The sequence below is a fragment of the Trachypithecus francoisi genome, unplaced genomic scaffold (assembly GCF_009764315.1).
Source record: "Trachypithecus francoisi isolate TF-2019V2 unplaced genomic scaffold, Tfra_2.0 Lachesis_group0, whole genome shotgun sequence".
NCBI lineage: Eukaryota > Metazoa > Chordata > Mammalia > Primates > Cercopithecidae > Trachypithecus > Trachypithecus francoisi.
Genome location: NW_022681453.1, coordinates 19,687,995 through 19,758,929, shown reverse-complemented (window position 1 = coordinate 19,758,929; position 70,935 = coordinate 19,687,995). Strand labels below are relative to the sequence as shown.

General features: G+C 43.0%; 3 protein-coding genes and 1 long non-coding RNA gene across 6 annotated transcripts; 1 reads left to right on the top strand and 3 right to left on the bottom strand.

Annotated features, from left to right (window-relative positions):
- Nucleotides 1–7,436: 7,436 nt before the first annotated feature.
- On the bottom strand, nt 7,437–8,969 carry IQCF2 (IQ motif containing F2). The gene is made up of 3 exons (XM_033209111.1): nt 8,876–8,969; nt 8,611–8,703; nt 7,437–7,871 (listed from the first exon to the last, which is right to left on the bottom strand). The coding sequence occupies exons 1-3, from the start codon at nt 8,891–8,893 to the stop codon at nt 7,491–7,493; spliced, it is 492 nt and encodes a 163-aa protein (XP_033065002.1). The 5' UTR covers nt 8,894–8,969; the 3' UTR covers nt 7,437–7,490.
- Nucleotides 8,970–35,772: 26,803 nt separating this feature from the next.
- IQCF3 (IQ motif containing F3) lies at nt 35,773–39,760 on the bottom strand. Of its 3 annotated transcripts, none has more exons than XM_033209126.1 (7): nt 39,297–39,760; nt 38,429–38,494; nt 37,845–38,006; nt 37,325–37,357; nt 37,138–37,208; nt 36,918–36,965; nt 35,773–36,226 (listed from the first exon to the last, which is right to left on the bottom strand). In XM_033209126.1, exons 5-7 carry the CDS (start codon nt 37,153–37,155, stop codon nt 35,828–35,830), a joined length of 465 nt encoding a protein of 154 aa, XP_033065017.1. In that variant the 5' UTR covers nt 37,156–37,208; nt 37,325–37,357; nt 37,845–38,006; nt 38,429–38,494; nt 39,297–39,760; the 3' UTR covers nt 35,773–35,827. The 3 variants fall into 3 exon arrangements, with proteins under 3 accessions (XP_033065017.1, XP_033065024.1, XP_033065009.1); XM_033209133.1 differs by having other exon boundaries at nt 39,330–39,760; XM_033209118.1 differs by lacking the exons at nt 37,325–37,357; nt 37,845–38,006; nt 38,429–38,494; nt 39,297–39,760 and having other exon boundaries at nt 37,138–37,246.
- LOC117082473 lies at nt 39,319–46,904 on the top strand. The gene is made up of 4 exons (XR_004436626.1): nt 39,319–39,388; nt 43,406–43,570; nt 46,621–46,670; nt 46,824–46,904. It is a non-coding gene; the product is annotated as an uncharacterized LOC117082473 (long non-coding RNA).
- Nucleotides 46,752–66,163, bottom strand: LOC117082409 (IQ domain-containing protein F5-like). The gene is made up of 4 exons (XM_033209093.1): nt 66,022–66,163; nt 65,670–65,771; nt 48,292–48,411; nt 46,752–47,198 (listed from the first exon to the last, which is right to left on the bottom strand). The coding sequence occupies exons 1-4, from the start codon at nt 66,037–66,039 to the stop codon at nt 46,767–46,769; spliced, it is 672 nt and encodes a 223-aa protein (XP_033064984.1). The 5' UTR covers nt 66,040–66,163; the 3' UTR covers nt 46,752–46,766.
- Nucleotides 66,164–70,935: the final 4,772 nt, after the last annotated feature.

Sequence of the window (70,935 nt, the reverse complement as noted above, 5' to 3'; positions counted from 1 at the left end):
TCCATTTTCCCCCTCACTTTCAGGCACCCCAATCAGATGTAGATTTGGTCTTTTTACATAATCCCATACTTCTTGTAGGCTTTGTTCATTTCTTTTTCTTCTTTTTTCTTTAGATTTCTCTTCTCGCTTCATTTCATTCATTTGATCCTCAATCGCTGATACTCTTTCTTCCAGTTGATTGAGTCAGTTACTGAAGCTTGTGCATTTGTCACGTATTTCTCGTGTCATGGTTTTCATTTCTGTCAGTTCGTTTATGGCCTTCTCTGCATTAATTATTCTAGTTATCAATTCTTCCACTCTTTTTTCAAGATTTTTAGTTTCTTTGCGCTGGGTACGTAATTCCTCCTTTAGCTCTGAGAAGTTTGATGGACTGAAGACTTCTTCTCTCATCTCGTCAAAGTCATTCTCTGCCCAGCTTTGATCCGTTGCTGGCGATGAGCTGCATTCCTTTGCAGGGGGAGATATGCTCTTATTTTTTGAATTTCCAACTTTTCTTCCCTGCTTTTTCCCCATCTTTGTGGTTTTATCTGCCTCTGGTCTTTGATGATGGTGACGTACTGATGGGGTTTTGGTGTGGGTGTCCTTCCTGTTTGTTAGTTTTCCTTCTAACAGTGAGGACCCTCAGCTGTAGGTCTGTTGGAGATTGCTTGAGGTCCACTCCAGACCCTGTTTGCCTGGGTATCAGCAGCAGAGGCTGCAAAAGATAGAATATTGCTGGACAGCGAGTGTACCTGTCTGATTCTTGCTTTGGAAGCTTCCTCTCAGGGGTGTACTCCACCGTGTGAGGGGTGGGCTGTCGGTTTGCCCCTAGTGGGGGATGTCTCCCAGTTAGGCTACTCAGGGGTCAGGGACCCACTTGAGTAGGCAGTCTGTCCCTTCTCAGATCTCGACCTCTTTGTTGGGAGATCCACTGCTCTCTTCAAAGCTGTCAGACAGAGTCGTTTGCATCTGCAGAGGTTTCTGCTGCTTTGTTGTTGTTGTTGTTGTTGTTGATTAGCTGTGCCCTGTCCCCAGAGGTGGAGTCTACAGAGACAGGCAGGGCTCCTTGAGCTGCTGTGCGCTCCACCCAGTTCGAGCTTCCCAGTGGCTTTGTTTACCTACTTAAGCCTCAGCAATGGTGGGCACCCCTCCCCCAGCCTCGCTGCTGCCTTGCAGTTAGATCGCAGACTGCTGTGCTAGCAATGAGGGAGGCTCCGTGGGCGGGCGTGGGACCCTCCCGGCCAGGTGTGGGATTAATCTCCTGGTGTGCCCATTTGCTAAAACCCTTGGTACAGCGCAGTATTGGGGTGGGAGTTACCCGATTTTCCAGGTGTTGTGTGTCTCAGTTCCCCTGGCTAGGAAAAGGGATTCCCTTCCTCCTTGCGCTTCCCAGGTGAGGCGATGCCTCGCCCTGCTTCAGCTCTCGCTTGTCGGGCTGCAGCAGCTGACCAGCACCAACTGTCTGGCACTCCCTAGTGAGATGAACCCAGTACCTCAGTTGAAAATGCAGAAATCACTTGTCTTCTGTGTCGATCACACTGGGAGCTGGAGACTGGAGCTGTTCCTATTCGGCCATCTTGCTCCGCCCCCCTTATCATTTCTTTTTTTTTTTTTTTTTTGAGACGGAGTCTCGCTCTGTCGCCCAGGCTGGAGTGCAGTGGCCGGACCTCAGCTCACTGCAAGCTCCGCCTCCTGGGTTTACACCATTCTCCTGCCTCAGCCTCCCGAGTAGCTGGGACTACAGGCGCCCGCCACCTCGCCCGGCTAGTTTTTTGTATTTTTTTTTTTAGTAGAGACGGGGTTTCACCATGTTAGCCAGGATGGTCTCGATCTCCTGACTTCGTGATCCGCCCGTCTCGGCCTCCCAAAGTGCTGGGATTACAGGTTTGAGCCACCGCGCCCGGCCTCTTTTTAACCTTTGTTACCAAAACTACATCTTCATATCTGTAACTTTCTTCACTGCTTCCTTTCTATCTTGTTTCATATTTTCAAATAATCTTTAAATAGCTTCAAAATTAGGTGAATTATTTTAAAATAAAGAATATATTTTAATGTTTTTCTTATATATTTTTCTGATCAAAAACACATCTTACTTTTTTGATACATTTTACATGTCAATTATACATCAATTAGAATTTTTAACTCTTAGTAACCCTAAATTGTAGTGAAAACCTTAGAAACAAGAAATCTCGAATTGTCTGTCACATGTCAGTATTTTATAAATGAAAACCATTTTATAATTTTTAGAAACATGTTTCCCCATAGTTTAAAAATGTATATTAAGAGGCTAAAATATATTTAGGCTTTCTATAAAATTTAAGAAGCCAAAAACAAACTCATATTTGTGTTCAGCAATTTGTTTAGTATTTTCTAGTCTTTTTTTTTTTTTTGAGATGGAGTCTCGCTCTGTTGCCCAGGCTGGAGTGCAGTGGTGCGATTTTGGCTCACTACAAGCTCCGCCTCTTGGGTTCACGCCATTCTCCTGCCTCAGCCTCCTAAGTAGCTGGGACTACAGGCACCCGCCACCGCGCTTGGCTAATTTTTTTGTATTTTTAGTAGAGACGGGGTTTCACCGTGGTCTCGATCTCCTGACCTTGTGATCCGCCCGCCTCGGCCTCCCAAAGTGCTGGGATTACAGGCGTGAGCCACTGCACCTGGCCTTTCTAGTCTTATTTGCAAATAACCCAAATGTTTAGTGGGTATCTATTATTTAACATAACTTTAAGATGTCAAATTACATAAAAAGTTCATTTATATGCATTTATCTAGCTTATATTTGCATTATTTATTTATTTTTAGTGCTTGCCTGTATTACTTACAAGAAATGGAATATTAGACAAACTAGTCATTATCTCAAATTATTTTCTTGTTAACCATTTTTATAGCCTGTGAATATCAAGTATTCACCTAAGTAGGAAACTTAAAGTTAAATATATGGATATTTTTCTGGTAATTCAGAAGATACAGCTATTTTCACTAAGCCAACAATATTAAATTGGCTTTATTGATAAAAAATTACATGAACAAAGATAATTCTGTTTTAGGCTGGGTTTATGGTTCTGTAATTTTTGTGTCAAACTCTGATACCTTAAACATCTTTGAGAGACAAATATAAAACTGACCAGTAAACCCAGGCAAAAATGTATACTGACAATTTTGAACACATTTAAAAATTTTACAAATAATTTTACAATTAGCTTATTTATTAAATATTTACTTAAGTCATGGGAACTAAAAAGCATGTGGGTTAATTCCTATATATTATATACACTCCCATTTGCCTTATTCAATCTAAATAAAACAAATTTAAGGGATTTTTGACTATGTCAGATTTTACCATGTTGACATAAGATACATGTATACTTACATAAACACATTCAAATACACACACACACGCACACACACAGAGAGGAGAGAGAGAGAGAGAAAGAGAGAGAGATCCACATATTTCATTTTAGATTTTTTTTCACAAGACAGTAACGCAAGCTCACTGGTTTATAAAAGACAGTTGGATCTAAATTGCATTTCAGACAAAATAGGAACCTACTCATATGGCTTAACTTTGTTTTCCCTATAGGTATTCTAATGAAGCCAGTGAACTAAAATTTTGGGGAAAGCAGTTTCCATGGCAGATTGATTTTTAAAAGCTTCTTTCACCCCACCTTCTTTTTGTCCTTTTTAAATTTCAAAGTTTAGGGTTAAATTTTCCGTGTTTACATTTTAGCTAAGACTGGCTGAATTGTATAAGGAAAACAAAATCTCCAAGTAGTCTTGAACTAGTAACAAATCTATCTTTTGTTTGCTGGTCTGGTTTCCTGATTAGCATATGCCGGAGGGGAAAGATTTCAGCAATTTTTTTCCAGCTTTTTCTCTTTGGCCTCTCTGTGGCTGAAAAAGTAAAACTTTTATGCTGGACAGAGATGCCTTATAGCATGGCTGTGAACTCAAGATTTTGACCCGTTTAATGTGAGAGCCTAACTTTTATGAATATTTATCTAGTACCTTTTCCTTCAGCTTACTAATTTTTCAATTAAGCATTCCATTGCCATATGCAATTATTAGTCAGGCAAACCTAAATTCACAGTTTTTTTTTTTTTTTTTATGGAGTCTTACTCTGTTGCCCAGGCTGGAGTGCAGTGGTGTGATCTTGGCTCACTGCAACCTCCACCTCCTGGGTTCAAGTGATTCTCCTGTTTCAGCCTCCCAAGTAGCTGGGATTACAGGCGCCTGCTACCACTCCCAGCTAATTTTTGTATTTTTAGTAGAGACGGGGTATTGCCATGTTGGCCCGGCTGGTCTCAAACTCCTGACCTCAGGTGATCTGCCCACCTTGGCCTCTCAAAGTGCTGGGATTACAGGCATGAGCCACCATGCCCGGCTCTAAATTTATAGTTCTAAAAGGGTCTCAGTTTTGGTTACTATAAAGCTGTTATAATTTGTAAAGCCATTAATTTGAAAGTCCTTTAAGGCTTCAAAAAAATCTTGACCAGAATGCCATAAGGAGTAGGTTTTATCGCAACACCAGTAGAAAAGTCAGCAGATTCAAAGTAGGTAGAATAAAACAGACCGAGAACTTAGAAGACTCTACATGTTAACTTTACAATTGCAGGTTTTTAGAATATTGATCATTTCAGTTCTGAATTTTTCCTGATTTAATTTTGCTCATCAGGTGCCAGGTGTGGTGGCTCCTGCCTGTAATTCTAGCACTTTGGGAGGCTAAGGCAAGAGGATCACTTGAGGCCAGGAGTTCGAGAGCAGCCTGGCCAACATGGTGAAACCCCATCTCTACAAAAATACAAAAATTAGCCGAGTGCGGTGGCACTTGCCTGTAGTCCCAGCTACTTGGGAGGTTGAGGGGGGAGGATCACTTGAGCCCAAGAGGCAGAGGTTGCAGTGAGCTGAGATGGTGCCACAGCACTCCAGCCTGGGTAACAGAGCAAAACTGTCTCAAAAATAAAAAGTATAAATAAAAATAAATAATTTTGCTCATCAATTTTTAAATGTTCACAAGAGTGGGCTGTAGTATGCAGCCAGCTGGAGTCCCAGAAAACCTGGTATGCCTTATTGTTTGAGAATTCCACTCTGTTTCTTATTAATCTCTCAAGAACAAAGAAAATTCTATAAATCCTGTTAGGGAACTTCAGGAGTTTAGGCTGGTGCTTTAGATGGTGGTGACTGTCCTAGTGGCTTTTAATTAGCCATCCTGCACCCATCATCCAGAATGTTTGTTTTTGCTTTCAGAAGATTTTCAGAAACAAGAGAAAAGAGTCAAACCAAATCAAAAGAAACCAGTATAAGAGTGTTTGTGGCCGGGCGCGGTGGCTCACGCCTGTAGTCCCAGCACTTTGGGAGGCCGAGGTGGGTGGATCATGAGATCAGGAGATCGAGACCATCCTGGCTAACATGGTGAAACCCCATCTCTACTAAAAATACAAAAAATTTGCCGGGCGTGGTGGTGGGTGCCTATAGTCCCAGCAACTTGGGAGGCTGAGGCAGGAGAATGGCGTGAACCCAGGAGGCAGAGCTTGCAGTGAGCCGAGATCGCGCCACTGCACTCCAGTCTAGGTGACAGAGTGAGACTCTGCCTCAAAAGAAAAAAAGAGTGTTTGCAAAAATTGTAACCTACGCATGTCGATCAAAATATTAAATGAGCTCCACAAACCAGAAAAAACATGCCTCACAGGCTGAATGTAAATTCTGTAGAAACCAAGAGTACTCAATTCAGAAAGACACACAGCTTTATACAAGAAAGAACTTATCAGAAAAGGCAAAAAATCTTTTTATCATCCAAGGAGAGATGTATGGTCCTTTATTAAGGCTGCATGATCCAAACCAGATCCCAAATAATATAAAATAATACTACAAAGAGGGAGGCTCAGCCTGAGAGAAGACTCACCAGGGAAGAAAAGGCAAACCTTGGAAGCAGAGAGCTCAAAGGGCTCAAGTGGGTCCTGCACACCACTTCTAAGAATTGCCAATCCCTTCCAATAGTGTTCTTTTTCAGGTTTCATTTCTGACACCATTTATTCCAACTGAAATAACAAACATTTGTAGAGGAGGTGGTGTAAATTATTCAACTCAGAAAATATAAATGCAAACATACTAGGGAAATGTATTGGGAAATTAGTCCAGTTGAGATATGTGATCATGAACATACATGAAGACCATGCCTCACGGTTGTTGGTTTTGTCCCAGCCATGTTCCCTTATTCTGTAGGCATGGAACAGGGAGACAGTTGGCTTCATCTCATACATGTTTGCAGAATGAGAGTGGGCCAAGGGAGTGAGGTAGTGCAGGGGAGAGATGATAATTAACCATGGAATCTGCACTAGGTAAGGAAACATGCAACAGCATGTCAGGGGTAGTGTCTGTAAAAAAAGCATGGTGTCAATAAACTGGAAGACCTTATCATATCTAAAGAAATATTAGGCTTATTGAAAAGGTGAACTGAAAGAAGAGAATAATCAAAGAATGGAAAATTAGAAAAAGCAATTTAAACAATAGTACAATTATTGGTGATGATGAGGTCTAGAGCATCACTGTCCAATGATTATTTAAATTTAAATTCAATAAAATAAAAAATTCAACTCCTCAGTTGCACTAGGCAGATTTCAGGTGCACCACAACCATATGTGCCTAGTGGCTACTATATTGGCCAGCATAGAGAGAGATTTCCATCATCACATAAGTTCCATAGAATAACACTGTTTTGGTATGACTGTGGGAGTGAGTAGCTGAGAAGAAGAGCAGAAAAGGTTTATTTGAGGGTAGAATGGAAGAGATTGTAGGGTCACATCTTGACCAATGATAAAATCACCAATAATTGAGATAAGAGTAGGGGTAGGGGTAATATCAGAGGAAGCCCTGTTTGTCACATGGCCCTTGGGGAGAGGAGAACTAGTGAGGAAATTATAGAGAAGAGATGAGCTTCTGTAAACTTCTGTTTTCCACTGGTCCTTAGGGTTGCCACCTAATCATTAGCATGCCTAGCCCCAGCCCCACCTACCACTAAGGCCAGCCTCTTATCCTTCACCTGGGGCTGCACTGCATTGCTCCCGGGAGAATCAGCCAAATATTGCTATTCCATCTAGGTGCTTGTCAAAGAGGAAACTGAGGCATCCCAGACCCCAGCCGACCTTGATTCTCGGTTGACATAGCAGAGCCCAGTAGTCCATCCATGTATGCAGAGGTGCCCAGAATCTTCAGGAAGATGGAGCCCAATTGCCTCCCAGATCCCCCGGTGAGAAGAAAATAAGGTTGGGAATGGGAACTGGGACTTCTGGCTCTGTCATATATCAGGGCAGACTGGGGCTTCCTATGGCCATTGTCAGTCCAAAACAGGGTCCATGGACACATGGGGCAAACCTCACTGAAATTCTTTCCCAGGGAGAAGAGGAAGCAGCAAGGTCCAAGTCTCAAGAATCCCATTAGCTGGGGGAGCCCGTGAGACACACCAGACCAGGTTAGACCTTTAATAGGGACAGTAGACACAGTGCCCTTCTTGCCAGCCCTTAGGAGTTGATGATCTCAATGTGGAACTGCAGGTGAGTGGCTGTGACCACACAGTGGCCCCGGAGGAGAGCGCAGGTCTGGCAGTTGTGGCATTGCCAGTGGCCCTGGATGACGTAGATGGCGTTGAGCACCTGGCAGTATCGCCAGTGGACGCGCCACATACGGGCCAAAGACTGGAGCTTGATCACTGCCCTCTCTCTGGTTGCGTAGGCGATCAGAGCTGCCTGCCGTTTCTTCTCCAGCACCCTGGACAGCGTCATCCGCCACCAGGACTGAATTATCCAGGCCCTGAGGGCTGCATGCAGCAGGGTCCTGCGCACCAGGGTGCCCCGCCACCAGGCCTGGATCTTTACAGCTGCTTTTGTTATTCTAAGTTTTGCCTAGGCAGAGACAAGAGAGATCACTCAGAAAACTTCCTGCCACTAACTTCTAGGATCTTCCTGGAAGGAGCCTGGATTTTCTCTCTCAACACACAGCCCTTCCTCAGAGTTCAGGGGAGTTAGCAGGACACTGACTAGGAGCCAGCAGACCTGGTGGTGACCTTCCTCTGCCACTGTGGACACATCATCTCAATCTCAGAGTCACAGAGTCCTTCTCCAGACTATCTCTGCAGTGCATGGATCAAGGGAAAAACCATTAGTAACTAGAAGGGTGCATTAGCGATGTGCAGGACCTTGTTAGCCACACTGGGTTTGGAAAGGCCTCATAACCTTCTGGCTGGTAATTCTCTGCTAATTCCAGCCCCAAACCACCACAGGCTGATTTCTGTCTGCCACGACCATACTTCAATACTGTGGTAGGTTTTCAATACGCTGACCACATGTTCTACTCCAAGTCTTTCCATATTTTGAACAGTCTACTCTCTAATTCCAAGTTCTCACATTCTCACCTCTCAGCCTCATGCATTTCTTGATGGTTTTCATTCTTTCCAATCACTCTCAATGTCTCAGTCAGGCCCAGATCCAGACAGCCCAGGCTGAGAAGGGGATGGAGGAAAAATGAGCCAACATTGAATTGACTCCTAATTAGACTCTGGATCCATAAGAGGCAAAGTCCCACACCTCATGATGTAGATATAAATGTTTTGGATTTCTCTTAATTACATGGAGTTCTTCTCACCTTGGCTTTGTGCTGTTTTTTCTTCTGCACTGTCTTCCATTCAATGCTTTCTTCGACATCCTCAATTATAATTAAAATTAAATTGCCTTTGGTCTGTCATCAGAATTAAATGGGAAATACATAAATGAGTTAAGACTGTTTCTCTCTATGGCTCTATACAAAGACAATTACTATTTTAACATCCTCTCTTTTCTCAAGTCCTGTAAAGCCCAGGGAGATACCCACCCACCCCGGTCCACCTAATAGATCTGGCCATGTCTCTTACACAAAATCGAACCCTCATGGCCTGTCCTTAGATGGTTCATTAGCCCTGATTTCTCTGCTTCCCAAGGTCTGGCATGAGTAACATGAGTGAGGAGAGAGCTCTGAATTGACAATTGCATTGTGACATAGGGATTGGGGCATCTGCCACAGAGATGGGTCTCTGTCAGAAATAAACTCTAGGGGAACTTGTACTGTAGCTGGATGAGCTGCAGACAAAACCCCTCAGACACTGGTTTAAAGAAGGAAGAGGCTTTATTTGGCCGGGATCTTGGCAGACTTGTGTCTCAAGAACTGAGCTCCCTGAAGAAAGAGTTCCTGACCCTTTTAAGGGCTTTCAACTCTAAGGGGTCCATGTGAAAGAGTTTTGATAGATTGAGAGCACACGTGGTTAGAGTAGGGGGTTAATCTTTAAACCTCAGGCCTGGTCAGTGGCACTGGTTGGTTTTGCCACTGACTTCATTCCTGTTGTTCTTCAGCTTTTACTTCCTCCTTCTCTTCAGAGACAGGAGACAGTAAGAGAAATGGTCTCTCTCCTCAGTACCACCTGTCTACTTGCCTACTGTCAGAGATGTGTCAGAGCTGAGGGTGGAAAAATAGAGCACTTGAGTGCCATTCCATAGCAGGGCTCTCCTCATGTGAAGTCCATCCACAGTCCCTTGTCATTATCGTGGCATGGCAAAGCAGGGAGGACCATGATGGTGCATCCCCATATCGCTCTCCAGTGTCTGGTGAGATTTAGCACTTCCTGTCTTCCCTTGACTCAGTGCCTCACAATGCCTTGGGAAACTAGAAAAAGATACACCAGATGAATCCAGAAAGCAGTCAAATAAAGATCAAAACTTAAATTAATGACATAGAAAACAAAGATGGGTAGTGGAAAATAAATTTAAAAGAGTGTTCTGACAAGACTAGTTTTAAAGATACACAGTTCACCAACCTGGGTAATCAAGAAAGAGAACGAAGTGGAATGAAAAAGGTGAAATAGCCACAGGGAAATTTAAATAAATACAAGGAAATATTAATGGTGACAAATTTGAACACTAAGAGAAAATGATTTTCTTTCTTTCTTTTTCTTTTTTTGAGATAGGGTGTCACTCTGTTGTCCAGGCTGGAGTGCAGTGGCACAACTTTGGCTCACTGCAGCCTTGACCTTCCTGGGTTCAGGTGATCCTCCCACCTCAGCCTCCTGAGTAGCTGGGACTACAGGTACATGCCACCATGCCTGGCTATTTATTGTTTTCATTTTTTGTTCTTTTATTTTTTTAAATATATATTTATTTAGATATGGGATCTCACTATGTTGATTGGGCTGGTCTCAAACTCCTGGGCTTGAGTGATTCTCCCATCTCAGCTTCCCAAAGTGCTGGGATTATAGGTGTGAACCACCATACCTGGCCGATTTAAAATTCTAGGAGTTTTATAGCTTTGGCTCTTACATTTAGATCTTTGATCCATTTTAAGTTTTGTGCATGGAGTGAGGGTAGGTTCAAATTCATTCTTTGATTGTGGATGTCCAGTTGTTCTGGCATAATTTGTCAAAAAGACAATTATTTTTCCATTGAATGAGCTTAGCACCCTTGTCCAAATTAAATTGACCATAGATATATGGGTTTCTTTCAGACTCTCAATTCTATTTCACTGACCTATATGTCTGTCTTTGTGCCAGCACCAAACTGGTTTGATTACTGTTGCTTTGTGGTAAGTTTTGAAATCAGGAGGCATGGGTCCTCCCACTTTGTTTATCTTTTTCAAGATTGCTTTGGCTGTTCTGAGTTCCTTGAGTTTCCATATGAATTTTAGAACCAGCGTGTCAATTTCTGCAAAAGAAGTCTGCTGAATTCTGATAGGAATTATGCTGAATCTGTAGATCAATTTGGGGAATATTGTCATTTTAGCAATATCAAGTCTTCTAACCTACAGACACAGATGTCTTAATTTGTTTAGGTCTTCTTACACTTCTTTCAACAACGTTTTGGAGTTTTCAGTGTACAAATCTTGCTCTTTTTGTGTAAAATTTATTCCTAAGTATTGTAGTTTTTTTGATGCTGTTGTAAATGAAATTGTTTTCTTAATTTCTTTTTTTTTTTTTTTTGAGACGGAGTCTTGCTGTGTCACCCGGGCTGGAGTGCAGTGGCGCCATCTCGGCTCACTGCAAGCTCCGCCTCCCGGGTTCACGCCATTCTCCTGCCTCAGCCTCCGAGTAGCTGGGACTACAGGCGCCCGCCACCGCGCCCGGCTAGTTTTTTGTATTTTTAGTAGAGACGGGGTTTCACCGTGTTAGCCAGGAGGGTCTCGATCTCCTGACCTCGTGATCTGCCCGCCTCGGCCTCCCAAAGTGCTGGGATTACAGGCTTGAGCCACCGCGCCCAGCCTCTTAATTTCATTTTTGGCTTTTCCATTGCTGATATAGAAATACAACCATTATTTGTTATTGATTTTATATCCTGCAACCTTGAATCATATAATCTGCAAATAGTGAGTTTTACTTCTTCTCTCCTAATCTGTATGTCTTTATTAATTTTCTTGACTAAGTGCTCTGACTGGAATCTCCAGTACAATGTTGAATACAAGTGGTGAGTGGACATTTGTCTTGCTCCTGATCTTACGGAGGAAGCTTTCAGTACTTCACCAGTAAGTATGATGTTGTGTCTGGAACTGGTTCCTTCTGGTGGGTTCTTGGTCTCACTGACTTCAAGAATGAAGCCGCGGACCCTCGCAGTGAGTGTTATGAAAGAACACATTCCTCCATACATCACAGCCTTGAGCCCGACACATCACATCCCCCCATATGCCTCCACTTCCTGGGCCCGACACAAACACATCACAGCCTTGAGCCCAACACATTACATCCCCCCATATGCCTCCACTTCCTGGGCCCGACACAAACACATTCCTCCATATATCACAACTTTAGAAGAAAAACCACACCTGGAGAAGCTCCGATAAGGTTACAACCGTTTGTAAAAGCGCAGGAACCAATAGGAAGGCTGCTAAAAGCATAACTTAAAATGTAAACCAATTGTAATGTTGTAACCTAGAGAAATGCCTTGTTCCTCTGTAACCTGACAAGTCCTGTTTACCTCAAGCTATAAAAAGCAAGCGCACGCATTGTTCGAGGCCCTCTTGAACGCTGTGGAATGGAGGGACCAAGTTCGAACTTGCAGTAAAGATCCTTGCCGCTTGGCTTTGACTCCGGACTCTGGTGGTCTTCTTTGGGGAATAAACGGTCTGGGCATAACAGTTACAGTTCTTAAAGATGGTATGTCTGGAGTTTGTTCCTTCAGATGTTCAGACGTGTCCAGAGTTTCTTCCTTCCAGTGGGCTTGTGGTCTTGCTTGACTTCAGGAGTGAAGCAGACCTTTGGAGTGAGTGTTACAGCTCTTAAAGGTGATGTGTCCAGAGTTGTTTGTTCCTCCCAGTGGGTTCATGGTCTCGCTGACTTCAGGAGTGAAGCCACAGACCTTCACAGTGAGTGTTACAGCTCATAAAGGTAGCGTGGACCCAAAGAGTGAGCAGCAGCAGGATTTACTGTGAAGAGTGAAAGAACAAAACTTCCACAGCATGGAAGGAGACCCAAGAGGGTTGCTACTGCTGGCTTTGGGTGGCCAGCTTTTATTCCCGTATTTGGCCCTGCCCACGTCCTGCTGATTGATCCATTTTACAGAGTGCTGATTGGTCCATTTTTACAGAGTGCTGATTGGTGCATTTACAAACCTTTAGCTAGACACAGAGCGCTGATTGGTGTGTTTACAATCCTTTAGCTTTTAGAAAAGTTCTCCTAGTCCCCACCTGACCCAGAAGTCCAGCTGGCTTCACCTCTCAATCCCCCCTGTAAACAGGACAACCCAACTGCTGTTGGGAATTGGGTGATGACTGTTCTAGTTACTTTCTGCTGGATAGGGGTGAAAAAGAGGCCCTGCAGTTGTAATGTCCTCCAGAGGGGAACTCTTTAGGCTAGTGAAAGGGCCAGCGGGTTGGTCCAGGGGTCCTTGGTAGAAGTTGTTAGTTGAGCTCATTTGGGGTTCCATTTGTAAGACCATCTGTAGCTTGATGGCCTTGATCCTAGAGGAAACAAATTTGACAAGGAGGTTAAAACTGCAGGGCCTGAAGGTGAGTAATAGCAAGATGGCTGCCATGGGACCTAGAAAGGGTCTGGTATAAGTGTTTGAAAAGTGTTGCCTGATTTCAGAAGCCTTTTCCTGTAAACACTGGGCAGCATCTTGTACTATCCCTGACTGGTTAGTGTAAAAGCAACATTCTTACCCTAAGAAGGTGCAGAGTCCTCCTTTCTCAGCAGTGAGGAGGTCTAGGCATCAGTGGTTTTGGAGAGTCACTGCTGCCAAAGAGTCTATTTGGGATTGTAGAGTAATGATAGATTTCATTATTTTGTTATGCCCAGACCGTTTGTTCCCCGAAAAAGACCACCAGAGTCCAGAGTCAAAGCCAAGCGGCAAGGATCTTTAATGCAAGTTCGAACTTGGTCCCTCCGTTCCACAACATACAGGAGGGCCCTGAACAATGCGTGCGCTTGCCTTTTATAGCCTAATGTAAACAGGACTTGTAAAGTTGCAGAGGAACGAGGGAATTCTCTAGGTTACAGCATTACAATTGGTTAACATTTTAAGTTTATACATTTAGCAGTTTTTTTATTGGTTCCCGCGCTCTCACAAACGGCTGTGTTCTTATCGGGGATTTTCCAGGTGGTGTCCTTCTAAAGTTGAGATATATGGTAGTCTTTGAATTGAAAGATATGGTGGGATGAGCCCAGGAAGTTGAGGGATATATGGAGGGGAGACATATGGTGGGATATGTTTATACTGGGCTCAGGAAGTTGAGAGATATATGGCAAGCACTAGTAATTAGAACAGAAAAAGAACAAGACAGGGACTTTCACATTGCTTGTCTATACAACATCTGAAATCTATAGATAACATTATCGGTTAGGTCCGGCATCAACTTTTAACTAGGCTCAAGGCGCCGCCCGGGCTGTCTGCCTGTAGGGTCAACTTCTAACTAGGCTCAAGGCGCCGCCCGGGCTGCCTGCCTGTAGATGTCATTTGGTCTCTTTTAATTTCTTGCAAACTGTCTAAGAAATACTTTGAGAGTGTGTGGTAGTAAGATAATGAAGTAGATAAACTGGCTATTCTGGTTCCTGTAGCAGTAGCCATTCCTAACCCTATAAGTAGGGGTATTAGTTGTATGACTCTGTGCTGACAGACTTGAGTTTTGAGGAGTAGTAATAGGGTCTGATTTCCACAAGATCAGAAGTTAGGATAATATATGTTTACACTGTTAACTTTTAGCAAACTTTACTTTTGTTGAAAACCTTGTAAGTTTGGGATTTCAATTATTCTTTGTTATTAATAAGGCCTTGTTCAGTCCATATTAACTTAGAATTGGTATAGATGGCTCCTTCCTGATTCTGTAAGTACTTTAAGGTTTGGCTGAGTGCAAACAGCTCTCACATTTTAGCAGACCAATTATTAGACAATTTTCCCAACTCTGCTTCTACAAGAGTTTCCTTATCATTTACTGAATACGCATTGTGTCTTTTTTCCTTAATCGCCTGGGAGGGACCATCTATCTCCTGTCCTGAAGGGAGTTCCTCCTAGATCTGGTCGGACCTTTGTATGGTAATTAATTAAGATTTGGATCCCCTGTTATGAAGTCTGCTGGGTTAAGGATTTTTGATAGGAAGGCTACGGGTTGTCAGTGGCCTCAGTGCTTTTGGGCTACACCTTTGTTTACACTGAAAACAAGGTGGTATTAGAGTGTTATAGGATTACAGAGAAGACCTTCAATTATCAATTACAGGTTTTAAATTTACCCTGGCTTTTAAAGGAATAGGGTACACTGTTTTTTCTTTACTACTTCTAGCTCTCTTTCTCTTTGACTTCTTCTTTGTCTCTCTCTTTCTGACTCCCTCTTTGTCTCTTCCTCTCTCTCTGACTTTCTGTGTCTCTCTTTCTCTCTATCCCTGACTTCCTCTTTGTCTCTTTCTTCCTCTCTCTGTCTCTCTCTCTGACTTTCTGTCTCTTTCTCTCTTTCCTTTCTGCTGGTCTTTCCCTCCCTCTATCAGCTGCTTATGCTGCTGTTCTGTCCTCTCCTTTTGATGGCTTTGGCAGTTTAAGACTGCCACCTCCTTGGGTTTTTGCACTGTGTGCAATAACTCCATGGTTTCTTTGTGGTATTTAACGGGGGCTCCCCCACAGGTTAGGAACTCCCTTTCTTTCCATATTGCAGCACAGGCATGTAGGATTAGATAAGCATACTTGCTATCTGTATATGCATTTATTCTTTTTCCCTTTCCCAGTTCTAAGGCTTGGGTAAGTGCCACTAGTTCTCCTAACTGGGTGCTGGTCCCTGGGGGAAGAGGCTTACTTTCAAGTATGGTTACATCACTAACTATGGCATAACCTGCCCTTTGCACCCCATTCTCCACAAATAAACTTCCATCGATATATAGGTTAAGGTCAGGATTAGCTAAGGGGACTGCTAAGAGATCATCTCAGGTGGCATAAATCTGGACTGTAATTTGTTGGTAGTCATGCTCGATTGGTTCCCCAATCCTCTGGGAAAAAAGTGGCAGGGTTGAGGCCTGCACACATGCATATTTGAAGCATTGGTCCCTCAAGGAGTAGCGCCTGGTGTCAAAGCAGGTGGCTCTCTGATAGCCATAAACTTCCTTTGGCACCTAGTAAGCCATTTACATCGTGAGTAGTCCAGACAGGGACATCCTTTCCTTGTATTATTTTGATAGCCTCTGACACTAAGCCACCACTGCAACTACTCATAAACAGTGAGGCCAGCCTTTTGCTACTACATCAATTTCCTTACTTAGGTATGCCACTGATGTGGGGTTGTCCCACGAGTCTGGGTAAGGACTCCAAGAGCTATTCCTGCTCTCCCTGTGACATATAAAGAGAAGTCACGTCCTGTGGGAAGGCTTAAAGCTGGAGCTTGAGTTCATTCCTTCCAATGCCCAGACTTTAGGGTTGATTCCCTCCTCAGGCAGGGGACAACAAATGGGTAACTTGTTCCCCATATTCATGTAGATAATAGCTTCATGTTTGGCTAATATATCCCTCCCTAATAAGGGTGTGGGACTTTCAGGCATAACAAGAAAGGCATGTGAAAAGAGCAAAGTCTCCCAGTTACAACTGAGAAGGTGGGAGAAATACCTGCTTACAGTCTGTCCCAGGATTCTTTGGATGGTAACGGACCTTGAGGACAGTCGTCTGGGACAGGAGATTAACACTGAGAAGGCTGTGCCAGTGCCCAGGAGGAAGTCAATTTCTTGGCCCTCCATGGTTAAACGTACCTGGGGCTCTGTGAGGGTGATGACATGAGCTGGTGCTTGCCTCAGGCACCCTCAGTCCTGTTGTTGGGTCATATGGTTGGTGGCTTCTGACCCAGAGAACCTTTGTCCTCTGTTGCAGTGCGCCTTCCAGTGATTGCCTTGGCATAGTGGACATGGGCGAGGGGGCAGCTTGTTTCTCATTGGACAATCTTTTTTAAGGTGTCCTTGTAAACCACACTGGTAACAAGCCCTACTGGGTGATTGGCCTGCTCCATTTTCTGTCCTCTCTGAACCACCAAGGTTTGTTTGTCTGAGGGCCGTGACTAAGGCTGCAGCCTTTCTCTGGTCTCACTTTTCCTTTTGGGCCTGTTCTTCTTGGTCCCTATTATGGAACACCGAGGTTGCCAGGTTTAATAATGCCTCCAGATTTTGTTCAGGGCCCAGGGCTCATAGCTGCTCGAGAAAAGCAGAAGGATTTTCTTCCTTTCCCTGAGTTATGGTAGACATCATTGAATAATTCATGGGCTTTTTCCTAATTTTCCTTAGTCCTTCTAGAACACAGGTCACAGATGTTTACAACTCCAGTCCCCATGATCTGAGTTGAGGTCCCAGTGGGGATCCATACTGGGGATGGCTTGCTTACCAGTAGGGAATTTGTCCCTTTCTTCAGATGTCATTCTATCATTTACTTGACTAAGATACCAGGTATCTCCAAACTCTCAGGCTGCAGCTAAAGCCCCATTCTTTTCATTAAAGGTCAGGGTTTGATCTAACAATAGCAAGACATCTCTCCAAGTGAGATCAAACTTTTGCCTTAGACCCTGAAGGACATCTATGTACCTATCAGGATCATCTGAAAACTTCCCCAGGTCTGCCTTGATCTGCTTTCAATCAGAGAGGGAGAAGGGGACATGTGCCCAGGTTGGGACAAATTCCCTTCCCTCTACAGCTTGAAGGTGACATAATCCATAGCCCAGGGCTTTTTGTGGTACTTTGGAGATTTCTTTGCTTGTTTCCTTCTGGGCAAGGGAGATTAGAGGAGGCTTATCATTAATAGGAAGGGGAGCTATAGGGAGGCTAGGATATGGGGGTAAGCCGAGAGGTCCTCCTGTGGGATGTAAATTGCAAGCTTTGCATAGTTGTATATTCTTCAGCAAAAAGAAAGCTTGGACATAAGGTATCTCACTCCATTTGCCTTCCCTCTTACAGAAAAGGTCAAGCTGCAGGATAGTATTGTAATTTTTACTTCCCTCAGGTGGCCACTTTTCCCCATAAGAGAGAGCATACTGGGGCCAAGCCATAGTGCAGAAAAAAATGAGCTGCCTCTTTTTCTGGGTTTGCGGGTCAAATCAGCCCCAATGGCTTAGGATGCATTTCAAGGGTGAGCCTGTTGATGCCTGAGTGTTTCCCATCTGAAAGACAAAAACCACCTGTGGTTTTGGTTTGTTTGTTTCTCCCCCTGCCCAAGAACCTGCAATGGTCCCTGGACCCTGCTGACTGGAATAGTTGCGCTCACTGAAACAGCAGCAGAAACACCTCTTGCCCAAGAACCCGCAATGGTTCCTGGACCCTGCTGATCGGAATAGTTGTGCTCACTGATGCAGCAGCAGCAACTAGTTTTCCTCCTAGACCACAAGGAGGACCAAGGAATGTCAGATTTAGTGGCCCTTAGTGATGCATTCTTGAAAACCCGCACCCTTGCCTGTCCTCCTAGATCATAAAGAGGACTGAGAAAAATTGGATTTAGTGGCCCTTACCAACACAATCTTGAAAACCTGTTAGAGTCCTAAGTGTTCTGTTAGTATTGGGACCTTATCCCTGTCCTATAAAGATGTTATGCCCCAAAAATGAAGTGGAGGGCCATACCCTGAGGGAGGAGAGGGATCTCCAGAGTTGGAAGAGTGATGCCTTTTTGTCCTCACTTATACGAATATGAAGGATATCATTTCTGAAGCTCCCCATATCCTAGCTTCTGGAATAGCTTTTGTTAGGCCTGTTAGTCTGAGGAGGGATCCTAGAATTCCAGATAAGATAGTCCCCTGCCCTGATGGGGCTTTGGGCAAAAATTATCTTTCTGATAGGTGAGCCCAGGTACCTAAAGAAGGTAACAGAGTCCTGGAGTTTATCTTAGAAATCATTTTTTTAGGAGGAACTAGAAAAGCACCAGAGACAGGGAGTGGTTTTTAGAAGCAGGACTAGCCTCACAGAAGAGAGGCGAGAGGAAGTTTGTCTGACAAGCATTAGGACCCAGGAGGCAAGAGTCAGCATAGATAGGATAGATGCGCGAGTCTCGCTTGGGCAACATGACTTTGAGAGTTCTGCTTATGGCCGCAGGGTCAACCAACTTGTTGTCGGGACCCCAGAGTTGAATGGCTTTCCTCTTTGTCGACCCTTGGCTCAGCCCAGAAGTATAGGAAAAGTGAAATGGTTCCAGGCAAACTAACACTCCCAATTCCGAAGAGTCAGGGGTTGTTAGAGAGCCCTTTCCCAGAAAGCCTGACACCTGTGTCTTTAGTCCAGTGGCTGCACTAGTCGCTTTTAACTGGCTGACAGATGCCCGCTATTTAGCCCCCAAATTCTAAGGAACAATAGGACAGAATAGCAAGTGAAAGGGGTCCGATGGTATGCACCACTTGGTAATAAGTGATAGCTCCATGTTGGGCACCAAAATGTGTCTGGCATTGGTTCCTTCCAGTGGGTTCTTGGTCTTGCTGACTTCAAGAATGAAGCCACAGACCCTTGCAGTGAGTGTTACAGTTCTTAAAGATGGCGTTTCTGGAGTTTGTTCCTTCAGATGTTCAGATGTGTCTGGAGTTTCTTCCTTCCAGTGGGTTTGTGGTCTTGCTTGACTTCAGAAGTGAAGCCGCAGACTTTTGGAGTGAGTGTTACAGCTCTTAAAGGTGGCACATCTAGAGTTGTTTGTTCCTCCCAGTGGGTTCATGGTCTTGCTGACTTCAGGAATGAAGCCTCAAACCTTTGCAGTGAGTGTTATAGCTCATAAAGGTAGGGTGGAACCAAAGAGTGAGCAGCAGCAACATTTATTGTGAAAAACGAAAGAACAAAGCTTCCACACTGTGGAAGGACCTGAGCAGGTTGCCCCTGTTGGGTCAGGGGGCCAGCTTTTATTCCCTTATGTGGCTCCACCCATGTCCTGCTGGTTGGTCCATTTTACAGAGCACTGATTGGTCCCTTTTACAGAGCACTGATTGGTCCATTTTACAGAGTGCTGATTGGTCCATTTTTACAGAGTGCTGATTGGTGCATTTACAAACCTTTAGCTAGACACAGAGGGCTGATTGTTGCATTTTTACAGAGTGCTGATTGGTGCGTTTACAAACCTTTAGCTAGACACAGAGTGCTGATTGGTGCATTTTTACAGAGTGCTGATTGATGCTTTTACAAACCTTTAGCTAGACACAGAGCACTGATTGGTGTGTTTACAATCCTTTAGCTAGACAGAAAAGTTCTCCAAGTCCCCACCCAGCCCAGAAGCCCAGCCATCTTCACCTCTCAATGTTAGCTACGAATTTTTCACTGGTACCCCTTATCAGGTTGAGGAAGTTCCTTTCTATTCCTAGTTTGTCCAGTTCTTTTTTTTATTTTTGTTTTTTGACAATAAAATGGTAGTAGATTTTGTCTAAAGTTTTTTTCTAATGTATCAATTGAGATGATTAATGGGATATTTTCTTTGTTTTATTAATATGGTGGCACAATAATTGTTTTTTTGTTTGTTGAACCAATCTTGCATCCCTTGGATGAATCTCACCTGGGTATGGTATAACAATTCTATTTATAAGCTGCTGTATTTGGTTTATTAATATTTTGTTGATAATTTTTGCATCTTTATTCATAAGAAATATTGGTCTGTAGTTTCCTTTTCTTGTGATGTCCTTGTTTAAGTTTGGTATCAGGGTAGTACTAACCTCACAGAATGAGTGTGAAAGTGTTCCCTCCTCTTGTGTTTTTTGGAAGAGTATGTGAAAAATTGGCATTAATTGTTATGTAAACTTTGGTAGAAGTTACCAATGAAGCAATGTGGTTTTGGGCTTTTCTTTGTGGGAAGTTGCTTTATTGCTAATTTAGTCTCCTTACTTCTTTGATATAGATTTATTAATATTTTTCGATTCAGTTCTAGTTTGTGTTCTTGATTCAGTTTTAGTAGTTCGTGTCTTTCTAGGAAATTGTTCTTTTCATCTATTATATCTATTGTTGGCATAGAATTGTCCATTTTATTCACCATAATATTCTTTTATAATTTTTTTATTTCCGTAAGGTTGGTGGTAATATTCCCCCGTTCTTTCCTGATTTCAGTAATTTGTGTCTTTCCCTCTTTTTCCTTGCTCAGCCTAGCTAAAGTTTTGTCAATTTTGTTTTCTTTTCAAAGAACCAACTTTTCATTTCATTGACCTTCTGTTTTGATCTTAAAATTATCCTTTATTTATGCCTTAACCTTTATTATTTTATTTCTTTTGTTTGTGTTGGGTTTAGTGTGTTCTTTTTCCAGTTTTCTAAGGTAGAAGGTTAGGTTATTTACTTGTACATTTTCCTTTTTAAAAATGTAGGTGTTTATGGCTGTAAATTTCCCTCTGGGCACTTCTTTTGCTGCATTCGATACGTTTCAGTATGTTGAGTTTTTGTCTTCATTCATCTCAAAATATTTTCTGAATTTCTTTGATCCATTAGTTACTTGGTAATGTTTTGTTTAATTTCCAAATTTTCTTCCATTATTTATTTCTAATTTCATCTTATTATTGTCAGATAACATATCTGATATTTTGTTTCAATTTTTAAAAAAAGTATTGAGATTTGTTCTAACGTGTTCTATCCTGGGGAATGTTCCATGTGTACTTGAGAAGAATGCATATTCTGCTCTTGTTGGATAGAGTATTCTATAGAGGTCTATTAGGCATAGTCAGTTTTTATCATGTTTTTCAAGTCTTCTATTTCCTTGCTGATCTTCTGTCTAGTTGTTCTATCTTTTGTTAAAATGCAATATTAAAGTCTCCATCTATGATTGTTGAATTATTTCTTTCTCTTTTTAATTCTGTCAGTTTTTGCTTCATGTATTTTGGTGCTCCGTTAGATGCATATGTATTTATCTTCTTTTTAATTTTTTTGAGACAGAGTCTGGCTCTGTTGCCCAGGCTGGAGTGCAGTGGCCGGATCTCAGCTCACTGTAAGCTCTGCCTGCTGGGTTCACATCATTCTCCTGCCTCAGCCTCCCGAGTAGCTGAGACTATAGGCGCCCGCCACCTTGCCTATTTTTTTGTATTTTTTTAGTAGAGACGGGGTTTCACCGTGTTAGCCAGGATGGTCTCGATCTCCTGACCTCGTGATCTGCCCATCTCGGCCTCCCAAAGTGCTGGGATTACAGGCTTGAGCCACCGCGCCCGGCCGTATTTATCTTCTTGATGAACTTACCCTTTTGTCATTATATAATGTCCTTGTCACTAGTAACAATTTTCGTCTCAAAATCTATTTTGTTTGATATTAGTATAGTTACTTCACCTTTGTTTTGGTTGCTGTTTGCAAAGCATATCTTTTTCCATTTCTTTATTTTCAACCCATTTGTGTCTTTGAATCTAAAACCAGTTTCTTATACTTAATTATAGTTGGATCACGCATTTTATCCATTCTGTCAATCTCTGTGTTTTACTTTTAATTTAATATAATTACCAACGAAAAAGAACTTCTTCCACTTTGCTGTCTGTTTCTATAGGTCGTGTGTGTGTGTGTGTTTCCTATTCTTCCATCACTGCCTTCCTTTGTGTTAAGTAGATATCTGTTAGTGTACCATTTTAATTGCCTTATTGTTTCTTTTACTATGTGTTTATAAAAATTATTTCTTTTAAGTTGCTCTGTCTGATATTATTCCAGAGATGTCTTAAATTTTGACATGGTCAAATGCATCTATTTCCCTTTACAATTCAGTTTTTGTAATTTTCTAAACAAATGCTTTCCCATCTAGGATGATGTTTTTCTATTAGATTCCGCTCACAGAAGGAACTACCAGTTAGCGAACCTAGATGGGCTTCACATGGACCAACCCCCACCCCTGCACCTTACTGCTTTCTGTAATTTTTCCTTTCCCTGACTCTACTGAGTCCTTGCTTAGCCCCCTCCCTCATTCTCCCTTTAAAATGCCCAGTTATCTGTTTACAAATAGAAGTTGAGTTCGACTCTTGTTGGAGTCTGTTCTTTATTGCAATAGTTATTACTGATTAAGATCTGTCCTTATCACTTTAACTAGTGTCCAGTTTAGTTTTTCTTTGAGAATATCACTGCCCAGATCCTAAACTGAGCCAAGGGTGGCACACATGCAGGATAGATTAGAAATGCATGTCAAAAGCTTTGAAAAAATAATTAACATTGGAACTACAGCCAACAAAAAAATGAGCAGTATCTCATTGGATTGACTGCCTGCTAAAACAAACAAACCAACAAGGAAAAAGGTTATAAGATGACCCAGTATCTTACAACATAGTATTCAAAATGTTCAGAATACAATACAAAATTACTCAACCTACTAAGAATAAGAAAAACATAAACAACTACCAATGGAGAGGGCAATCAAAAGATGTCAACCCCAAGACAACCCACATGTTAAAATTATCACACAGACTCCACAGCGGTTATTACAGATATATTTCAAGAAGAAAGACTGAATAATATTGAAACAAATGGAAATATAGAGCTCTTGGCAAAGAAATAGAAGCATTTTATAAAAATACAATTTTAGAACTGAAAAATTCAGTAATTAAATAAAAAAGTCACTAGAGTGGCTCAATAGCATCATGGAGATGACAAATGAAAGAGTGAACTTGAAGATAGAGCAACAGAAATTCTTAAATCTGAAGAACACAGAGAAAGACAAATAGAAGCAAAAGAAACATAGCCTTGGAGACTTATGGTACAATACACAAAGATGTAATATTTATGTCATTGGAGTACCATAAAACAGTGGAATAATATTTTTAAAGTGCCAAGTAAAAACAACTGTCAACCCAGAATTTTATATCTGTTGAAAACATTCATCAAGAAGGAAAAATAAAGACATTCTCAGTGAAGGAAAAATCACAAGAATTCATCTCCAGTAGACCTGCTTTAAAAGAAATACTAAAGTAAGTTACTCAGGCAGAAGGGAAATGATGACAAAGGGAAATCTGAAACGTTAAAATTAAGGAAGAGCATCCCAAATGGGAACTATCTTGGCAAATATAATAAACTATTTTCATCTTAAATTCTTTACATATGTATGACTGCTGACATACAAAATTATAACATTGTTAGTTAGGGCTGAGACAGCCAGGTGGGAAGGGCTCCCTGGTAGAACCTCCAACCAACCTGCACACTGGGAGGAGTGTGCACTGAGGTGGAGCCCACAGCAAGGAGGAGCCTAGCTCTTCCTCTTCCTGTGTGGAACCCGAGATTCAAACTGTGAGGCGGGAAGCCCACCAGCAGGGACTCTGGCTTTGTGGAGGGCCCCTGTTTCCCTTTTGTCCCTTTTCACCCAATAAAACCCTGCCGCACTCACCCTTCAAATCATCAGCAAGCCTAAATTTTTGTGGCTGTGTGATAAGGACCCCATTTTTAGCTGAACTAAGGAAAAGTCCTGCAACATTTTTGGCATGCAGCATGGGGGCTTGAGAAGTGGTGAGTGAAATGGGGACTCAATCCTCTCGCTGTCATTTCTACACCTTTTCATCCATGGACTTTTGAGCTTATGGGAAACCATGCCTCCACCCCTGTTGCTCCCAGGGGTTGGTAAGATTGACCTTGGTCTCCATGACCTTTTCCTCCCTTTTTCAGGACAGACCGGCAAGCAGCAGCTCCCATCCATCCTTCCCTCCCTGCTGGGGCTGGAGCATATGGCCCAAGGTGCCCCAGGCAGCTGGCTGGCATATTCTGCCACGTGCCCATGGAGTCTCTCCATCCGTGGACCAGGGAGGCCAGCTCTGACCCACAACAATTAAGCTTGTCTCCCTGGTGGACTTGCGTAAGAATAAGAGGTTCTTCTCCAGACATTTTAAAACATTTTTTCTGGCCGGGCGTGGTGGCTCAAGCCTGTAATCCCAGCACTTTGGGAGGCCGAGACGGGCGGATCACGAGGTCAGGAGATCGAGACCATCCTGGCTAACACGGTGAAACCCCGTCTCTACTAAAAAAAAAAAAATACAAAAACTAGCCGGGCGAGATGGCGGGCGCCTGTAGTCCCAGCTACTCGGGAGGCTGAGGCAGGAGAATGGCGTAAACCCGGGAGGCGGAGCTTGCAGTGAGCTGAGATCCGGCCACTGCACTCCAGTCCGGGCAACAGAGCGAGACTCCGCCTCAAAAAAAAAAAAAAACAAAAAAAAAAAAACATTTTTTCTTTCCTTTTCTCCACCCCATCAGCAGTTAACTTTTAAGGAAGATTTTTTTTTTCTCCCCTTTTAGAAGACATTTTACTAGGCCAGCCCCTGAAACTAACACTGTTTATATTCTCTGTAAAGCTTTAATTGTGAAAAAGGATTTGCTAGGCTGGTCTTAAGCTGTAGCCAGTCTGGTGTGCTTTACATGTCTGTATGGCTCATAGCAAACTTCCCTGCAAGCTTCCATCTTGTTTTACATACCGGGGACATGGCTTGCAACTCTGGGGGCAAGGCTTTGTTTAGCAATCCTGCCTAAGGAATAAGTTCCTTTCTGGCCCTGTTTCTTAAAGGGCCCCACCCAGCTACTGTTTCTCCTGCCTGTCGTGTGTGTGTGTGTGTGTGTGTGTGTGTGTGTGTGTGTGTGTGTGATGGCTGTAAAAAGAGCTCTAATTAATTTGGCCTAAAGAAAAACAAATGCTTGGATCCAATTTTTTTTGTTTTTGTTTTTGTTTTTTTTGAGACGGAGTCTCGCTCTGTCGCCCAGGCTGGAGTACAGTGGCTGGATCTCAGCTCACTGCAAGCTCCGCCTCCCGGGTTTACACCATTCTCCTGCCTCAGCCTCCCGAGTAGCTGGGACTACAGGCACCCGCCACCTCGCCCGGCTAGTTTTTTGTAGTTTTTAGTAGAGACGGGGTTTCACCGTGTTAGCCAGGATGGTCTCGATCTCCTGACCTCGTGATCCGTCCGTCTCGGCCTCCCAAAGTGCTGGGATTACAGGCTTGAGCCACTGCGCCCGGCCAGATCCAATTTTTTTTAAAGGGAAGATAAAATATGTAGTACCTTTCAGTTCATGTGACTTTAATCTTTGAGAAATAAAAACAGCCTTAAATATTATTGGTAAAATGCAGGTGTCATTAAAATGTAAATAGGTGAACTAGATTATGCAGGTCAGATGCAAGGCTTACTAAATATTTTAAGGTTATAAACTGCTTTTTGGGTTTTGAAAACTATTTGACTTGCTGGCTTCACAACTGGTAAGGCCTGGGGACATATGGAACTAACCACACCCTTAATTAAGAAGGCAAACCTTGTCTGCACCTAGCACACAATTAAAACAATTAAAACAACGTACCAGGTTTTACATTAAAGGTAAAAATTGGCCAGGCATGATGGCTCAAGCCTGTAATCCCAGCACTTTGGGAGGCCGAAGCAGGCGGATTACCCCAGGTCAGGAGATCGAGACCATCCTGGCTAACATGGTGAAACCCCGTCTCTACTAAAAAATACAAAAAACTAGCCGGGCGATGTGGCGGGCGCCTGTAGTCTCAGCTACTCGGGAGGCTGAGGCAGGAGAATGGCGTAAACCCGGGAGGCAGAGCTTGCAGTGAGCTGAGATCCGGCCACTGCACTCCAGCCTGGGCCCCAGAGCGAGACTAGGTCTCAAAAAAAAAAAAAAAAAAAAAAAGTAAAAATTGCTAGGAGTTACCATTTTAATGTGTAATTGAGACTACTGGAAATAGATTTACATGCAAGGTGTGTAAGAACAATAAAATGTGTTTTTCAGCAAAAGGTTATAATAAGGCTTGGAAATGTAAATTTTTGCCTAGGGTTAAAGAATTGTTTTAAATTAGATAAGATGAAGCTGAAAGTTCAAACAAGTGGTGGAAGGATTGTGGAAATTAATCTTGCAAAGGAGTTCTCTGTGTGAACATACTTGCTAAGTTCAAAAGAGTATTATATGGTTTTTCTGTAAGTGGAGCATTGAAATAAAAGCACAACAAGGTATTCTTAAGGCACTAATCTGCTCTTTGGCAAAATTTGTAAAGGGTTGTAAAAGGTTTTTGCTTCTTTAAAATTTTGGAGTCATCATTTTGGCAAAATAAATAGTTTATGGTAATCTGGAATTCTATTTCAAAATATCAAGTTTTTATTTATTTATTTATTTTGATGGAGTCTCGCTCTGTTGCCAGGCTGGAGTGCAGTGGCACAATCTTTGCTCACTGCAACCTCCACCTACTGGATTCAAGTGATTCTCCTGCCTCAGCCTCCTGAATAACTGGGACTACAGGCGCGTGCCACCATTCCCAGCTAATTTTTGTGTTTTTAGTAGAGACAAGGTTTCACCACGTTGGCCAGGATGGTTTTGATCTCTTGACCTCGTGATCTACCCACCTCGACCTCCCAAAGTGCTGAGATTACAGCTGTGAGCCACTGGCCCTGGCCAATATCAAGTGTTTCAAACTGTGAACATGTTTTTTTGACAACTTTTAATGCATTATATTTATTATATTTATTTACTAAAACTTTGAACATATTTAATAGCCTTCCCAAAATCAAACTTCAGTTTCAAAATTGTCTTTCCTGATACCTGGCTTTTTGGATGGTTCAGAGAGCCCCTGAAACATCCAGAAAAGAGGTAAACGAATTATTTGACATGTTTAGGTATATGGAATTGCCAAAATGATGTTCAGTCTTCTTTAGGTTATATTTTGGTGAATGCTAGTATATGTTCCAACATTATATGGGATTTCTAAAATTCTTGTGTCTGAGTATATGCCATCAATCATAATTAAGGTTGTTAAATTATTGTAAACCACAGAGAAAACCAAACTTCTTTGTCAATTGTGTTTCTAACTGTAACTACCCAGGACATTTTGTTATTCACAGACAGTTGTTGTCTTGTTTTAATCCTTTTCAAAAGATAGTTTATAATAAGCTATAGGACTCTGACAGGTGCTGTCAATACAGATTTCTGATAACCTTGGAGATTGTGACATAGGGATAAAGAAAAAGTACAAGACTTAGGAAGAGCTGAAATATTCACAAATATCATGCAAAACAAGAATTGACTAAATGGACCGAACTCAGAAAGCTGAAGCAATCTTTTTGACATTTGATTGGAAAATTGCTGATCCTTGTTTTGTTTCTCAGAGCCAAGGAAATGTATTTTGAACTATTTACAGCCTTTAATAATTAAGCAAGGTATATTCCTATAATCAAAATTTGGAGCATGTTTGTTTCTCTCTGTCTGGTTCCCCTAGAATTTGGAAACTGTCTGTGAGTATTCTTAACTTATGGTAATATAGTTGTTTGCATCAGTGCAATAAGAAACCATTTCTCTTTTGCAATAGGACACAATTGGAAAAAAATGGTTACTTTACCAAGGATTTGACAGGGAAGGTATGCTTCCCTTTAAGGAGCCAAGCTTGATTTGCAGAGTCAATAGAAGCCCAGTGGGGAGACCAGCTTCATACCCTCATCTACGCAGTCCCTGTACAGGGTTCCTGACCTGTGGTCAGTAAAGAATGTCACTTTCTGGCTGGGCTCAGTTGCTCACACCTGTAATCCCAGCACTTTGGGAGGTTGAGGCTGTGGATTATGAGGTCAAGAGATCGATACCATCCTAGCCAACAGGGTGATACCCCATCTCTACTAAAAATACAAAAATTAGCTAGGCATGGTGGCATGCACCTGTAATCCCAGCTACTCTGGAGGCTGAGGCAGGAGAAGCACTTGAACCTGGGAGGTGAAGGTTGCAGTGAGGTGAGATTGCGCCACTCTACTCCAGCCTGGTGACAGAGCAGGACTCCATCTCAAAAAAAAAAAAAGAAAAAAGAAAAAAGAATGTCACTTTCTAACAGGTCCCAGAGCTCCAAGCTTATCTTGGGACCTTAAGAGGAGAGGATCAGCCAACTTGCAGGTATTTGAGGATACAAACCCATGTCTGGTGGCTGGGCTTGGCTTTAAAAGGTTTTATCTGAGATTCCTTGTGGAACAGACTTTTATCAAAGCCAATCCAAAAGGCCTATGTAGAAATAGTTATTCTTGCTGCACTTTATGCAAATAATAAGGCTACATATAAAACTAAAGTCTATTTTGCAAACCACTCAGTCCTATGATCACTTGTTTCTTAACAAAAATGAGAACTGGAGAAGGAGAAATTATGTTCCAAAACTTATCATACATTTGTCATTAAATTATAAACTTACTAAATGTTTTTAAGTTTTCACTCACATTGTAGACTAATCCTGTTTTTTCCTGTGAACCAACCAGCAATCTCCAGCTGCAGTTCAGAAAGAAGAAGGGGATGGGTAATGTAAAAATCTGGATCAATATTCTAGTTTTGAGGATTATCCTGCAAATCCTGCCAGGTGATGGGAATAAATAGGATGCCCATCACTCAGAGGTTTCCTTTTTGGGAAAGTAAGACCAAGGGAGCTAACCAAAGCCAAGCTCCATGCACCCAAATTCTAGAAAACATAACTTTAGTCTCCAGTTATCTGGGCATGTCACAAGACATCCTTTTCTCTCCCTTGTTGGAGAAGGACTCAGTTCCACAGTTGCACCTTAGCATTTGGCTTGTGATAAGGAGTCTATGCAACACTCCTGAGATACATTTTTGTCCCAAACTCAATCCCAAGCTTCCGGTCAAAGCCCTAGGAAAAAACAACTGGATCTGAGGAATCCAGAGGCAGATGGTAATGGAAAACAAGTTAAAAGGCACAGCGGAGATAAGCATGGCTGATTCCTGCCTATTAAGCCAAGCTTTCAGTTTTGTGAATGGCCTGGTGCCTCTTCCATGATGGATACTCCCTGGCAGGTGTTAACATGTCTTTCAAAGATCTTTACACTTTGCTCACATTCCCATAGGCTCATTCACAGGCCTCTACTACAGAGCTCAATGTCCTAATCTTCCAATCTTTTACCTTCTAGGTCCCTGACTGAGGGACTAAACCATTTACCACTGTCAATGAATCTGAATATATTTTAACTTCAGTTCCCCACAAACTGATGATAAAGTCCACTGCCCTAACTTCTCTTCTTTAGGAGGACTTCTCCTCACTTCCATCTTTTTTTTTTTTTTTTTTTTTGAGACGGAGTCTTGCTCTGCCACCCAGGCTGGAGTGCAGTGGCCGGATCTCAGCTCACTGCAAGCTCCGCCTCCCGGGTTTACGCCATTCTCCTGTCTCAGCCTCCGGAGTAGCTGGGACTACAGGCGCCCGCCACCTCGCCCGGCTAGTTTTTTTTTTGTATTTTTAGTAGAGACGGGGTTTCACCGTGTTAGCCAGGATGGTCTCGATCTCCTGACCTCGTGATCCGCCCGTCTCGGCCTCCCAAAGTGCTGGGATTACAGGCTTGAGCCACCGTGCCCGGCCTCACTTCCATCTTTTAAGACCAGCCTTGAGTGAGACCATACTACAGTGTCAGGCCAGTTTTGCCTTGTACCCACATATTGAGTCAACCTATCCAGGAACCAACATCAATATTTTCCTCTCCCAATATCTGATCATAAGAGAATCCCCATGCACACGCAGGTGTAAGCTAAGGGAGGAGCACTGACAGAATGGTGGTAGATGACACGGAGCTCTGGGCTACCTGCTAACGCAGCTTTCTTGTTTCCCCCAGCTCTGTTCATGTTCAGTCAGGAACATCCCACTTCTGTCTTATGATGGATTGATGCTGGACTCACTCACCCTGTGGATATGACAAAAACTAGATTATGATGGACATTTCTGGTTACATGATCACTTGGAGTTCCATGGTTGGGTACATCATCTCTATCATAGCCCAGTGTCACACAGGGAGCTATTTGACAAAAGGTGTATAATTTATTGTAGGTGGCATAGAATTGCTCCAGAATCCTAGGAACCTGTGCTATGATTCAAGCAATGAAGTTTGCTATTAACTTTACATGGCACCTTTTCCCACCACCATTAGAAGTATATTCTAAGACCTACCAGTTCATACGACCCAAGTGGCAGAGCTACTTACACCATGACCCAGACCTGCTGCAAAACATTTCCTGCTGAGTCTGATTCAAAACTGACAGCCATTTATGCCACCTGGAATATAGTCAGGTCAGAACTGTATTCCCAGAAGTGAAACATACTGCTTCTAGAAGCCAGAGTCATACTAGATGTTCTGTTTCGTTCTTCATGATGGGAGGTGTGAAATATAATAATCTGTCCTTTATTTTGGAAGGAATGCCCCAGTATGTCTCCAACTACTTGCTTTTTTATTAAGGTAGTGAAAGTCTCAATGCTCATAGAGTTTATTTGTCTTCTCTGGAGTGCACATGACCAAGTCCTGCAATGTAGTCGCCACTTCCTGCTCATCTAGTCTGCTTGGCACAATGTCAACAATATAGTAGATCAGTGTGATGTTCTGTGGAATATTATATTGCAGTATATTATAATAGTGGGCAGAAGAATTAACATTGCTCTAGGGCAAGATAGTAAAAGGTATACGGTTGGCTATTACAAATAAAATTGAACTTTCTGATAGGGCTAGGAAGGAATGCACTTGCCAGATCAATGGCTGAATAACATATGTACTGAGGCAATGTTAAACTGCTCTAGACAATATACATCATCTGGTATATTAGGAATAATTGGGGCTACTAGTTTATTGAATCTGGTCCACTGTCATCCTACAGGATCTACCTAGTTTTGGCTGAGGCCAGTTTGGTGAAATAACATTTAATGGGGACCACCACTTCATCGCAGTAATCTCAGTCATTCCTCCTGGAATGTAATTTTAGTTTTGATTTACTTTCTTAGCCAGGAAAGCGGAGAGTTTCAGAGGCTTCCACTTGGCCTTTCTCACTAAGATACCTTTTACCTCTTATGTCATGGAACCAAAGCGGGTGTTGTGTCTACTAACAAGTATGTTCATCCCAAATGTACATTGGGATCTTGGGAACTAGCCACTGGGTGGGTTCATGGACTCAGTGGTTTCTCATGAGCTCTCCATTTATTACCTGGTTTCCATATGACCCTACTCTAACATGGGGGCCCTTGATGATGCCTTGGATCCCCAGGTATCAATGTCAACTCAGACTCAGTGCCCTTTCTCCTTTTGCTAGTATATGGTCACATAATATATACAGAAAAACTAGGTAAATCATTACCATGCACACTTGTTACTGTGTTGCAGAGTCCTTCCTTCTGAGGTCCCAGGCTCTCCTTTGATCAATAAGCATAATCTTTAAAATGTTTAAACTGGTTCAGATACAGAAACCAGATAAATGCTTGTGACTCTATTGGGATGGTGAACTTCAGCCTCCTGACAATCTGTCTTTGATTTCTTCTGGTTGTATATGTTGAGCATACTCTTGTTGGCTGCCTATCTGCTTTGCACCTAGATTTATCACATCCATCTCCAGATCTCTCTGTGAGTCAAGACCTGTGACTGCTACCCCACCTTTGCCATTCTTCACATTAATTGTACCCTTCTGGTTTATGATAGATGTATGCTCCTGCCTCTATCAATTTAGGATCCTATTATCTGCATTGCTTTCACTGACCCCAGTTGTATAGAAGCATCTCTTACCAGTAGCCCTTGCCTACCAAGGAGATACAACATTGAGCTTTTCTCTCCTTTTTATTTCTTCCAGAATTCCTGACGATAGGGAAACACATTGTTGTGGGGTTTTTTTGCTTGTTTTGTTTTTTGTTTTTTTGTTTAGACAGAGTCTCTCTCTGTTGCCCAGGCTGGAGTGCAGTAGTGTGATCTTGGCTCACTGCAACCTCTGCCTCCTCGGTTCAGTTGATTCTTGTGTCTCAGTGCCCTGAGTAGCTGAGATTACAGGTGAGTGCCACCGTGCTTGGCTAATTTTTGTATTTTTAGTAGAGATGGAGTTTCACCATGTTATCCAGGCTGGCCTCAAAATCTAGGCCTCAAGTGATCTGCCTGCCTCAGGCTCCTAAAGTGCTGGGTTTGTGGGCGTGAGCCACTGTGCCTAGCCCAGAGTAAGCTTTTTAAAATTGATGCTGGTGCTTTTCTCACTAGCACATTTTTTATTGATTCAGAAAACAAAATGTCCTTTGGGTTTTCCACAGGATATAGTCAACTGGTGGGTTTTCTGGCTTTATATATTTACTGTAGCATGCCCACTGCTTCTTTAAGCCTTTTTTTTTTTTTGAGAGGGAGTCTCACTTTGTTGCCCAGGCTGGCGTGCAGTGGCGATCTCGGCTCACTGCAAGCTCCGCCTCCTGGGTTCATGCCATCCTCCTGCCTCAGCCTCCCGAGTAGCTGGGACTACAGGCACCCGCCACCACGCCTGGCTAATTTTTTTGTATTTTTAGTAGAGACGGGGTTTCACCATGTTAACCAGGATGGTCTCAATCTCCTGACCTCGTGATCTGCCCACCTCGGCCTCCCAAAGTGCTGGGATTACAGGTGTGAGCCACTGCACCCAGCCATAAGCAGATAAGGACTTTAAAGCAGCCATTATAAGTGTGCTCAGGGACTTCAGATGGGGAATCCCACTGGTGCCTGTAATCCTAACACTTCAGGAGGCTGAGATGGGAGGATCACTTGAGCCCAGGAGTTTGAGACTAGCCTGGGTGAGACCCCCATCTCTACAAAAAATTTTTTAAAATTAGCTGGGCATGATGGCAAGCACTCGTGGTCTCAGTTACTTGGGAGGCTGAGGTGGGAGGATTGCTTGAGCCCAGGAGGTCGAGGATGCAGTGAGCTGTGATCATGCCGCTGCACTCCAGCCTGGGTGACAGAGCAAGATCCTGTCTCAATTAAAAAAAAAAAAAAAAAAGAAAGAAAGAAAAGAAAAGAAAAAAGAAAAAGAATGTCCACAAACCCCAAATAAGAGAAATACAAAGAAATCTACATTCAGGCACATAATTTTAAAACTGCCAAAAATCAGAGAAAAAGAGAAAATCTTAAAAACAGCTAGAAAAAGAACACATTACATATAGGGACACCACAATACGAAGTTGGCTGACTTTTAATGAGAAACAATGGAACCAGAAGACAATTGAACAGCAACTCTAAAATGTTGGGGGCTGGGAGGAGCCCTTATGACCCAGAATTCCATATCTGGTTTACCTGTCTTTCAAAAATGAAAGCAAAATAAAGACAAAGACAGAGATAATTCATTGCTAGTTGATCTGTCTTACAAGAAATCTAAAGCAAGTCCTTCAGCCTGAAAGGAAATGACACCAGAAGATGATTCAAATCTGCAGAAAGAAATGAAGTACATTGTAAATAGTAAATATTTCAGTAACTATAAAATGCTGATAAAATATGTATTTTTCTTTTCTCCTTTTCATTTATTGAGATGACATAAGACTGTATAAAGAAATAATTAAAACACTATTTTGGGGTTCATAACATATATAAGGGTAGTATATATGACAATAGTAGCACAAAAATTGGGAGAGAAAGTGAAACTATATTGGAGCAAATTCACTATATCTAACCAGAATTAAATTAATGTGGACATTAACTAATTGGAATAAGTTAAAATGAACATTGCAACACCTTGAGCAATCACTAAGAAAACAATTTAAAAATAGTTTAAAAATTAACAGAAATTTAAATGGCATGCTAATATTATTTTACACAAAAAAAGATGGTTAAAGAAGAAAGAAACAAAATGGGCATAAGACTTATATTTGAAACAAATAATAAAATGACAGGTGTAAATATAATCACATCAATAGTTACATTTAATACTAATGGTCTAAAATGATACTGTCAGACTAAATCAAAAGGTAAGATCCAACTATATTCTCTTTGCCTTTAAAAACCTGATTGAAACAAAGCCCAAATTGAGCTCATATCCAAGGTTACCTGCATCTGAGTCTTCCAGGCAGCTGTCTTAACTTTGGCTCAAGTAAACTCTTTAAATTATATTTTGTGCCTCATCCTCTTCCTTTCAGGTCAACACTTTTTACAGCTGAAGAGTAGTCTGTGATACGCATATACCACAGGTTGTCTAACCATTCACCCATTTGGGTTGGTCTACTTTTTTGGCTATTCTAAAGATATAGAAAAAAAAAACTTAGTTTATCCTATCATACATCCAACTATACTCAGCACAGTACTTCACCTCTGGTCACCAAGAAGTGTGTGGGGATTTCTCCCCATGAAGCAATTCTTTGACAGATTCTTCAATGGACAACAGCTTAATGTCCCCTACCTCAATTCAGTTCTGACAATATCTATGTAGAGATAGCATCAGATCCCATAGCTTGGGGGGGCTCAGTCCCACAAGACTGCCTCACACTTCAGATGCTAATCACAAGCACAAGTTGTTGCCCTAGAGGACAGAAGGCAACAACAAAAAAAATCAGAGACCAGGGTGGTTGAAATGAATGCTGTTGCTGTAGTCACTGATGAATGATGACAAGGACTAGGGCAATGCTACCCAGAGTGTGGTCTGTGGACCAGAACCAGCATATGAGCTGTTCGTTACCAATGAGATCAGCACAGAGATTGAGGATAAGCATGGAGAAACTATTATAGCAAATTGAAATCCAATATTATGTGTTCTAATAAATAAAAATAAGGCTTTTGTTCTCTATGACTTTTCCATATATTTTTCTCATAATTCATTTTTAATGTTTTACATATGAACTGGTCTGTGATGAATTGGACATTTTTAAGAAGTGATCCTTCTCCACGGGCAGTTTGGGAGACAATGATCTAAGATGGGTGACTGAGATCGGAAGGAAGTCAAAATCACTGGAGGTGAAAAACAGGGGGTTTGGGAGCATCACAGTCCATGCCAAAGTCCCTGGTTATGGTGCCACACACAGGGAGGTGGTGATGGCAGTGGGAGCCTTGTTTGTGTTCAGGGTCCTGGGGAAGCAGGTGCTGAGGAGGCAGGAGGGAGTCAGAGCTCAGATGCCTTAAGACTGTGGTATCAGCTGCTTCCAAAAGGGGCATTCCTGTCCATCAACCTCCAAGTTAGCATGAGGCTCACAAACCTTGTACCCAGTTGTCACTAAGGACAGCCTCCTGTGCTTTCCCTGGACAACACTGCTCCAAGGAGTGTTCCAAGGGCCTGATGGCCTGACTTCTGTTAGGGACTTGGCAAATAGAAACCTAACCTGTGCAAGCCCCAGTTGGCTTCTGATGGTTGAATGAAAGAGCATGGCCTCAGACACAACTGTCTTCCAAGAGGGTGCCCAGATTCTTCAGGAAGGTGAAGCCCATACCCTTCTGATTCCAAGCTCAGGAGACAGGAATGATGCCAGGGTTGTGGAGTGGGACATCTGGCTCTGAATACGAGGACAGCCTTGGGGTGCAATTTCTAATTTGCATGTAAAGGCAGCAGCATATGGCCACCATCAGTCCTCACAGGAGCCATAGGCCCTGCTGGGGCCGGGAGAGGGGAAAGAGGAAGTACTTGCACTGAAGTCTTTCCTCAGGTAGAGAAGGAGAGAAAGAGTGGGACATGAATCCCAGGGGTCCCTGTGGTAAGGGGAATCACTGAGACTCACACAACCTGGTCAGATATTTATTTGGGGCAGTGGAGCCTGTTCACGCCCCAGGCCTTTCAGATTGATAGGATTTCAATGTGGAACTCTGGCTGCTTTGAAGGGATTGCATATTGGACCTGTAAAAAGCTATCAGTCTGGAAGGCAAGGCTGCTCTCTGGGACCTGGAACAAGCGGAGAGAATTGCACATTTGGCGGTAACATTGCCGGCACTGCCACATGCGGATGCAGGACTGGAGCTTGACCACTGCCTGCTCCTGGATGACATAGACCCTCAGCAGGGCCTGCTGCCGTTGATGGATCCGTCTCTGCACCAGTGTCCTCCACCAGCACTGAATCATCCAGGCCCTGAGGGCAGCGACCAGCAGGGTCCTGCGCACCAGGACCCCACGCCACCAGGCCTGGATCTTCCCAGCCGCCTTCACCCTTTTTCTGTGATGCAGTTGTGCAAGAAGCAACTGGCCAAGCAAAGCAGAGGACTCCCAGTGAATTTATCACCATCAAGCACAGGTGGTTCTCTAAAGAATCAGCCCCTCTCCCTGCCGGTTTTGAGGACCCAGGAGTCCTGGGTGGGCTTTGTCCTCTACTTTTGTCCTGTCCATGGCTCTGGACACCCTCAGAGTCCCAGTGCCCTCATCTATGAAATTGGGATATGCTTGATCTGTGGACTTCTTGGGTTCATGGGACTAGGGGAGACACTTTCTGGTCCAGAAGACCTGACTGGAAGACCAGGGTGTGAGGAACTGAAGGATTCTTATAAGAATCCATGAACCTCTGCATTTATGGCCTGTGTCTTGGCCCAAACCCCAGCTACGATGCTGCCTCCTAATGTCTTGCAGCCCTTCGGGGTCTCCCCTCACCTCACTTTTGTGGACTTCCACTACCATGTCTCAGTCCCTCATTCTGCTGGGCCTTTCCACTTCTTGTGCTGAGCCCCATCTATCATGGCTGTGCACATGAAGCTTCCTCCCCTTTTACCGTCTATCTTCATACCTTACTCAGTTCACCCAGGAGAGGGAGGGCTTGAGGGGATAAGAGGGCAATGCTGAGCCAACCCCTGTGGGACCAGAGATGGAGCTCCATTCTAAGAACTCTGGGGTCAAAGAGTCAATGATCTGCAATTCTCTCACCCTCCTGGGCCCCACCTACCTTCCGCTGCCTCTGTCTTTCTACTGCATCTTCATCTGGACCACCTTTCTGCAATCAGAATGTGGGTGTGGGGGAGCATGGGTGAGGACCAGCCTGACTGCAAAGTCCCCACAGGTCCAGTTCCCCATTCTTTGCCTGGGTCCTAAGAAGTGGCCTGGTGCTTTCCTGGGCCATGGGACAACTCCCCACCTGTGGGGGAGTGTGTGTGCCTGAGTCTTACACAGCATTTACTGCCCATGGTTTGGAGCAGTGGTTCAGGTGATCATCTCCCTCTGGTTGTTGTTCCCTGACCTTGGCAGGGGCAGGATAGGTGGAGAAAGAGATGGCCATGATGTCACAAAGGCAACTATGACCAGGGGCCAGGGTGCCTTTTCCAGGCTCAAAATTGATGGATAAAGAGCAAATACCTGGCTCTCCTGTTGACTTCCTTGGGCAACTCTCTGTTGAGGAAAAATTGTGGAAGTATCATTTCTCAGATTGTCATCTGCCTATTAACTTTTTTCATGGTTGCCTTTCCTTCCACAGTTATCTTTAATTTTTGATATGCTTGAATCCATTGCCCCTTTACAATTCTGCTTTTGTAGTTTTCTAATAAAGTGCTTTTCCATCCAGCATCATAGATTTTTCTATTAGACTCTGGTCTACTTTTTACATTAAAGTGTTTTAACATTTAATGTAGATTTTTTATAAGAAATTTACAATTAGAAATGACAAAGGGGATGTTATGTACTGCTGACCCCAAAGAAATAAAAATAACCATCAGAGACTATGAACATCTCTATGCACATAAGCTAGAAAACCTAGAAGAGATGAATAAATTCCTGGACATATACACCCTCCCAAGACTGAAGCAGGAAGAAATTGATTCCCAAATTGATAACAAACTAATAATGAGCTCTGAAATTGAATTAGTAGTAAATAGCTTACCAACCAAATAAAGCACAGGACAAGAAGGATCTACAGCTGAATTCTATCAGATGAACAAAGAAAAGCTGGTGCCATTCCTACTGAAACTATTCCAAAAAATGGAGAAGGAAAGACCCCTTCCCAGCTCGTTCTATGAGGCCAGCATCATCCTGATACCAAAACCTGGCAACACCAAAACTTTAGGTCGATATCCTTGACAAACAGTGATGCAAAAATCCTCAACAAAGTACTTGAAAACCAAATCCAGCAGTCCATCAAAAAGCTAATCCACCATGATCAAGTAGGCTTCATCCCTGGAATGCAAGGTTGGTTCAGCATATGCAAATCAATAAAATGTAATTATTCACATAAACAGAATTACAGATGAAAACCACATGATTATCTTAATAAATGCAGGAAAAGCTTTGATGAAATTCAACATCTCTTCATGTTACAAACTCTCAATAAACTAGGTACTGAAGGGACATACCTCAAAATAATAAGAGCCATGTATGACAAACCCACAGCCAACATCATACTGAACAGACAAAAGCTGAAAGCATTTCCCTTAAAAACCGGCACAAGACAAGGATGGCCTCTCTCACCACTCCTATTCAACATGGTATTGGAAGTCATCTTGTAGCTTTAGAACATCAGGGAAAAAGAACATCCTAAAAGTTTCCAGAAAAAAAAAAAAAGAGTAGGTCACATCGCACAAACAAAGGAATCAGAGTGATAGAAGACATTGTATTGGTTGGTTCTTGCACTGCTATAAAGAAATACCTTTAAAAAAAAAAAAAGAAAAAATACCCGAGATTGGGTAATTTATAAAGAAAAGAGGTTTAGTTGTCTCATGGTTCTGCAGGCTGTCCAGAATGCATAGTGGCTTAATAAACCAATGCAGGAACAGAAAACCAAGTACCACATATTCTCACTTAGAAGTGGGAGCTAAATAATGAGAACTCATGGACACAAAGGGAAACAACAGACACTGGGGACCACTTGAGGGTGGAGGGTGGGAGGAGGGAGAGGAGCAGAAAAGTAACTATTGAGTACTAGGTTTAGTACCTGGTGATGAAATAATCTGTACAACAAACCCCTGTGACACAAGTTTATCTATATAACAAACCTGCACATGTACCCCTGACCCTAAAATAAAAGTTAAAAACCAAAACCAAAACAACAAAAAAGAACTTCATGTACCTTGTTTAAAAAAATGTACAATTATAAATTAATTATAAAAATTATGAATAATTATAATCTAGCATTTATAAAAATTATAAATAATTATAAATTAATTATAAAAAATATAATTAATAAAAAAGGACAGTATGCATTTCCTGCCTTATTCTCTCCCAAAAGAATCTCCCATTGCTGAGACAACTATTTTTAACTCTTCTGTATATTTCTCCTATGATTTACCTCAATAACATGCTATATTGAAAATTCTTTATTTTCTCTTGTAGATATTACCTCTTGACTACTTTTCATGAAGCGAAGATTTACCTGTTCCCATCCTTCTTCTCTCCTCTCATTATGATTATAGCATCACAGTTTTTTGTTCAGTAAGTATTCAGTACTTCCATCATTGTGATTATGTATCCTGTCCATGACTTAGCAACATGGCATATTGCTATGACATAGCCTTTCATGCATTTCCTGTCTGTTTTTCCTGGAGCTCTTGATTGCCATGGTTTGTACTAATTTATCCCCAACTTTTCATCAAAACTCGGATAATCCGTCAACTCTGCTTTTTTCATGGACCCCTGCACCACTCTGTAATCTGGGTAGCTGCTCTTCAAGCCTGCTGCCTGGTCACTTCTGGGGTACCCTCTCCCCAGAATCCTAGGAATTTCTTTCCCCTCTTCCCTGTGAGGACTCTCCCACTTACGGATCCGACATGTTGCAGGCACAGTTTTACTGGGGATGCAGAACCACTCTGGATGCTATGGGATAAGGAATTCATAATAGGAGTTAGAACATATGCAATTGTGCAAGCATCTAGGGAAAAGAGGGTATGACATTTTAGACAGAAAATTATTTTTTGTTCCTTTTTTTTTTCTTCTTTTCTTTAGCTTTTCTGAAGGAGGATCTCTCCCTGCTACCCAGGCTGGAGTGTAGGTGCACAATCACAGCTCACTGGTTGTGACCTCCCAGGCTCAGTGAACTCAGCCAATTTTCCCACCTTGGCCTCTGGAGTAGCTGGGACTACAGGCACTTGCCACTGTGCCTGGCTAATTTTTTTGTAGAGATGGAGTTTCACCATGTTGCCAGGCTTGAAAATTATTTTTCTCTCAGGATATTGAGGAATTTGTTACACTTTCTGTTAGAGGTTTGGATCTGTGCCCTTGCCCAAATCTCGTGTTGAATTGTAATCCCCAATGTTGGAGGGGGGGCCTGGTGGGAGGTAATTGGATCATGGGGGTGGTTTCTCAAGGTATAACACCCTCCCCTTTGGTGTTGTCATGGCAGTAGTGAGTGAGTGAGCTATTGTGAGATCTGGTTGTTTAAGTGTGGCACCTCTCCCTCTCTGTCTCTTCCTCCTGCTTATGTAAGATGTGCCTGCTTCCCCTTCACTGTCTGCAATGTTTGTAAGTTTCCCAGTGCCTCCTCAGAAGTCACTATGCTTTCTGGACAGCCTGCAGAACTGTGAGACAATTAGATCTCTTTTCTTTATAAATTGCCCAGTCTCAGTTATTTCTTTATTTTTCCTTTTATTTTTAAAGGTGTTTCTTTATAGCGGTGCAAGAATTGACTAATACAATGTCTTTTATCACTCTGGACTGTGACCTATTTTTTTTTTCTTTCTGGAAGCTTTTAGGATCTCCTTTTTCCCTGATGTTCTGAAACTACAAGATGATATACCTAGAGATGTGTTTTGGTTTTTCTAACCATTCATTGTGTTGGGCACTGGTTTCGCCTTGTAAATTAAAAATTCATGTCATTTACTGGGAAACTTTGTTGTATTTGCTGTTTTTTTTTTTTGATAATTTCTACCCCTCAATTTTTTTAGTTTTCTATGTTTAGAAATCCTATTAGTCAAATCATAGATTGATCCTCGAAGTTTCTAATATTTTCTACACTATATTCCATCTTTTTGTGTCAGTTTCTCCCTGTAAGGTGATGGAATATGTCTTCCTGGCTTTGAGTTTGACTATATGACCTGCTTTCGTCAATAGAAAAATGTAGAATGACAGTATGCAAGTTCTGGACTGGGCTTTAAGAGGCTTGTCCATTTACGTTTGCCATCTTAAACTTTTTGATCTACTTTCCGGTAGTTTTTGATATCTTTTAAAGAGTCATTCCCATCCTCTGAATATTCTTTTTTTATAGCACACTATGCTTGTTTTATTGATTTGTTGTTATCTCTTATGGGTCTAAGAATACTAATGATAGCTGTTAGTGGGGTGTGTGTGTGTGTGTGTGTGCGTGTGTTTGAGACAGTCTTGCTCTGTCACCCAGGCTGGAGTGCAGTGGTGTGATCTTGGCTCACTGCAACTTCCGCCTCCTGAGCTCCAGTGATCCTCCTGCCTCAGCCTCCTGAGTAGCTGGGATTACAGGCACCCGCCACCACACCCAGCTAGTTTGTTGTATTTTTAGTTGAGATGGATTTTCGCCATGTTGGTCAGGCTGGTGGTCTCAAACTCCTGACCTCTAGTGATTCGCCGATCTTGGCTTCCCAAAGTGCTGGGATTACAGGCATCAGTCACTGTGCCTGGCTTGTGTGTGGTTTTTTTTTTTTTTTTTTTGAGACAGAGTCTTGCTCTGTCGCCTGGGCTGGAGTGCAGTGGCCGGATCTCAGCAGCTCACTGCAAGCTCCGCCTCCCGGGTTCCCGCCATTCTCCTGCCTCAGCCTCCCGAGTAGCTGGGACTACAGGTGCCGCCACCTCGCCCGGCTAGTTTTTTGTATTTTTTAGTAGAGACGAGGTTTCACCATGTTAGCCAGGATGGTCTTGATCTCCTGACCTCGTGATCCACCCGTCTTGGCCTCCCAAAGTGGTGAACACTTTTTTATTCTGTTTTCAAAATTGATTTAATGAACTGTGGAAATTAATTCTGCAATACTTTTTTTTTTTTTGCATTAGTTTGTCAAGTTCCTGTAAGTCATGATGAGATTTTGATTAGAATTGACCCTAATTTTATTGTATTGGAATGTGAGTTTCATAGATTACCGTGGAGACAAGTGACAATATTACAATGTTAAGAAATTCTATCAATAAATATACTATGTCTCTCCTTTGTTCAGATCTTTTTTTATGTTCTTCTGAGCTGTGGGCAAAGTGGCATGTGCAATGTCAGGGATAAGGAGTGCACTTTGCTTTTGCTCTTCCTTCCTTGTTGCTGGCTGGATTGTGAATGTAATTATTGAGTTTGAAACAATCATTTTTGAATCAATAATGACCTCGGAAATGGAGGCAAAACATAGCAGAATAACACATTAGAGGGTCCAGGATTCCTCACCCTGTGGAGTGCCATATCAGGTCTGGATCATCTATACTGGACTTACATGGGAAAGAGAAAAAAATCTCATTTATTGAAACCACTGTTTCTTTGGTTGTGCTGTCGCTCACAGCCACCTTCATCCTGATATATCTAGGCTCCGCCCCAGTGGTTCTTAGGGTGGGAGGCCCCAGAGCAGCAGCCACAGCATCGCCAGGAGTCTTGTTAGAAACACATATCCTGGGATCCTGATTCACTGAATCAGAAGTGCTAGGTAAGGCCCAGTAATCTGGGCTGTGACCTATAGGTCAAAGCTGTGACCAATCCACCTTTGATTTACCCTCTGGCCATTCTGATTCTAGGTATGAGCTGATTTATCCACAGAAGATTCCCTTTCATTGTAGTTTTCTGCATTACAGGAATGTTCTGGTCTTCTGTGTGTATTAGTTGAGAGGCAATTCCACGTTTACTGTCAAGAACTCCCTAGGCACACCTTCTGTCAAGTTTCTGATTGAAAAACCAGTGTTTGAAAACCACTTCCTGAAGTTGCTCATATAATATTAAGCCCTCTTTGTTTATTAATCCAATGAAATGTCTTACTCTTTAGATATCTGACCTGGCAAACTGACCTGAGTGAAAATGGGGGTGTCTTGACTCACAAAATTAAAATTTCCAGTAGGACAGCTAGGCAAGCTTCAGGCATGGCTAGGCTTAGCTCCTCCCTTTCCATCCCTTGACTGTACTTTCCTCGGTTGGCTTCATTCTCAGCAAGCTTTTTCTGTGTGGTGCCCCCAGCAGCTCTGCTTACATAATCCCTATAGTTAGCAAACCCAGTGGTTCCAAGACAGCACAAAAGCTGAGGCTTATTGGCCTGGTTTGGGTCTCGTGCTCAGCCCTGAACCAATCATATGCATTAAGTGACCATATGCATCAAGTGTTCTGATATTCCTCTAAGCACTTGCACATCCTGGGTTGATGAGCCTGAGTGAGTCATGCCTCCATCATGCAGGAGTAACCACGTTGGTACCTTCTCTAAGGCTTCTCCATCCCATGGTTGTGGGGCTATTGGAGACAAAGGGTCATCATGATTTAGAAAAGCAAATTGATTGAGGACTGGCTGGTGAAATAATCATCTTTACCAGTCATTTACAGATCTAGAAAATCCAGTGAGTCCAAGAGATGGAAGGAGACATGACATCAGCAGAGAGTAGACAGAGGGAAGCAGAAGCCAACAGGGAAAGATACTGAGGAGTGGAAGAGACGGAGTGAAAGACAACATTACAAGAGGTGGACAGAGACAGAGACAGGTAAAACCCTACAGAGAAAGAGAGCAGCATGCACCCATGAAGTGGAGGGGCAACAATAGACCCTGCCCCACCATGCTGTGCACACAGACACACTCACACACGGGAACACTGCCAGAGAGAAACGATAACACAGAGAGACTGAGGCTGTGAACAACATGCCTACTGGGTATGAGGGATCTAGGGTGCCTGGCTGAGAGAATCATTCAGGGATGGTGGGATAGTTGTTTCTAGGCAGTAGGATTTCAACTGTGCTTAAGTCACAGATCTAAGATCTGGATGGACTTGTGAATCGTGTATTCATTCATCAGATAAATATTTATTAAAACAACAAAAAGACAACAACCACCCAATTAAAATTATTGCAAGGGACTTGAATATACATTTGTCGAAAGACGGTATTCAAATGGAGACCATGCACCTAAGTCAGCAAAATTAATTATTAGGGAAATGCAAAATCAAGCCCACAATTAAACATCACATCACACCAACTAGAATGGTTATAATTTTTTTAAAAAGAGAAAATGGTGAATGTTGGCAAGGAGGTACAAAAATCAGAACCCTTGTACATTGCTGGAGGGAATGTAAAATGATGTAGCTGCTAGATATTCACAACAGGTTTATTCACGAGAGCCAAAGGTGCAAACATCCAAATGTCCATCAGCGATGAATGGATAAGCAAAGTGTGGCATATCCATACAATGGAATATTACTCAGGATAAAAAGTAATAATATATGCTACAACATAGATGAACCTTGGAAACATTATGTTCAGTGAAAGAAGCCAGACACAAAATATTGTATAATTCCATTTATGTGGAAAATCTAGAATAGGTAAATTCATGGAGACAGATGCAGATTGGGGATGGCCAGGGGCTGGAGATAATGGAAAATGGTAGTTTAATGAATATGGGTGTATTAGTCCATTTTCACCCTGCTGATAAACACATACCTGAGACTGGGCAATTTATACAAGAAAGAGGTTTGTTGGACTTACTGGGGAGGCCTCACAATCATAGCAGAAGGTAAAGAGGAGCAAGTCACATCTTACATGGATGGCAGCAGGCAAAGAGAGAACTTGTGCAGAAAAACTCCCATTTTAAAAACCATCTGATCTTGTGAGACCCATTTACTGTCAAGAGAACAGCATGGAAAAGACCCATCCCTATGATTCAATCACCTCCCACCAGGTTCCTTCCACAACACGTGGGAATTATGGGAGCTCCAAGATGAGATTTGGGTGGGGACGCAGAGTCAAATCATATCAATGGGATTTTCTTTTATTGTGATAAAAATGTCTGAGAACTTTATAGAGATGGTGATTGCTTAACACTGTAATTGTGCTAAATACCACCGAATTGTTAATTTTAGTTCAGTGGTTAATCTTACGTGATTAATCTAAAAATGGTTAGTCTCATTCATTGCATGAAGATCACTTCAAACTTACAGACCACACACACACACACCCTTCTTCTTTTTCTTTTTATTTTTTTTTTGAGACAGAGTCTCACTCTGTCCCCCAGGCTGGAGTGCAGTGGTGTGATCTTGGGTCGCTGTAGTCTCTGCCTCCCAGGTTCAAGCCTGCCTCAGGCTCCTAAGTAGCTGGCATTATAGGCACGTGCCACCACACCTGGCTAATTTTTGTATTTTTGGTAGAGACGGGATTTCACCATGTTGGTCAGGCTGGTCTTGAACTCCTGACCTTGTTCATCTTGGCCTGCCAAAGTGCTGGGATTACAGGCGTGAGCTGCCGTGCCCGGCCCTGCTTCCTGTTTTTTTTTTTAATGGGTCAGGTGTGGCCACAAGCAGAGACAAAAAGAAACTCAAGAAAACTAAGTTTATTACACTCACAGGACCTGGTTCTTACAGTGGGCGGCATGCCATGCAGGGTGACAAAGGAAGCTCCAGGCTTTGGTCAGGTGGCAGAGGAAGAAGCAAGGGGAGATCTGAGGTTGTGGTCTTAATTGAGTTTCTGAGGGAAAGGCAAGGATAAAGCGTTGGGATTGGCTGGTTGGCATACTGTGGTGAGTTCTAAGCTGTAGAGGTGGTCCCTAGTGTTCTGGTACCTGCCCAGGAATAACTAAGGGAGAGGAATGTTGCCTCCTGTGGTGTAAGAGCCAGATACAGGAGGTCGGCTCTGGATTGGGTAGTTTGGATATCTAAATATATACAGATTGAGTACTCCGATCTAAAAATTCAAAATCCAAAATGCTCCTAAATCAGAAGTTTTTTGTGTGCTGAAATGAAGCTCAAAGACAATGCTGTTGGAGAATTTTGGATTTTGATTTTCAGATAAGGGATGCTGAATATGTAAGTAAAAAGTAAATATTCCAACATCCCCCAGAATCTGAACTCTGAAGCTATTCTGCTCCTAAGCATTTCAGATAAGGCTACTGAACCTGTACATATGTGTAGATACATAGAGAGGGAACCACAATGTTCCAAGTCCCATTCTAGGTCCTGGGAACACAGCACTGACCCCAGAATCCCACTCTCCTGGAGGGAACCCTCTAGAAAGAAAAAGAAAATAGACAATAGGGTAAGACAAGCTCAAGTAGTGATGAGGGCTTTGAAAACAGGAAGGCAGACTGAGGAGCTGGAGAGGGCGCCTTTGCACGGAGACAAACCTGCATGGAGTGGGAGCTCCAATCAGATGCCGATGACCCTAGGAGAGCAGGCAGCAGGGCAAAGTTCTCAGATGGGAACATGCTTGGGATAGTTGCTAAATAGCAGAGCAGCCAGGGAGGACATAAAGAGGATGAAATGGCCAGGTCCAGACTATGCAGGGTTATGTAGACCCAGGGAGGGCTTTTGAACTTGCTCTAAGTGGTAAGGGAAGAGGCTGGAGGATTAAGAGCCAAGAATGGCACAGGCCTCCATATTGCATGGCCACAGGGGGCGCCATTACACACACCACAGCAGGAACCAGTCTCCCTGGAGCCGACCTTCTTGGTGGCTCTGTAACCCCAATCCCCTCACCTATGGCCGACATTGCCAATCTATCACAAGCCCTGCTCCTCCAGCATGGGGCTGTCACATCCTTCTTCCCACAGGGCCCCAGACAAGCCGGCTGACTCCTCAGAGCTGACCTGTGAGATGCCAGGTACCTGTCCTCATTTCCCTGACCCTTTGCTGAGACAAAGATCTCTCAGAGATTGTTTAATAGAGAACTAGGAACACATAGTTGGAGCAGACCTGGTCAGTTCTTTATTGGGAAGGGGATGCAGTCTGTAATTCGGCAAATCTGTGATCCCAGGAAGATGTCAAGCTCAAGGCTCAGCTGGCTTGTTGTGAGCTCATAGCTGCCATGGAAAAAGCCACGGGTATGGCAACTTCTCCAGCGCCAGTAGACCTGGATGATGCGGACAGCATTGAGCAAACGACAGTAACGACGGCGGACACGCCACATGCGGACCCAGGACTGCAGCCTGACTGCTGCCCATAGCTGCCGTGCGCAGAGCTCCAGCGCCGCCCGCCGCCTCTTCGCCTGCAGCCTTGCCAGCACCTGCCTCCACCAGCACTGAATGATCAGAGCTCTGAGGGCCGCGTGCAGTAGTGTGCGTCGCACCAGCGTGCCCCGCCACCAGGCCTGGATTTTCGTGGAGGCCAGTTCAATGTCGCCAGGTGGCTTCTTTAGTGGGAAGGGGTGCAAGGAAAAGGAAGGACACTCAGGAAATATTATCACACATCAGTCAGTCCCAGGGTGTGAGAGGAAGAGGCCTTGATCCTCTATGAGGAAAGGCCCCTTCCTCTAAAGTTCATGAATGGGACAAGAGCTGGACCTAGGAGACCTGATAGGTGTCCACCCTCTGCCACCCACAGGTTAATGGACATGGTCACCTCACCTTGACCTCTGAGTCTCAATGTCCCCAACTGCAAAATGGAGGTAGACTGCCCTGGCTACCTCACTTGAATTTCCATTGACCTTGTCAGCCAGTCTAGAGCAAGGACACTGTGTTCAAGAGGTTAAAGTGTTACCATGATCTGCCTGGGCTGGACCACCCCTGACATCCATGACGCTTCCCTTCAGATCCTCCCACCAGCTGGTGTCCTTTGCTGGTCCTGCCCTCTCCTCCCCAACTCCAGCTCAAATCCACAACCTGCTCTCTCCCTCTGTCATGTCATAGTATTAAAACTTTCCCCATTCCACACAGTTTGGGATCTTTCTCATTTATTTCTCACTTTGACCTCTTTTGACTTTCATACCTTAAACTTCAGTGACCCTACACACACATACACACATGTGCACACAGACACGCACACACACACAAATTTTAGACTTAGATTGATTTCCCTTTATTTGGCCATGCATTATCCAAACAGTGCTCATCACTCTACTCTTGAACTTTGCATGATCTTGTCCCCACATTTCAGGGTTTATCTGCCCTGCAACCAAGTCTCCATGTCTCAGTCACCCACCTTTTTCAGGCTGACAAGGAAATGGGAGAAGAAGATATCTCAGGATGAATCACTTGCTGATCATCCCTGCTCTGTGTATAGCAATTATTTGTCCTGGTTGCTTGGGATATTTTTAGTTTATGATGCTTATTCCTAAGAAATAATAGCACCACCTTCCACAAATGTATCCTGGTTTGGGCTGTAAATTCCATGGTCATCCCAAGCTATGAGCCATAGAGAAGATAACCATCACTACTGGGCGACGAGGGTCAGAGAAGTTGCCTGTCAGGGGTCTGTCCCAAAATTAAGGGCCTGCTGTGACCTACCTTTGTTTGGGGTGGAAGAAGAGGTTCTCGTATCTTACTCCTTTCCTCCTTCAGTTTCTGTTTCATCAATATGTTTTTTTCATCATCATTCATTGCGTTGTTTTTAAACTGTCCAGGCTTCTGCAAGCAAGTAAAGAGGAGAGGTGTGGGGAGGTCATTCTTTGTGGAACTCAGTGCCAAGTCCACCAAATCTTGAATCTCCTAGCTTACCCAGAGACCCTAGACACAGGGCTTGCATCTTGATTAACTGTGGGAATTCACCTTCCCCTGCCTGCAACTTTGGGTGAACTGGTGGTCTCTCACACCACAGTGAATGCCCATGATTTGGAGGTAGTTGGTTCAACCTTTTCAGGTCCGCAATCCCCTAAATTGCCCATAGTTAGGGGTTAGATGACTCCATCACGCTTGTGTGTACTCCTCTAGCCATATATGTGACAGGAAGAGTGGAGGAGGGGAGAGTGATAATGATATAAGGGCACCTATGACTCTGGTTATACAGTCTGGTTGATAAAAACATAAAATTGAGGCAACTTTAAATCTCTATCAATAGAAAAGTCAATCACATGGATTTCAAATCAGTCAAACAATAGAGCCAAAGAAGGATGACAAAGAATAAGTTTGCAGCAAAATTCTTAATCAGGTGCTTCAGAAAGAAGTTTATGTATGGCTAAGCAGCACACAAAAAGATGCTCAACATCATTTGTCATGGGGAAAATAAAAACGGGAACCCAAATGAGATACCCTTAGGCATCCTAGAGAATGGCTGAAAAATAAGGACAGCACTAAATATTGGCACGGACACAGAATGGCTGGATTTCTTATAGACTGCTGCTGGAAAGGTGTAAAACAGTAGAACCACTTTTGAAAATGGTTTGGCACTTCCTAATGAAGTTCAACATGCATCTGCCTTATAGCTCAGCAGTTCACTCCTAAAAGTTTGCAGATAAAAAATGAAAACACGGCCGGGCGCGGTGGCTCAAGCCTGTAATCCCAGCACTTTGGGAGGCCGAGACGGGCGGATCATGAGGTCAGGAGATCGAGACCATCCTGGCGAACACGGTGAAACCCCGTCTCTACTAAAAAATACAAAAAACTAGCCAGGCGAGGTGGCGCGCGCCTGTAGTCCCAGCCACTTGGGAGGCTGAGGCAGGAGAATGGCGTGAACCCAGGAGGCGGAGCTTGCAGTGAGCTGAGATCCGGCCACTGCACTCCAGCCTGGGCAACAGAGTGAGGCTCCGTCTCAAAAAAAAAAAAAAAAAAGAAAAAAAGAAAACATGTATCTACAAAATATATGTACACAAATGTTCATAGCAACTTTATTGAAATAAGTCAGAACTGGAAACAGCCTGAATGTCCACTGACAGGAGACTAGACAAAAAATTAGTGATATATTCATGTAATATAATAATACACAGTAATAAAAATAATTACATCCGTAAGGAGTATACTATGTGTGCATCTCAGAAACATTAAGCTAAATGAAAGAAGCCAGATGTCTGGGCGCAGTGGCCCACGCCTGTAATCCCAGCACTCTGGGAGGCCGAGGCAGGTGGATCACCTGAGGTCAGGAGTTCAAGACCAGCCTGACCAACATAGTGAAACCCCGTCTCTACTAAAAATACAAAAAATTAGCCGGGCGTGGTGGCAGGTGCCTGTGATCCCAGCTACTCAGGAGGCTGAGGCAGGAGAATCTCTTGAACCCAGGAGGCAGAGGTTGCAGTGAGCCAAGATTGTGCCATTGCACTCCAGCCTGGGCAACAGAGCAGAACTCCATCTCAAAAAGAAAGAAAGAAACTAGACATAAAGGAGAACCTACAAGGTGATTCCATTTATATAGAATTATAAAACAGGCAAAGTTAATATACAGGTAAGATAAATAAGAATGGAGTTTACATTTAGTGTAGGGACAGAAGGCATGTTGCTTGCAAACAGTACAAAGGAGGAGGAATGTGCTGTCTCTTGTTTTGGGTGGTGGTTTCCGGGGAATATAGGATTGCAAAAACTCATTAAGCTGACCACTTAATGAAACCACAAAGAATAACTTTGTTCTGTCTGTACTGTAATGGAAGAGTATAAGGGAAACAAATGGAACTGAAGGATAATATGTTCCCTGTCATTTATAACACATACATATAAATATACAAGATTTGGAGGTAGTGCACGTGTTATAAATGTTTCCTTGCAGTAGTTTCATAGTTTGAGGTCTTAGATTTAAGTTTTTAATCCATTTTGTTCTGAAATTAAAAGATGATATACCTAGAGATGGGTTTTGGTTTTTCTAACCATTGAATGTTATGTCTAACCATTCAATGTATTGGGCACTGGCTTAGTCTTTTAGTCTAAAATTTCACACCATTTACCTCTGGGAAACTTTTTTGCATTAGTTTTTTGATAATTTAAATCCCTTAATTTTCTTAGTTTGCTACTTTTAGAAATCCTATTAGTTAGATCACAGCATGATTTTCTAATTTCCTAATAGTTTCTATTCTATCTTCCCTCTCTTTGTCTTTTTGTTCTACTTTCTGGAAGATTTTCTGTTTCTGAAATGGTCTTTACCACCTTCTGAATAGTGTTTTCTTTTAGAGCACACTGCTCTTCTTCACTGATTTGTTATCATCTCATGGGACTAACAATATTAGTTATAATCATTAGGGGTTTAAAACATTTTCCCTTCTCTCCCCAATAACATCTATTTTAAGCACCTTTCTTCTGTTTTAGATTTGGTTTCAATCTTTCATTTGAGAAACCTTTTACCAATGTTAGTGATCCTTGGTTGGCTCTCCATGTATCAGATTGGGACACTAATAATTCAGTGGGAAGCTCAGTGTCCACCGGTGGGGCTTCTTATCTGGTGCTATTCAGTATACGTTGCTAAGGCAGAGTGTTGGCTTTGGTGTCGGTGAGGGGCCCCAAACATCTGTATTCATTAGTTTATTTCTTTGCAGCTTGTGGTAGGTTGCGCTGGTGGCCCTATATTTCTCTCTTTTGCTACAGAATTTTGTGATTTCTCCCTGTAAGGGGATGAGATATACCTTCCTGTGCCTTGGGTTTGGCTATATGACTTGATCTAGCCAGTAGAATACTGTGGGAGAACGATATGCAAGTTCTGGGCTTGGCTTTCAGAGGTTTGCTCGTTTACATTTGCCTCTTGCATTCTGCTGTTACCAAGAGGAGAACATACCCAGGGAGCCTCCTGGTAGGTGCAGTGTGGGAAACATGGAGCTGAGCTTCCCCAGCCAAGCAACCCTGGCTGCTTGCTTACTGTTGCTTGACGCTGAGTCTTACAGTTGGTTAGGCTGCATTAGTGCAGTAATCATTGACTGAATCCCCAGAGCCAGATTCCCAGAGAAGAATCCCAGAACCTCAGGTCAGAGAATAGGAGAACAAACCTCCCTGCAGGAAGCTGAGTTGGTGCAGAGGGCTGGAGGCCTTTCTATGCAGCCTGCACACTCTCCCACGCTCCCTCTATTTTTAGTATGGTGCTTCACCCCTGCCATTAGCCATGGCATGCCTGAATTCTGCTGACTCCAGATGCTCTCTGGTTCAACTGGTCCAGGAAATAAACTTGTGTTCTGCCAGAATGGGGAAGAAGCTGTTCCTTGGCTGTGTGCATGAAGAGGAGAATGAGGCAAAGCCAAGAAATTCTTTCTTTCTTTTTTTTTTTTTTTTGAGATGGAGTGTCACTCTTGTTGCCCAGGCTGGAGTGCAATGGTGTGATCTCGGCTCACTGCAACCTCTGCCTCCTGGATTTAAGCAATTCTCCTGCCTCAGCCCCCTGAGTAGCTGGGATTACTGTCATGTGCCACCAGGCCCAGCTAATTTTGTATTTTTATTAGAGACAGGGTTTCTCCACGTTGGTCAGGCTGGTCTCAAACTCCCGGCCTTAGGTGATCTGCCCGCCTCAGCCTCCCAAAGTGCTGGGATTACAGGCATAAGCCACCACGCCCGTCCACCCAACAAATTTTTAATCACATTTTCTTTTCTTTCATTTTTTTTTTTGAGATGGGGTCTCACTCTGTCACCCAGACTGGCGTGTGGTGGTGAGATCTCGGCTCACTGCAACCTCCTCCTACCAGGCTCAATCGAGTCTCCTGCCTCAGCCTTCCAAGTAGCTGGGATTATAGGCATGCACCTCTACTGCTGGCTTTTCTTTTTTTTTTTTAATATTTAGTAGAGATGGGGTTTCATCGTGTTGGCCAGGCTGGTCTTGAACTCCTGACCTCAAATGATCCATCCACCTTGACAAAGTGCTGGGAATACAGGCATGAGCCACGGCACCCAGACTTAAGCAATTGTTTATATACCACCTTAGCTCTTACTACCTAATGCCTCAATTTCAGACTAATTGCTTTGTAACACATTTTAATGTCGGTAAGCATGTTTCAACTCCTTTTCTCTTTTTTCCCAAATTGACTTAACTAATTGTGGACATTTGCTCTATGGTATTATTTTTTGCACTAATGTGTCAAGTTCCCATAAATCACAAGAAGATTTCAATCAGAATCAGCTTTAATTTTGTTAGTGGAATATGATTTTAATAGATTACTTTGGAGATAATTGACAGCCTTACACTATTAACACATTTTTTGAAAGAATATAGCATATCTCTCCATTTGTTCAGGTCTCCTTTTATGTTCTTCTAAGCTGTGGGCAAACTGGAACCAGAAATGTCAAGAATACACCCTTAAAGAGAATGAGTATGCATTTCCCCTCCTTTTTTTCCTGCTGCTACATTGTCAATGTAATTATTGGATTTGTAGCACTCATTTTTGGATTATTGATGACCTTGGGAATGGAGGCAATACATAGCAGAGTAATACGTTAGAAGGGGCCAAGACTTCTCACTCTATGGAGTGCCATACCAAGCCTGGACCACCTCTGCCAGACATACATGGGAAGGAGACACAATCTTCTCATTTATTGAAACCACTGTTCTTTTGATTATGCTAACATTCACAGTCACCTTCATCCAGATATAGCTATGCTCTACCCCAATGGTTCTCAAAGGACGGGGCCCCAGAACAGCAGCCATAGCATCACCTGGAAAATTGTTAGAAACATACATACATTCTGGGACCTCGATAACACTGAATGAGAAGTGCTAGGTAGGGCCCAGTAATCTGCTTTACCAAGCCTTCCACAGGACAGTGGTGTGTGCTGAAAGTTGAGACGTACTGCTCTTACTGTTTCTCTCTTAGTTCCCATACCCACAATAGGCTCTCTCCATGGGGAGATTGTCCACTTTCTTTAGGAGACAGAGATGAGAGGTTATCCTGGAAGCAAAGGCACTTGCTTTGTATAAGCAGAATACAGGGCAAGAGAAGGGAAAGCCTTGACCAGCTCATCTATTCCTAATGGAGTTGTTTCATGAGTGGCTGATGAGTGCGCCTGGCTCCCTGCTGCTGACTTGTTGAATTAGGCAAAGTGTAAAATCCCAAATAAGGCTCGTGGGTAACTAACTCATGTTCCGTTCACCCTCTAGCCATTCTGATTCTAGGTGTGAGCTGATTTATCCATTAAACCACAGCAGCTTCCCTTTCACTACTCTCCTCAGTATCAGAGGCATGTTATGGTCTTCTATTTGTATTAGTTGAGAGATAATTCCATGTTTACTGTCAAGAACTCCCTAGGTACACTCTCTGTCGAGATTCTGATTCAAAAACCAGTGTTTGAAGACCACTTCCTCAAAAGTTGCTCACATAAAATTAAACCCTCCTTTGTTTAATAATCTGTTGAGGTGCCCTACTCTTTTGCTATCTGTCTTGGCAAACTGAATTGAGTGAAAACGGGGGTTTCTTGACTCACTGACCAAAGATTTCCTATAGTAGAGCTCAAAATAGCTCAGGCATGGCTGTGTTAAAAGACAAATTTAGAACAAATTGTATTTAGAGTTCTAATTGGCTTTCTTTTGTGATTTCAGAATTGGGTACTACCTCATTCTATAAAATAGAAGAGTGTTAAGATGAGCTGAACAGAGGTGTTGGCTTTACAGGCAGAAAAGGGCTGAAAACAGCAGAAACAGGAAACAAAATGGAGATAGCTGTTTGAAAGTTACTTTCCTTATAGGGTTAAAACAGAGGGAACTTCTTTATCATGCTCGTTCAGGTAAACTGGGTTCCTTCTGATTGATTGCTGTAAATCTGGGTTTTTTTGAAAACTCGCCCATTTCAGATTTCAGTCTGACTTCATAGCACCTAGTATGAGTGACTCCGTTCTGGTTTGGGCTAATATGCTGGGACCTAGTGCAGGAGGCTAGTCCAAAGCAATAGCCTCCCATAAACGTTGTGTAGCAATTTCCCCTTTTGTTCAGACTCTCGTCTACCTGAGAGTCTGACTAAAACTTAGGGCATCAGTGCTACTCTCAGGAGCCATCACTTCGGGTTTTTGGTCTCAACATGTCATTCATAGGTTAGCGTGTCCTTGTTTTCATGGTTTCCTTGAGTTTTCATCATTCCACATAGAGAGAGACCATTTAGCATTTGATAGATGGCTGCCTGTGAACATTTGAGACCTTTTGAGAGAGTACAACACACCAGGGACACTATTATTATGACTATCAGGAGGATAATACCAAGTGTTTGGAGTATGCTCCTCATCCAGGCTTCCCATGAGCCAAACCAACTAAAATTTACTAGATAAAGAACAAGCCAGACCAGAAACCTACTACTTTTAACAAAGAAGCCTTCTCTTTAATGTTGTTTTGCAACTGAGTCTAACAGTTAATGTGCAACAAGAAGTGTTAGCAACTGCACAGTTACCTCCTTGATCAGCCAGTAGGTAGCCATTCCATAATCTAGAATCCCATGACTGTGCAAAATTAAAACAGGGAGTGAGAACAAGTGATTCTAGAAGTATGACTCTATAAAAAGGACCACCAGTACAGTCTGAACAGAGTTGTGGTAGGAATGCCTCTAGAGTTAGCCACTGTGTGGACTAAAGGATCTCTTAGGTCATATAAAGATTTGGGTTTAGCATAACAGATCTAAACTCAGCCAAGTTATCTGCAGAAGCTACTGATTGTGAAATTCTAATGACAGCAACATTCTGTCATGTGAAAGAGGTAAGCATAAGCAAGGAAAACATTAAAGGGATGAGTCTTGTGATGGGCAGTCTTGTTCTGACTTCTTGGGAAAAGCTGCCCACAGCGTGAAGTCATCAACTTCTCATTCTGTTTTGCAGTTTGAATGTCTCTGGGCATAACAATGGGTATTTCAGTGACCTGTCTGAGTGGCCCACACATCAGGCATGAGGGTTGTCCAAGTTGTCCAGCTTCAGCTTACAGGTCTTCATGAGCAAAGCAGTTTCTGTCCTTAGTTGAAGAGTGTATTAGTGTATTCTCACACTGCTGTAGAGAACTACCTGTGACTGGGCAATTTATGAAGAAAAGAGGTTTAATTGACTCACAGTTCCACAGGCTCTACAGAAGGCATGGCTGGGGAGGCCTCAAGAAACTTACAATCATTGAGGAAGGGTGAAGTGTAAGCAAGCACCTCTTCACATGACAGCCAGACAGAGAGCAAAGGGGGAAACACGACACACTTTTAAACAACTAGATTGCATAATAACTCATTCACTCTCATGAGAACAGCATGGGGGAAGCCTGCCTCCATGATTCAATCACCTCCCACCAAGTCCCTCCACCAACACATGGGGATTACAATCCAACATGAGATTTAGGTGGGGGCATGGAGCCAAACCATATTATTCTTCCTCTAGATCCTCCCAAACGTCAAGTCCTTCTCATATTTCAAAACAATCATGGCTTCTCAACATTCCTTCAAAGTCTTAACTCATTCCAGCATTAACTCAATAATCCACAGTCCAAAGTTTCATTTGATACAAGGTAAGTCTGTTCTGCCCAAAAACCTGTAAAATCAAAAACAAGTTTGTTACTTCCAAGATAACAATGAAGGCACAGGCATTGGGTAAATGCTCCTGTTCCAAATGGGAGAAATTGGCAAAAACAAAGGGGTTACAGGCCTTATAAAAGTCTGAAATCCAACAGGGCCGTCATTAAATCTTAAAGCTCCAAAATAATTGTTTTTGACTCTATGTCTCTATACAGGGCATGCTTATGCAAGGGGTGGACTCCCAAGGTTTTGGGCAGCTCTGTCCCTGTGGCTCTGCAGGGTACAGCCCCCTTGGCTGCTTTCATGGCCTAACACTGAGTGCCTATGCCTTTTCCAGGTGAACAGTGCAAGCTGTCAGTGGATCTATCATTTTGGGGTCTGGAGGATGGTGGCCCTCTTCTCACAGCTCCATTAGGCAGTGCTCCAGTGGGGACTCTGTTTGGGGGCTCTGACCCCACAATTCCCCCCTGCACTGCCCTGGTAGAAGTTCTCCATTAGAACTCCACCCCTGCAGCAGACTTCTGCCAGGACATCCAGGCATTTCCATGCATCCTCTGAAATCTAGGTAGAGGCTCCAAAACCTCAACTCTTGCCTTCTGCACACTTGCAGCCCTAACACCACGTGGAAGCCATCAAGGCTTTGGGTATGCCCTATTTGAAGCCATGGCCTGAGCTGTATCTTGGTCCCTTTTAATGATGGCTGGCGCTGGAGTGACTGGAGTGCAGGGTACCATGTCCTGACGCTGCACAGACTAGCTGGGCCCTGGCTCTTGCCCAAGAAACCATTTTTCCCCTCTAGGTCTCCAGGCCTGTGATGGGAAGGGCTGCCATGAGTGTTTGTGAAATACCCTTGAGGCATTTTCCCCATTGTCTTAGCTATTATATTCAGCTCCTCTTATGTGAATTCTGCAACCTTGAATTCCTCACCAGAAAAATGGATTTTTCTTTTCTACCACATGGTTAGGCTACAAACTTTCCAACTTTTATGCTCTGCTTCCCGTTTAAATGTAAGCTGCAATTTCAGACCATCTCTTTATGCATATGAGCATACACATTTAGAAACAGCCAGGTAACCTCTTGAATGCTTTGCTGCTTAGAAATTTCTTATGCCAGACTCCCTAAATCATCTCTCTGAAGTTCATAGTTCTTCAGATATCTAGGGCAGGGGTAAAATGCTGCCAGTCTCTTTGCTAAAGGATAGCAAAAATGAACTTTACTCCAGTTCCCAATAAATTCTTCATCTCCATCTGAGACCACCTCAGCCTGGACTTCACTGTCCATATCACTACCAGCATTTTGGTCCCAACCATTCAACAAGTCTCTAGGAAGTTCCAAACTTTCCCGCATCTTCTTGTCTTCTGAGCCCTCCCAAACTGTTCCAACCTCTGCTTATTACTCAGTTCCAAAGCTGCTTCCACATTTTCAGGTATCTTTATAGCAGTACCCCACTCTTGGTACCAATATTCTGTATTATCCTGGTCTAACACTGCTATACAGAATTACTTGAGACTGGCTAATTTTTTTTTTTAAAAGAGGTTTAATTGACTCACAGTTCCACAGGCATAACAGGAAGCATAACTGAGAGGCCTCAGGAAACTGACAATCTTGGCAGAAGGCGAAGGGGAAGCAAGCACCTTCTTCACAAGATAGCAGGAGAGAGAGAGCAAGAGGGGAAGTGCCACATACTTTTAAACCATTAGATCTTGTGAGAACTCTCTTACTAGCACAAAAATAGCATGGGGGAAATTCGCCCCCATGATTCAATCACTTCCCACCAGGTTCCTCCCCAAACATTGGGAATTCCAATTCAAGGTGAGATTTGGGTGGAGACACAGAGCCAAACTGTATCAGCCAGCTTGACCACACATATTTGTCTTTCAAAATTTCCTTTTCACAAACCTTCTACAAATTTGTTATCCATTTAGTTTGTCCTATACTCTTCCTCTTTCCATTTGTGGAATAACTAGTCACTCACTTTAGGACAAAAATTACTGTCTTTTTTTCTTACCTCTTACCTTATAACTTCCTTTACAAAACATCTTATTTTTCCTCACATACAAAGTTGTTTCTCTTATTCTCTAGTTTCAGTTAGCACATATTAGAGTTTTAATCCCTAGTATTCTTAATTTTTGATGAAAACTAAAAAGCCTTGTGAGCTGTTTTATATCAGCATTCTGTAGATGAGCAGCATTTTCATAATTTCTAGAGACATGTTTACTTGTAATATAATTTTTCATGTTTATTAACAGACCCAAATATATTTACCTTCTTTATACCACATGAAAACTGGATGCTCAGTATGTTCAGTAGTTAATGTTTTAATATTTTAACTTTCTTAGAAATAACTTAGCCATGTAATAAATATTTATTACTTAATTTAATGTAACTTTTAGATTTCAAGTTACTAAAGATATTTTTGAAACTGTAAATTTTTATCCTGCTTACATTTACCTAATTCACTCCTAGCAATTGCTCAAATTGCTCATTAAACAAAGCTAGCCATTGAAGGAGTTCATGAAATGCCACTCCAAAATATGCTGCTTTGGTGTACTAATTACTTCAAGCTGAAGGCACTTGAAAAACAGCAAAATTCAAAAGGAGACTTTCTCTGAATTCCCCTTATCTGCCTAAAGACAGATCCTCCAAAAGGAACTCAACTATTTTCAATCCTCTCCCTGGGAGTTTCATCAACCTGGGAAGATTAACTCCTATAACAGGAGTGGAGACTAGATGTCAACACCACACCCAGATAAACTGTGTTACAAATCATCATCTATTCTTTCAAGAGCTCACTTGTCTTTAACAAAAATCATTTACTCTGAAGATATCTCTCTTCTTTACCATATGAACATTTTACCCATGTTATAAATAAACTTTCAGTGCCACAAAAGAAATAGCACTTGAGCATAAATTTTCTCAGCAAGGCAATTTACTTCTACAGAAGGGTGCATCTCACAGATGGAGCAATGGTGACAGCACACCTGAACAAGGGAGGGGAAGGGGTTCTTATTCCTGATGCAGGTAGCCCCTACTGCTGTGTTGTTCCCCTATTGGCTAGGGTTGGACTGCACAGTCTTAAGCTAATTCTGATCAACTATTTTAAAGAGAGGAGGGGTATGAGTTGGAGTGGCGAGGTGAGTAGTTTGATGGGGAGGACAGTTACAGAACAGGTGACTCAGGATGACTCAGGTCAGAGCGGTGACCAGGGGTGACTCAGGACAGAGCAGGTGACCAGGGGTGACTCAGGACAGAGCAGGTGATAGAGGCTAGGAGGGGGTTGTTTACTGAAACTAGGGGCAAGGAGACGAAGAGAACAAGGAAGTTAAACTTTAAAATGAAGAACAAAGAACAGGGGAGCTGAACATACTGATACATTGGTTCTTTCGAGAGGATCTCAGAATTCATTGTACTTAACAACTTACACGCTAGAATCTTTGAAGAGGAATTTATTATACCTACACCTATCCCAGCATGGGGTGGAATCAAAGAATCTTTGCCCTATTGTCAATTCTTATTTGGATTGGCCTATCTGGTCGTTGCCCTAAGCATGTCAGATCAGATTTCTCATTGTAATCTTTGACTTCTGGTTTTAAAATTTTTCCAAACTGGAATAGGTACAGCAGACTGAATTGGAGTTCTGTAATGTTAGGGGACCAGCAGAGAGTCCCTCTGGCCCATACAATCTCTGGTATATTAAACCTTCATTTTAACTTTAACAATGTCCATTTGTAATAATCATCTAAAATTTTTCTACCCTAAACTTGCATTTTCATAGGGCTGACCCTTAGGTAAAACAAAGAAGAAAACTTACATACCAAAGTCACAAAACTTAGATCTCAAGCTTAAACACTGTTATTTGCCAAGACAAGGAACGGTATAGGTAGAAAGTTCAGTTAAGACGAGGCAGTCAGCAAAGGTGAAGCTCATTATGTAGATTTACGCCAAGGCTTTCTCTCATTACAAAAATTTTTAGTAATTTTCCTTTATAGGTATAAATTTTTACAAGAGTTTCATTTTTGCATTTAAAATTTTTATTTGTATAAATTTATGGAGTACAATTATAATTTTACTACATGCATAGATTGCATAGTGGTGATGTCAGGGCTTTTAGGCTATCCATCACCTGAATAATGTATATTATACCTATTAAGTAATTTGTATTTTTTTTTTTTTTTTTTTTTTTTGAGACGGAGTCTTGCTCTGTCGCCTGGGCTGGAGTGCAGTGGCCGGATCTCAGCTCACTGCAAGCTCCGTCTCCTGGGTTGACGCCATTCTCCTGCCTCAGCCTCCTGAGTAGCTGGGACTACAGGCGCCCGCCACCTTGCCCGGCTAGTTTTTTGTATTATTTAGTAGAGACGGGGTTTCACCGTGTTAGCCAGGATGGTCTTGATCTCCTGACCTCGTGATCCGCCCGTCTCGGCCTCCCAAAGTGCTGGGATTACAGGCTTGAGCCACCAAGCCCGGCTGATTTTGTATTATTTTTATTTTTAAAATTTCATTATTTACATTTTTTTCTTTGTTTCTTCTAAAAAAAAAAAAGAAACAGGATACATGTGCAGAATGTGCAGGTTTGTTACACAGGTGTCATGCTGGTTTGCTGGACCTATTGACTCATTCTCTAAGTTCACTCCCCTCACCCCCACATCCTCAACAGGTCCTGGTGTGTGTTGTTCCTCTCTCTGTGTCCCACGTGTTCTCTATGTTCAACTTCCACTTGTGAGTGAGAACATGCTGTGTTTGGTTTTCTGTTCCTGTGTTAGTTTACTGAGGATGATAGCTTCCAGCTTTTTTTTTTTTTTTTGAGGCGGAGTCTCGCTCTGTTGCCCGGACTGGAGTGCAGTGGCCGGATCTCAGCTCACTGCAAGCTCCGCCTCCCGGGTTTACGCCATTCTCCTGCCTCAGCCTCCCGAGTAGCTGGGACTACAGGCGCCCGCCATCTCGCCCGGCTAGTTTTTGTATTTTTTTTAGTAGAGACGGGGTTTCACCGTGTTAGCCAGGATGGTCTCGATCTCCTGACCTCGTGATCCGCCTGTCTCGGCCTCCCAAAGTGCTGGGATTACAGGCTTGAGCCACCGCGCCCGGCCAGCTTCCAGCTTTTAAGTAATTTTTCATCATACACCTCCTCCCACTCTCTCACCCTCTATCATTCTATACTCTACATCTATGTGTACCTTTTGTTTAGCTCTCACTTATAAGCAAGAACATACAGTATTTGTCTTCCTGTTTCTGACTTGTTTTACTAACTCACTTCCAGTTCCATCCATGTTTCTACAAAAGACATGACTTCATTCTTTTTTATGCTGAATAGTATTCTATTGCATATATAAACATGTTTTTTAATCCAATAATCTGTGGATGGACACTTAGGTTGATTCCCTATCTTTGCTATTGTGAATAGTGCTACAACAGAGATAGAGGAACAGGTATCTTTTTGATATTATTGATTTCTTTTTATTTTTAGTAGATACCAGTAGTTCTACTTTGAGTTCTTTGAGAAATCTCCATACTGTTTTCCACAGACATTGTGCTAATTTACATTCCCACCAACAGGGTATAAGAGTTCGCTTTTCCCTGCATCCTCATCAACATTTGTTATTATTATTTTTTAATATAATAGTCATTCTGACATATGTAAGATGATATCTCATTGTGGTTCTAATGTGCATTTGTCTGATGATTAGTGATATTGAGCATTTTTTATATGCCTATTGGCCATTTGTAAATCATCTTTAAAAAAAAGTCGGCTGGGCACAGTGGCTCACGCCTGTAATCCCAGCACTTTGGGAGGCTGAGATGGGTGGATCACGAGGTCAGGAGGTCAAGACTGTCCTGGCTAACATAGTGAAACCCTGTCTCTACTAAAAATACAAAATAATTAGCCTGGCGTGGTGGTGGGTGACTGTGGTCCCAGCTACTGGGGAGGCTGAGGCAGGAGAGTGGCGTGAACCTGGGAGGCAGAGCTTGCAGTGAGCAGAGATCGCACCACCACTGCACTCCAGCCTGGGCTACAGAGCGAGACTCTGTCAAAAAAAAGAAAAAGAAAAAAAAAAAAAAAGAAAAGCAATTACACTAAAGGAGGTGGTTTTTTTTTTTTTTTTTTTTACTTTTTTGATAACACCTAAAAAAATGAAGACTTTATGTTTTATCAAGATAATTCCTGAGTTGTCTTTATTATGTTTTTGATTATTTAAGAAATAATCGAAGAGATCACGCCATTGCACTCCAGCCTGGGCGACAGAGTGAGACTCCATCTCAAAAAAAAAGTCTATTCATGTCCTTTGCCCACCTTTTAATGGGATTATTTGGGTTGTTTGTTGTGAGTTATTGAGTTCCTTGTTTCAAAATAACTAGCTGGGCCAGGTATGGTGGCTCACACCTGTAATCCCAGCACTTTGGGAGGCTGAGGCAGGAGGATCACTTGAATCCAGGAGTTCAAGACCGGCTGGGCAACATAATGAGATACCATTGCTACAAAAAATAAAAAATTAGCTGTGCATGGTGGCACACACCTATAGTCCCAGTGACTCATGAGGTTGATGTGAGAGGATCACTTGAGCCCAGGAGGTCAAGGCTGTAGTGAGCCATAATCATGCCAGTGCACTCCAGCCTGGGTGACAGAGCGAGACCCTGTCTCTAAAAAAATTTTTTTGAAATAAAAATAACCAACTCAATGCCAGAAAAGAATGCATTGGAGACTAATTGAGATAGCCAGCTTTTTAATTTAGCTTCTGTTTCTTAACTAGATTGCTAAATACAGGGCAAAGCCCATTAGTAATAGAGCAGACAGAGCATTTCTTCTTCTCCTTCTCCTTCTCCTTCCGCCTCCTCCTCCTCCTCCGCCTCACTTCTTCTTCTCCTTCTTTTTCTTCTTTTGAGACAGGGTCTCACTCTGTCACCCAGGCTGGAGTGCAGTTGAAAGAGATCAAATGAAGAGACTAAGAGGCAGAAATGAAGTCCACAGGCAAACAGCCCGGGCGGCGCCCTGAGCCTAGTTAAAGATCGACCCCGGACCTAACCGATTAAGGTTATCTATAGACTCCAGACATTGTAAGGACAAACGTTGTGAAAGTCTCTGTCCTGCTCTAATTACCAGTGTCTGCCACATATCTTAGTCCTGGGCCCAGTACACACAATCCTCTATTTTGTCCCAACGTCCTGACATATGCCTGCCCGACACAAACACATTAAGAAAAACAACACCTGGGGAAGCTCCAATAAGGTTACAACCGTTTGTAAAAGCACAGGAACCGATAAGAAGGCTGCTAAAAGCATAACTTCACATTAACATGTAAACCAATTGTAATGCTGTAGCCTAGAGAAATGCCTTGTTCCTCTGTAACCTGACAAGTCCTGTTTACCTCGAGCTATAAAAAGCAAGCGCACGCATTGTTCCAGGCCCTCTTGTATGTTGTGGAACGGAGGGACCAAGTTCGAACTTGCATTAAAGATCCTTGCCGCTTGGCTTTGACTCTGGACTCTGGTGGTCTTCTTCGGGGAACAAACGGTCTGGGTATAACACAGTAGTACCATCTCAGCTCACTGCAACCTCTGCCTCCAGGGCTCAAGCAATCCTCCCACCTCAGCCTCCTAAGCAGCTGGGACTACAGGCACACGCCACTATGCCCAATTAATTTTTGTATTTTTTTTATAGAGACAGGGTTTCACCATGTTGCCTAGACTGGTCTCAGACTCCTGGGGTCAAGTTAACTGCCCGCCTCAGCCTCCCAAAGTGTTGGGATTACAGGTGTGAGCCACTGTGCCCAGCCCAGACAAAGCATTTTCTATGCCTGGACTCATCACAGATAACTATAAACTCAAGAATCTTGTCAGGGCATATTGGTGGTTAGAGAAGCATACATGGTGACCTGAGGGTTTAACTTTTATAAATATTTTTTCTAGCTTTCTTTTCATCTTTGAGGTGGGATGGTAACTAATTGAAAAGGTTAGCAGATTCCAATTTTCTTATCAAATAGTTACTTAAACTATTCCTTTTCCCTTGGTAAGGAGTCTTTTAAAAAAGGCAATTAAAAAAATCTTTTTGGAAGCTTCTGCATATAATTAAAATAGACATTCCTGGGTGGGCCTAATTTGGGAGCCCTTATTTTTAAATGCACTTCTTAGATGAATAGTCTTGTTTATCTAGAACATTCTACAAATGACCATTATAATTCCAAATTATTTTTAATAAGATTTCATTGTGGCCGGGCGCGGTGGCTCAAGCCTGTAATCCCAGCACTTTGGGAGGCCGAGACGGGTGGATCACGAGGTCAGGAGATCGAGACCATCCTGGCCAACACGGTGAAACCCCGTCTCTACTAAAAATACAAAAACTAGCTGGGCGAGGTGGCGGGCGCCTGTAGTCCCAGCTACTCGGGAGGCTGAGGCAGGAGAATGGCATAAACCCGGGAGGCGGAGCTTGCAGTGAGCTGAGATCCGGCCACTGCACTCCAGTCCGGGAGACAGAGTGAGACTCCGCCTCAAAAAAAAAAAAAAAAAAAAAGATTTCATTGTTTCTGTAAGTATAATCATGCATCATTTAATGATGGGAATACATTCTAAACCATCACTAGGTGATTTCCTCATTGTGTGAACACCATAGAGTGTAGTTATACAAACCTGTAGCCTACACCTATGCTGTAGGATAGAGCTTATATCCCCTAGGCTACAAACCTATATGGCCTGTTACCATACTGAATACTGTAGGCAATTATAACACAATGATAAGTATTTGTGTATGTAAACATAGAAAAGGTGCAGTAAAAATATGGTGTAAAAGATTTTAAATGGTAGACCTGTATAGGGCACTCACTGTAAATGGAAGTTGCGGGACTCAAAGTTGTTCTAGGTCAGTGAGTTAGTGAGTGGTAAGTGAATGTGAAGGCCTAAGACATTATCATGTACTGCTATAGATGATGTTAACACTGTACATGTGGGCTAGACTGAATTTATTTTAAAATTTTCTTTATTCAATAATAAATTGACATTTTAATGTAACATTTTTACTTTATAAACATATTAATTTTTTAAACTTTTTGGCCCATAATAACACAGCTTAGAACATAAACATACTATATAGCTGTACAAAAATATATTCTTTACATACTTATCCTATTAGCTTTTATCTATTAGAATTTTTTTTGTACTTTCAAAACTATTTTGCTGAATATTACGGAACAAACATACATTAGCCTAGGCCTACACAAGTTCAGGATCATCCATATCACTGTCTTCCACCTCCACATCTTGTCCTTCTGGAACATCTTTAGGTCAAAAACATGCATGGAGCTGTCATCTCCTAAGATTACAATGCCTTCTTTTGGAATTCTTGGTTTATGGTGGTTGTTCTTGAGTAAGGATTAATAGCAACACCTTTCACTCACAAATGTTTCCTAGTTCGGACAAGAAATTCCATGATTAACCAGTTCTATGAGCCACAGAGAAGACAACCACCACTACTGGGTGGCATGGGTCAGAGATGTTGCAGGTGTGGGGGATCTCTTCCAACCTTGAGGGCCTGCTCTGACTTACCTTTGGTTTGCGGGGAGGAGGCATTTTCTCCCGCTCCATTTGTTTCGACAGTGTGGTTTCGTCATCATCTTCCATTATGGTTTGGCGAACACGGCCATCCTTCTGTAATCAAATTTTAAAGAGGAGAGGTGTGGGTAGATAGTTCTTTATAGAACTCAGGGCACACTCCCTCACTGTGACTGAATCCCCTGTGTCTGTTCTGTCTGCAGGATACCCAGTTTTCAGCCAAGTTCACCACATCCTTAACCTCTTGGCTTTTGCAGAGACCATAGACACAAGGCTTGCATTCTGATTAACTGTGGGAATTCACCTCCCCCTGCCTGCATCTTTGGGTGAACTGGCTGTCTCTTACACAAAATTGAATGCCCATGACTTGCAGGTAGTTGGTCAACCCCTTCAAGTCTGCAATCCCCTTCAGTGCCCATGATTAGAGGCTAGAGGTCTCCATTATACTCAGGTCTGTACTTCTCTAGCCACCACTGTGGCAGGAAGTGTGAAGGAAGAGAGAGTGTGATGATGTCATAAGGGCACCTATGACTCTGGCATCAGAATGGCTTCCAACAGCTGAGTCTTTTCCGGTGAATATGTGGAACTCTTGTCCATTCTTTTTGCAGACATGGCCACAATTTGACTACAAAAGCAAGCCACTGGAAATACTGGCTAATTAGCACAAAGAAGTATATAGTTAGTGATTTCAATCTAGTTAACAAAAACAAAAATCGAGACAACCTAAACCTCCATCAAATACAAAATTTAGTCACATGGATTTCAGTTCAATGAAACAATTGAGCCATATAAAGATGAGAAAGAATGAATTAGTAGAAAAATTCTCAAACAGGTGCTTCAGAAAAGGAGATTTAGGAATGACTAAGAAGCACATGAAAAGATGCTCAATATCAATAGTCATGAGGGAAATAAAAATGAGAACCAAAATGAGAACCTAGACACCCTAAGAGAATGGCTAACATAAGAAATCTGACAGTACTAAATCCTGGCAGGGATTCAGAATGGGTAGATCTCTTATATACTGCTGATAAAAAGGTGTGAAATAGCAGAATCACTTTGGAAAATGGTTTGGCACTTCCTAACGAAGTTCAATATGCACCCGTCCTGTAACTCAGTAGTTTCAGTCCTAAAATTTGCAAATTAAAAATGAAAACACATTTTACAAAGACATGTGCATGAATATTCATAGCAGCTTTATTCAAATAGGTCAGAACTGGAAACAACCCAAATGTCCACCAACAGGTGGCTAGACAAAACTTTTGTGATATATTAGTATAATGGAGTAATAGTAACAAAAATGAATATATTCATACACAGAATAACATAGATGACTCTCAGAAACTTGGTGCTAAATGAAAGAAGCTAGACTACCTATAGGTTCTTCCATTTATATAAAACTCTAAAATAGGTAAAACTAATGGGTAAAATGAACCACAATAGAAAATGAATCAGATGAATTCCTAGATATGAGGGTTTTGCCTGCAAATAGCACATGGAAACAAAGAGGAATGTGCTATATCTTGTTTTGGGTGGTGGTTACCAAGGAATATGGAACTGTGAAAATTCATCAAACCAAGCACTTAATGAAACCACAGAAAAGAACTTTGTTCTCTCTGTACTGATATGGAGTACAAGTGAAACAAATTGAGTTGATGGACAAATACTTATAGCATATCATAAAAGTAATATGAAAACAAGGGAATTAGGAAGACATACACAACCAAAATTTATCAATGATTATCTTTGATGAGGCCAGTAGAATTGGAGGGACAGGGCACACTCCCTCACTGTGGCTGAATCCCCTGTGTCTGTCCTGTCTGCAGGGCACCCAGTTATCAGCCTCCTGGGAGAACAGGACACACACAGAGAAGGATATCTCTGAGGCCCCAGCTATGGTACAAATGTCTTTGACTGCTCTCTTGTCACAGGCAGAAGATGAGTCAGCACAGCCACTGCAGAAGCAGGCACCATCTCTGCCTGATCCTAACCACTGAAAAGCCACCTGATGCTGCAGGTCAATGCTCAGCAGAAGGTCCTCTGGCCACGGCCTGAGGGGTCAGCATCAGGCCCTGGTCCCCCTCAGAGTTTCTGCCCGGGGTCACTAAAGAGTACATTTGAAACGTTTAGGGAGAGTACTGGGGAGGCTGCAGTGGGGCTCTGGGGGGAATGTAGGGAAGAGGAGGAGGCCAGTTAAGGCTGGGAGTGGATATCAAGGTGAAGATAGTAGGACGAGGGGCATGGAAAAGACAGATGCTAGGTGGAGGACAGGGTAAGTGGTGAGACGAACCTGTGGGACCGGGAAGGTGCAGAAAGCATTTTTTGATGAAGCGATTGGACAATACCCAGAGGGCCAGATTTGCATTTCTGAGTGTCTTTCTTTGGATCTTGGCCTAGTGATTTTTTTTTTTTTTTTTTACTGTATTGTTTGTTTTCAATTTCTTCAAGCAGAAACTTAAAATGTTTATTGATCAGCTTTTCTGGTTAACTTCAGCAAAAGGACCATTCCAGCTCCTTAGCACATCATTACTAGAAGCAGGAGTCCGTCCATGCTGTATCCTTACCCACTCCTTTATTTTCAAATTCCCACCTCCTTCTGTGCACAAAATACATATGCTTCTCTTTTGATCCAGCAAGAAAGTCTCTGTATTTTGATAGACACTACTACAAATTCATGGTTATTTTCATTTCTAATATGCTTTGACTTATTGCCATATTGCTTCATAATTTCCAGCTGCCGTTTTTTTTTTTTTTTTTCATTTTCACTTTTGTTGTCTTTTGTTGAATTGGCAGGGAATTGTTTGGATTTTTATTCTTTTTTCACTATAGAAGTTGAGGCAGACTGTACTTGCCCAGCCAGTATCCATTTTCCTCATTTTCCAAACTAATAGAACCATGAATATTTGGAGTAGCAGTATCTCCAGCGTGGTGGCACCTCCAGGGATTTGTCATGCAGAATTCCAGGCACAACCACCTTACAAAGTGATGAGACATGCAAGAGTAGGCATGGCTTTCATCAGTGATGGCAGAAAGTTGTTCTCTTACTGCTTTGGGAGGAGGAGGAGGAGCTTCTGAAGAAAAGATCCCCTTAGAGAAGTGAGGCACAGGCCAAAGGCAATAGGTCCTGAGCAGAATCTTTGCAACCCGCCCTTGCCAATGGCGTTGGGCACCAGACAGAACCCTGGACCTGAAAATATACTATAGCTGCTCTGCAGATCCCCACTCCCACACCTTCCAACACACAGAAGGGACTTGGGGCTGGAAAGCGTCACCCAGCTGCAAGGCATGAAGATCCCTGCACACCTCCCCACTGGCCCTCCCACCGCTCATGCAGGGCCCACCATGGAAAGACCCTGTGGAGGGTTGCGGACCTCAGACTTCTGGGACTGAGGTTCACACAAACATCTGCGGGACACAGGCTGAGAGTGAAGGGACTTGGGCATGGATGACAAAGCAGAGACAGTGAGAGACCACGTGAGAGCTGGTTGCTCCATAGGTGCCCAGAGACAGAGGGAGACTCAGCAAAGCAGTGGCCCAGCAGCACCCACCCAAGGCAGGCCCGGCAGAGGATGAGGCAGCCTGGGGGTAGGCCAGAGAGGGGACATGGGAGTGGACGAGGAGCACAGCTGCTTCTGAGGACGTGGTAGGATTTAGAGGCTGTGTGCCCAATGACCTGCACTGGTGGAGGGACAGCCCTTTCCCCTGCCTATCCCTAGTTGTTTGCCTACCCCCATGCCACCCCCATCACCATCCCCCCACACCCCCCGAGTCACTCTCCCCTCCCAGATCCCATGCCTGGTTCTTCCAAGAAGTGCCCAGCAGAGGAGAGGGAAGCCTCGTTGTTCAGCCCCAGGGTGGGGAGGCAGTAGGCACAGCTGCTGCCTTCAGCTCCTGCTCTGGCTTCCCCAGAGGCTGGCTCTGGCTGGCTGCTCCCCCACTGCCTCCCCCACCATAAGGCAGAGCGTCTGTCCTGCTGTTGCCAGCTGAAGTGCCCTGTCTTTCTGGCTCCCTGCCATGCACTCTGCCAGCCCTGAGGGCCCTGCCAAGCACAGGCCTGTGGAATCCTGGTCTTCCTAGCTGGCCCTGGCTGCAGTCAGATTCTCTGATGTCCTGCTCTGAATGGAGATGCCTGGTCAGGGGCTGCGAAAAATAAAGCCCAGTTTTTACACTCCCTGGGGAAAGGGGTTGAAACAGTCCTCCTGCCTCTGTTGGCATCCCAGTCAGCCTGAGCACTAGGGCCTCTTTTAGAGACAAGTTTCGCCAGATCTGTTGTCAGGGGCAGCAGCCAAGGGTCAGCCTGGGCTTCTTTTATGCAACAGATCTCCCACAAGTGGCCATCAGATTGGCAAATCTGGGGTTAGCTAGGTTTTCCTACAGCCAGGCCTATGTCATGGCATTCTCTATTTCAAGTTTCATCTGGCTTGCTGTGACTTTGCAGACCGGGCAGGTGTGATAGGAACTGAGGGAGGGCCTGGTAATACTGTCTGGGGTTCCGAATCCAACTACAAAAAATGGGCCTTCTGGTATGCTAACAGATGGTTCTCTAAAAGGTATGCACATGAAATCCCTAGAATCTGTGACTGTTATCTATGACAAAAGATGTGATAAACTTAAGGGCCTTGTGAAGAAGGATTTATCCTGGCTTACCTGCGTGGGACCTAAATACAGTCATAGGTACTGTATTTAGGTACTGAATGGCAGAGGAAGTTTTAAGAGAGACACACTTTAGACAAGGCGATGTGAAGAGGAAGGCAGGGACAGGAGGGATGTGACCTCAAGCCAAGGAATGCTGGGAACTACCAGAAGCTGGAAGTGATAAGGAAGGAAATCTCCCCTAGAGCTTCTGGAAGGAGCTTGGCCCTCCTGACACCTGGATTGCAGCCTCTAGCCTCCAGAACCGTAAGAGAACGTATTTCTTTTCTTTTAAGCCACCAGGTATGTGGTAATTGTTACAGCAGCCACATAAACGAATAGACCTCTTAATTTTTTTTTGTTTTTTGAGACGAAGTTTTGCTCTTGTTGCCCAGGCTGGAGTGCAATGGCACGATCTCAGCTCACTGCAACTGCCGCCTCCTGGGTTCAAACAATTCTCCAGCCTCAGCCTCCAGAGTGGCTGGGATTACAGGCACCTGCCACCATGCCTGGCTAATTTCTGTGTTTTTAGTAGAAATGGGGTATCTCCACGTTGGCCAAGCTGGTCTCAAACTCCTGAGCTCAGGTGATCCATGTGCATTGGCCTCCCAAAGTGCTGGGATTACAGGCA

Bases quoted from the DNA above. Each gene is read 5' to 3' on its own strand.
- IQCF2 (XM_033209111.1), bottom strand. The intron at 7,872-8,610 runs GTGAGAAGAACT...GTCTCTGCCTAG, and splicing joins AAAAACAGCACAAAGCCAAG to GCAAAACTTAGAATAACAAA.
- IQCF3 (XM_033209126.1), bottom strand. The intron at 36,227-36,917 runs GTAGGTGGGGCC...TTGCTTGGCCAG, and splicing joins AAAGACAGAGGCAGCGGAAG to TTGCTTCTTGCACAACTGCA.
- LOC117082409 (XM_033209093.1), bottom strand. The intron at 48,412-65,669 runs GTAAGTCAGAGC...ACTTGCTTGCAG, and splicing joins CTCCTCCCCGCAAACCAAAG to AAGCCTGGACAGTTTAAAAA. The intron at 47,199-48,291 runs GTAGGTCACAGC...TTCCCACTAAAG, and splicing joins TTCTTCCACCCCAAACAAAG to AAGCCACCTGGCGACATTGA.